The sequence below is a fragment of the Glycine max genome, chromosome 7 (genome assembly GCF_000004515.6).
Source record: "Glycine max cultivar Williams 82 chromosome 7, Glycine_max_v4.0, whole genome shotgun sequence".
NCBI classification, from domain to species: domain Eukaryota; kingdom Viridiplantae; phylum Streptophyta; class Magnoliopsida; order Fabales; family Fabaceae; genus Glycine; species Glycine max.
Genome location: NC_038243.2, coordinates 39326769 through 39398857, shown reverse-complemented (window position 1 = coordinate 39398857; position 72089 = coordinate 39326769). Strand labels below are relative to the sequence as shown.

General features: G+C 31.3%; 4 protein-coding genes and 2 pseudogenes across 6 annotated transcripts in view; 4 read left to right on the top strand and 2 right to left on the bottom strand.

Annotated features, from left to right (window-relative positions):
• The first annotated feature begins 18244 nt into the window (after nt 1-18244).
• On the top strand, nt 18245-23086 carry PIN3A (auxin efflux carrier component 3a). 3 transcript variants are annotated; one of them, NM_001289387.1, is made up of 8 exons: nt 18678-19730; nt 19774-19998; nt 20179-20206; nt 20250-20508; nt 20669-20754; nt 21662-21819; nt 22210-22286; nt 22392-22458. In NM_001289387.1, the coding sequence occupies exons 1-8, from the start codon at nt 18678-18680 to the stop codon at nt 22456-22458; spliced, it is 1953 nt and encodes a 650-aa protein (NP_001276316.1). The 3 variants fall into 3 exon arrangements, with proteins under 3 accessions (XP_006583898.1, XP_003529411.1, NP_001276316.1); XM_006583835.4 differs by lacking the exon at nt 20179-20206 and having other exon boundaries at nt 18245-19998; nt 20229-20508; nt 22392-23086; XM_003529363.5 differs by lacking the exon at nt 20179-20206 and having other exon boundaries at nt 18251-19998; nt 20220-20508; nt 22392-23086.
• A 14517-nt stretch (nt 23087-37603) lies between these two features.
• On the bottom strand, nt 37604-40898 carry LOC100820251 (protein NRT1/ PTR FAMILY 8.3-like; annotated as a pseudogene).
• On the bottom strand, nt 37690-44013 carry LOC100819718 (pentatricopeptide repeat-containing protein At2g26790, mitochondrial-like; annotated as a pseudogene).
• Nucleotides 44014-49879: 5866 nt separating this feature from the next.
• Nucleotides 49880-52780, top strand: LOC100819179 (aquaporin NIP2-1). The gene is made up of 5 exons (XM_014777570.2): nt 49880-49957; nt 50471-50701; nt 51318-51515; nt 52192-52253; nt 52561-52780. Exons 1-5 carry the CDS (start codon nt 49880-49882, stop codon nt 52778-52780), a joined length of 789 nt encoding a protein of 262 aa, XP_014633056.2.
• A 5980-nt stretch (nt 52781-58760) lies between these two features.
• LOC100818644 (protein WVD2-like 7) lies at nt 58761-64047 on the top strand. The gene is given in 12 exon segments (XM_026129326.2): nt 58761-59008; nt 59125-59227; nt 60092-60527; nt 60615-60877; nt 61142-61333; nt 61484-61524; nt 61605-61691; nt 61770-61866; nt 61969-62040; nt 62792-62902; nt 63162-63533; nt 63535-64047. Coding segments are annotated over 11 exon segments (1872 nt in total). The 5' UTR covers nt 58761-59008; nt 59125-59185; the 3' UTR covers nt 63694-64047.
• A 5527-nt stretch (nt 64048-69574) lies between these two features.
• LOC100784092 (probable diphthine methyl ester synthase) overlaps nt 69575-72089 on the top strand; it is a 3083-nt gene continuing 568 nt past the window's right edge. The window contains exons 1-5 of the mRNA XM_003529362.4: nt 69575-70016; nt 70414-70538; nt 70632-70861; nt 71305-71344; nt 71489-71580. Coding sequence (XP_003529410.1) covers nt 69867-70016; nt 70414-70538; nt 70632-70861; nt 71305-71344; nt 71489-71580 — 637 coding nt within the window. The 5' untranslated portion in view covers nt 69575-69866. The remainder of the gene's footprint in view (nt 70017-70413; nt 70539-70631; nt 70862-71304; nt 71345-71488; nt 71581-72089) is intronic.

Here is a 72089-nt window from a genome sequence, read left to right as displayed (position 1 = left end):
AACAAAACAAGCAAGGAATTCTAATCAGACAGTTAATATAATCATCCTTCCTACCGAACAAGTAGAATAAATTGACTTAAAAGCACTTAAGCAATATCACATGGACTCACATCTTGTGCTTTATTCCAAAAAAATAAATGGCCATAGACAAATATTTATAGGAAACACTCAGAAATTTTTGGCTCCAAGTTTTCTATACAACAAAAATTCGTGTCCAATAAACATATACCCAACATGTCTAGAAGACCCATTGAATATGTCCCTAATTTTGATTCCTAACCATTTAACAACATATAGCTAGCTAGCTAGCAAATCCAAAGAGGTTATGAGAAGGTGGAACAATGGCTTAGCTGTATTTTGGAAATTGCTAAAGAAGATGGGAATGGCCAATTTTGAGAATGGAATGGGACGAGGAATGTGAGTCCATGAGTGGCATCCTCTACTGTTCGAAGAATGTTCCTTCCCATGGTTGCGATTTGGGGGTCCCTAAGCAAGATTTTGATATTTGAAGTAACTAATTATAAAGAGGGGGATGATGAATTCTCAAATCTTAAAGACAATTTTGAAAAATAATAATTTGAATTGTTGCTAAATTAAGTATTAATTAAATTTTATCATCTTTCTTAAGTCTTATTAATTAAAAAGGTCTTATATTTAAGATTAGAGATAATTTATATGAAGCTATCTTTTATAAAGATTCAAGTCAAACTCTATCAAGATCTATAATCTAGATGTCAATCTTTTGACATGGATTGGGTTGTGATGCTATATGGGATTAAGGTAAAACATTTAATGATGCTGAATCACTTTTACTTCCTTTTTCTGACCTGAAATATTTTCTTTCTATTATGCCCTTTTCAACCTAGTATTTAAATTCTAATGTCACTTGAACAATTGAATGTAAGGAATCTCTCAATAGAAGTTTCTTTGCAACTTTGGTTCAGTTTGGAGCTACGTCCAGCAGCTATGACTCCCCAAATTTTTAATTTTTTCCTTTAGTTTGCATCTAATATTTGTTTTTCGAATTTTTTTAACTAATAATAGTACTAATCGGTGTTGTAAACATATATTCTCTAACTACTACTATGATATAATAGGGGTGTCATATTCTTTTGACATACGTCTATGTTGATTTTTATAGTTAAATTAAATATATAAAATTCAAACAAAAATACTCAAATACTTTGTTTATTTTCTGCATCACACGAGTAAAAAAATAATTAATTCTTGTTAAAAGAAACATTCACATTTAGTATCTCTACTTCGATCAAAATTACTGTTAAAGAAAGATACATATGAAAAATTAAAAAAACTTTAATATTTATATATTTTTAACTAATTAAAAATATTCAATAAAATATGCTAAATGTTTAATCATTTTTTTAACATTACTCTTGTTTATACCACTCCAATTAAACAGCCTAATTTGGTCACCTTAGTATGTGTTTTGGTTACATGTGTTCTCATTCACTTTATTGCTGTGTGTGTGGGTGTAAAATTGTTATTTGGTAGCTTGATCCAAAAAAAATCCGTAGGCCCAATAAAGGGGAGAAATAATCACTTCTTGATGGGCACGTTGGTCAACAGCACACACGTTGAGGAACATGGTTATTGCATCCCAAAGCATGTAAGAGACCGATGATTATTGTGTCTACAACTACAACACTGCCACGTAGAATCCAAACGTTAAAAAGATCCATAACTTCTCAACTTTATTTAATTTATCAGCAATGCTCGATAGTATAAACAGACTGATAAGGAATTTTAACAATAAAAGAAGAGAAGTCATTTTATATGTTAACAAATTTAAACTTTAGACTTATCAAGAAAAACTTATTTGTTATTTTTTATCATCATGTATCAATGTGAAGTATCTTTAAATTTGATTGATAACTAATTTTTTATCAAAAAATTTGACTAATTTAGATCTTTTCTTTCAATCATTTTTTCATCCACAAGATTTGAATCTAAGATTTTACTTAAAGAGATCACTCAAATGAAGAGAAAATTGTTTGTTATTAGTTTTCATAAAACAAAATAATCACATATTTTAATAATAAAAAAACTCAACATAGAAATTACAATGTTGTACGTACACAAATTAAAGGTTTAATTTCTTGGAAGTTACAAACGCTGCTGCAAGTAATTGTGAGTGAGTATTATAAAAGTGATCACTTGAAACCTATAATATCATTTGGATATCTAAGGAATTCAAAATTTATAAGCAACCATAAAATCCAATTATTTAAAAACACTTTTCCATACCCAACAATATGCAACATCTTAATTATGCATTGGCATTCCTGCGACTTAGGGTGTGTCTTTCTGGCAATAGACTACACTCTTCCATCAGTTCTCTTATGACTTCCATTTTTTTGACACACTATTGCAAATTATCCTTAGAAGAGCATAATGATCCCAAACTCAGAAACCCTACCACATTGAAGAGACTGGCTTCCCAACACTATTGTCCCACCTTCGCACCACTATCACTTCCCATGCGTTATGGTCCTAGATTCTTGAGCAAATTAAGTTTTGCAAAGCCTTCTTACGACTAAATCATGAGGTGGGCCTCTGAAATTGTGCATCTTTCCCATCTCAAAAAAGAGGAACCAAGAAAAAAGAAGGAAGAAAAAGGGTCTTAGAATTTATTGGAAAAAGGAGTGAGTGGGGGCTCCTTATACCTACTTAATAGTTGTAATATGCCACTCATGATGCCATTGCAAAAATTGAGGCTCTTTCTAGTTTGAATACGGCTTTTGTATTGGGCAAATGTTTTGATTAGTATTTCTATCCCAAAAATGAACAAGATTTGTGGAGTATACATAAAAGGAAGAAAAGAGTGAGTGGGGTTAATGGTCGTAATATGCCATTGCAAAAATTAAGGCTCTTTCTAGTTTGTAGAGGGCTTTTTTAGTAGTGCAAAAACTATGAATATAATTTATCTTTCAATTCCAAAAATGAACAAGATTTGTGGAGTATACATTAAAGGAAGAAAAAGGGTCTTTGACTTTATTAGAAAAAGGAGTGAGTGGGGGCTCCTTATACCTACTTAATAGTTTTAATATGCCATTCATGAAGCCTTTGCAAAAATTGAGGTTGTTTCTAGTTTGTATACAGCATTTGTAAACTTGTTTAATATTTCTATTCCAAAAATGAACTAGATTTTTGGATTATACTAAAAACTTGCTTATTTACAATGATCCATATAGTTAATTGCACCATAAAAGGCATATTAATATTAATTAATTTGCTGGAGGTTGGCATTGTGAAAGGGGATGGAGCCAAATAAGTGGAACTAACAAGCTTTGTGGAGAGTATCGGGGATATATGGTGGTGGGCCAGGTGGGGGTATTTTGAGGAGGGTCCATTGGGCCGTGGGCGACATGCCCCAACTTTGCTAACTATGTAGTAGGTACTTGCTTACTTCAAAAATGAAAGGGAAAAAGGAAAGCCACTTTGAACCACTCAACAAAATAAGGGTAGGGGACCATATATTTTGTGCATATGGGAAAGACTTTTAACCCTTTTCCTTTTTGCTTCACATGCCCCTAAGCCCCTTCTTTGACCCTTTTATATTGGCCTAACCAGTTGTGTGACTCAATATGTGGGTCACTATTCAACTTATCTTCATGTATGCAACTACAGCGTCTAGTTTAGATTGATGTGGTTTCTTCCTCCAACACCAAATCTAAAACGGGACTTATTCCTTTGTTTTCTTCCTCATGTTCAAAGCATCTTGTTTCCTACGCCTACAAGCCTTTCTTAATTTGGAATACCAACTACTATGTACTTCTACTAGGTTTCTCTTTTACTGTTCAATAATTGTAATAGCTAAATTGTAATTTGAAATGAAGTTGGGCGCCTTTGAATTTTTCCGTACAGGAAATCAAGCTTTCATCCCTGATTAATTTAATTAAGGGAATTGCTTCAAAGGTAGTTGTTTGATTTAAGTGATACATGTTTAATATTCTTAATCAAGATTTTAAATTTAAATTTTGTATATAGAAAAAGTTCTCGTTGAGAAAATTAGCCCCATCATATTAAAATGTTGTCAACACAAAGAAAATTACCTCTATCTCACAAAAAAATATTTGCAGTCGTAGCTAAAACAATTTAAAAGAAAGTGTTACTCATCACCTCTTTGATGACTACCATAACAACTTTTCTTTTTCCTCGAAGTTTGGCTAATTTGTGTTATTTACTTTGGGGTACTTGGAAGTCAATTTGAAAATAACATAAATTGTAAAAAAGAAATTGATTTACCAACCTAATTAGTAATTTTTAATAAATATATGAGTACTAATTTATTTTTTAATATTAATTTTATAAATTTGTTGGTTTGACTTGTAACTTAATACACATGATTATAGTTTAAGCATCATTTTTGTTGTCAATGACAGAAATTATTTCTAAAACATACAAAAGTTTAAATTACTTTGATATGTCGACCCTATTTATTGTCTATTTGTAAAACTATTTCCAAAAATATATAATAAATAATAATTTTTAAAGCCTAAATGGTTAAATTACTTTGATATGTCGACCCTATTTATTATTATCTTTTTTTTTTCAAATTCAATGAAAGTTTAAGGTTCCGTTTGAGGTTATTTTTCATTTTTTTCTTTTGAAATTTTCAAAAATCAAAATTAGTTTTACTTTTGAATTTTGATTTTAAGTTTTTTTGTTTTTAAAAAGATGTTAAAAGCTAAAAATAGATAAAAATAAGTCAATGATTTTATCTTATCTCTCTCTATTGTGAAATAATGGTGGGAATCAGAGTGGAGAGAGTGACTATAATGGTGATAGTAAAAATGATTGAAATGACAATGGTGGTGGAGTTGAAATGGTGACAGCAGTGACAATGGTGCTGAAATAGTTGCGATGACAATGATGATAATAGTGGTATGATGATGTAGAGATATACGAGGTGATCGTGGTGGAATGATGATACTGATAAGAATATATTTTTTAAAACTAAAAATCAAATTTACAAAAATTTTTCTTGATTTGAAATGAATGTAAATTTATTTTAAAATTGAGTTAAAAATTATTTTAACTCTATTTTTGTCTTTCATTTTAAAAAATTACATTTGAAAATAAAAAATTCAAAAACTCACAATTATCCCAACCAGACCTAAGGTAACTTAAACACAAGTATTCTTTGACTTGCTTCTTTAAGCAGCTAACCATTTATTCTTTTAAAAAAAAACCTCTTTAAGCTTCTATCATTTTCACTAAAAAAAAAGGTTAAGGGTAAATTTCACTAACTTTATGGTTTTGGTGAGACCGATGTACAAGATAAAGTTCAAGTCTTTTGTCTAGTCTAGGCACTTAGAGAACATGAGTATGATTGCAAGAGCTTAAGAAATAGTTTGCAAACAAAAGTTCTCTTGATATTCATTTCTCTAGTATTTATAGGCAATATTGAAAGAGACCGTTGTGTCTTTATATTCCTTTAGGTTCAACAAAACAATATGTACGTGAAAGTTAGTGAATTAAATGTAGCATTAAATGCCTATTACCAACTTGTTACTTTGCTAAGATAAATCACTTTGTTTTTTTTTTTCTTGTATGTACTGACGTCATGCTACAGAGAAAAAAACTACTTTTGCTTAGAAAATAGATCATCACTAGTAACCATTAATACTTTCAAACACTGTTTAATAATAGATCATCAATAACATTTTGATTGCTTCTAGTATCCGAGACACAGTTAGTGATTGATATACATACTCGCTAATCAAATTATCAATAATTATTCATATATAATATATTTACCAATATAAGTTCTATGGAAAATTAATTGTACATGTGAAAGCACGTCATATTTTTTATTTAAAGTTTATAAATGTGACAGTAGTACGTTAGCAGAGATGCATGTATGAAGAGTTTTTGGCGCAGTTCCAAATTACAGACACAAATCACATTTAGTATAACGCCAGTCGATCGACACGGCATGAACATATGAACACCTAATGCCTTAGTGTGTCTTTGGAAAACAGTTAAATCCAACGCCGCCACCGGACTTTCAAATGAAGGTTACAATGTATTACTTTGAAATTTTTATATTGGAACATACAATCTCTTCCTTCAACATGATTTCAATATTAATCCAAAGACATTCTTAGGGTTCACAAGTGATCCCAATCTCCCATATAGTCTCATCAATGAAAGAATTATAATTAAACAGGTCAAAGAAATTTGATTGAGACGCGAAAATAACTAAGATATGGTGAAGACTGAAGCAGTGTAAGCTTTTCTTCTACGAAACATCAACTGTGACTACTTTTTATACCGTCCTTCGGTCTAACATGAATGTGACTTGCGTTGAACCAAGTTACTTTTCTTTTGGACCTTTTTTTTTATATATATATAAACTTTTGTTTTGGACCTTGAATATTATTTGTTGTGCCTAATGTAATAACGTAACTAAACTTAGGTTGTTTTCTTTTTTCGGCGAACAAAACTCAAATGTTAACTTTATATAATCATGTTATTAGGTTTTATTTGAAGAAAAAATATGTATAGGTGCATGAACTTGTAGTCTTCATGTCAGTGATTGCATTCATTCTGAATCTTTTTTCATTCTGTGGGATTCTCTCACGTTCTTCCAATGGTCTCACTTTTCACGTTTGATACCGAGTCGCTATCATGGAAGCAAACTAGCTCCAGATATATAATGCTCTCCAGGACATTTTTAAGAGTAAAAGGAAACGAAACTTTTTTTTTTCGGTGCATAAAGGGACGAAGCTGAAACTATTGACTATTATACATAGAGATTTAACCAATAGTAAAATTAGGAACCGTTAAAATGGACGAAGAATGTTGGAAAGTTGATACCAGAATTTAGTTGCTGTAGCATTTATTCATGTGAAATCCAAAAATAAAAATGATTCGATGTGAAATGCAAAATGAATACGTGTTTGGTTTTTATCGGTTTTCTTTTTAATTTGTTTTCCATATCTTTGTTAATTAATATTTGGCAAACGATACTGCGGGTCCATTTGATTGATTCGCAAAACTTATGATACTAAGCGAGACAAAAAAAAAAGTTTTTAATAATCGAGAATACAAGTAAAATAATATAAAATATCTAGTATTAATTATCTTAATACAATGAGTTTACCAAAATATATAAAAAAGAAAATAGAAAAAAATAAGATATTTTCTTTTTAAAATGATTGTATTGGTTAGTTATTATTTTTTTATTATTAAAGAGATATAAATAGGAATATATATGTTATTTTAATACTTTGTAACTTGGATAAAAAGTTGTCTAATGATTTTCTGAATATAAAATTTAGAAATTTTATCTTTTTTTCATTTGTTTGATTTGTGTTGTCTTTTACTTTTTTCAAATTAAACGTAGAACAAAAATATTTATTTTGTTCAGTATCATATTTTTTAACAAAATAAATCCATCCTACATTAGTTTTAATTTTTTAAAATTATATATATAGAAAATAAATGCCATTGTTATTACTTTTGTATGTGAATGCTTAAAAAAGAAAAATAAAAAATATGATTTTAATTTTTTTAATAAAATATATTTTTATATAAAGAAAACTAAACAGGTATAAATAATTAGAATAAGGATAAAATCTGCTAGAAGAATATAGAACCTAAAGTTGATTCTACAAGAGATTTTTATAATAATAATAATAATAAAAATAAATAAATAAATAAATAAATAAGACAATGCATGCTAATTAAAAAATTTAGATTTACATACCAACATGTCATTGATCTCACTAAAGCTGAATTCAAATTTCTTAAGTTGGCTAAGTTTTGAATTTGAATTTTATGAATAAAAAAAATAGAATTAAAAATATATATAGATCTTACTAACCGTAGTTAGTCAGATTCTCGGATAAATATTTATTAACTGTTGTTATACTTTGTATTAATAACATAATGACGTAAATATTTGGGTTAGATTTTTATTGTTGGGTGTATTGATTGGTTTTATAGAATGAAAAACTTATGTTTTCGTTGAAAGCTCATATTATTATATGATAATAATTTCTTATAAATCTAGAAACTAGGAAATGTATATATAACTAATTTTTTTGTTATAATATATAATTAATTATTATAGGTTGTGTTTAAATTATGGTCTAAAACTTTTATAATATATACCCTTGTTAAGATATAAATAATTAGTTATATACAGATTAATATATTCATACAAAAAATTATACTATAAATTTATCTTAGAATTTATTAAAATTAAAATAAACTCAAAAGTACTATTTTAATAAACTTTAGGAAGAAACTGAATTTTTTTAAGTACATCTAAAAAAAAAAACTAAACTTAAAAGTTGGACATGCACAATAGGCTCCTCTCCCGAGTTTTACAAAAATCCACCCATTTTATTCAATCTAAAAATAAACTAAACTAAACAGCTGGACATGCACAATAGGCTACTCTCTCGAGTTTTAAAAAATCCACACGTTTTATTTAACCAGTTGAGTTAGAATGTTATTCTAAATCATTCCAAAAAAGAATGTTATTCTAAATACTTCTTAGTCTAGGGAGACAAAATTAAGTTACTATTATAAATTGTGTTAATTAATATTTTTTTGACAGGATGTTAATTAATATTTTAAGAGTAGAACATTTATTTTGGTGTTGGTAATGGAAGAATATTTAATATTTCTTATTAAATTTTTAATATGAAATTTTAATAAAAAGAACTATATATATACTTATATTTTTGCATTAAATTTGTTAGCATTCGTCCATTTATTTATTTTAAGATGAATATGTTACCAAAGTAATTACACCATTAAATATATTTTAAGATGACTAAAATTATACTCTAACTTATTATTATACTCATTAATTCTAGAAAATAAATTAATGTGTGTTATCGATTTTAAATATTAAAATATACCCCGAATAAAAGTAAATATTAAAATATACTCAGTTGTTTTAGAAAAAATATGTTAATATAGGTTATATCTAAATTCAGGTGTAATTTTAAGAAAATTCAAATTATTACTTGTTAAGATACTTTCTTTAAAAACAAAAAATAGGCGAGTATCTATTTATCTTTCAAGGAGTGCTAGCAACCATTTTTTTAAAAAATGGAACGGTGATGGAATTGGTGAATACATTGGTTTAAGGTTCAATTGTTGAATGTTGAACCGGTTATATATTTTTTAATATTATATAATATTTTAAGTAATAAGATAATATATAATTAAAAAAATTAGGATCTAAAACAATTACAAATTAGTATAAATGACTAAATTATATGTTTTAAAAGATAAAAACTAATAATAGTTGAGAAAATAGTTGATTATTATATGAAATATTTAAGAATGTATTTTTATTTATCTTAAAAATATTTTAGATTAAATAAAAAAATAAAAAAAACTATAAATAATTAAAAAGATCGATTCAACCCCGATTCTTTATGTGGGTTTAACACTGATTTTGGTCAATTTTACTCTATTTTGACGGGTTCTGAAATGTTCCAATTTTCTTGGATCTTTGAACAGGTCACTTGACTAGTTCTCAATTCAATCGATTGAATCGGCCGGTTTGGTCTGGTTTTAAAAACCATACTATCAAGCTTCTTCAATCACACTCTTTTAAATTGGTTAAAAATTATTGAAATTCATAAAATAAAGATACAAAATCATTAAATGTAATGTGTGATCCACTAATATTTGTCATTTCAATAAAATTCAACCAATTAAAGAGAAAGTATCCAAAAAAATTCAACCAATTAAAGAGAAAGTATCCCAAAAGAGTGTATTATTAGTATTTCTCTTGTATTTATTAAGAAACATATTTGAGCAACTATAATGCAATTGCTTATACGGTTTAAAAATAATATCCATTGCATAACAAAACTTGTCGTCGAAACATTTGACGTAACATTTCATGCACAAATTTTTGTTGTTGGAGTATTTGACGTGACATTTCATGCACAAATATTGTTACTTATCTAAGTAATGTTTCTTAATTATTTTTTTATCAATAAAAGAGGTACTTCCAAAAATTAGTAGAAAAAATAGGAAAATTAAGTTAAATATTCACTTTAACGTTAGAATTTTTTTTTTAAAAGTTCTTAAATCTATATGAAATTGTATGATGTACAAATTTTAGATAAATAATTTATTTTAAAAACCATGCATTATACATCCTTTCAGAGTTTTAGGTGATTAAAATAAAGCTTTTAGAATGCCATTTAATTCCAAACCCACGTGAATTTCTAAAAATATAACGTGTTTTTTAATTAAAAGAAGAAAAATACACAATAGGAACATTGGTATAGGTTTAATTAACTATTTTCCATCAATATTTTTTTATACAAATTATGTTTTTTCTCGATTTAATCATTAAATTATAATTAGATTTAAATATGTTTTTGGTGGTTATAATTTTTTTAGATTTTAAATTTGGTTCGTAATAAAAACATTGACCTTTGGTCCCTATTTTTTTTTATTTTGTATTTCGTTACCATTACTAAATTAGCTTTCTTAAGTGATCCTTACAATATTTTTGAATTTTTCTTTTGTTCCTGAATTTTTTTTATCACAATTGGTTATATGTTTACCATCACATAGTGACGTTTCGAGTTAACAAAGTAAATATAACGGCATGCATGAAAAACAATTGGATATTATTTATTATTTGTGTAAATATTTTAAAAGTTAAGAAAAAATTATTAGGAACTAAATATAAAATTTTGAAAGTTTTTCATGGACTTAAAATTAAGTCTTATAGTTAGATATTATTTATTATTTGTGTATATTTTAAAAGTATATATTACATTATTTCTTATGTATGAGTTATCAAATAAATTTAGATTAATTTAAGATTTTATAAATATCATTTTTATGATATTAATTTTTTGCATAAAATTGAAATTAAAATTTAATTAGAATTCATTGATAGTGTAAATTTTTTTACACAATTATCCAATCTTAAATCACTTTATATAATAAGTTCTTTTAATTCTTACATTAATTATCTTAAAATTATATTTAAATTAATTTTAATTGATTGATAATATAAAAATCTTTATACTAGCCATGAACAAATTTTAAAGTCTAAAAATTAACATCACTTGTGTTTCAGTAAATACATTTTAATTTGAATTTCTTTAATTAACTACTATCTTTGAAGAGTTTTTTAGCCTTTATCATTATGTCTCATCGAAAAGTTATGATTCCTATGCACTCTCAAATCTTCTAACTCTTCCATAAAATGTCTCAATCACGCGAAGTTCAGGAATCAGAATGAAACATTGTGTTTTTTCGAATACACAGGTTTCTTTAAAAAAAATGACACATCGGCTAATTACATCTCTTTAGAATTCTTATTGGTAATCAATTTCCATTATGCATGTATTAATGTTTTCAAGGTGTACACATAATCTAGCTGTAACTTATGTAAAAGAAAATATCGCTTCATAGTGGTTTAAGAGATAAAGCAATGCCTAAAGTAATAGTGTGTTTTGAATTTTTTTTGCAAAAACAGTATTTTCAACGTTTAGAACTTTTTGTCTAATTAATTAAGGAAATTATGATGGAAAATAGTAAAGAAGAATACAGGTCTGTTTTATACTAATTCATTTAATGAGCTACGTTTAATATAGAGGGTTTTATTAACCAAACTTTATACAAACAAATGTCTCAATGTCACTTCTGATAAAATCCACTACAATCTTATATCCAAGAAAATAGTCTTGAGAATTCTTTCACACTACATTACTTCTAGCTTTCACAAACTAAAATAGTTTAAGATATAAAAATCAACTCACAAAGTGAGGATACGTAAGTTAAGCACGCTAATAGACAACATTATTAAGCAAAGAGTAGATTTTTTGAGCTTTTTGTTTCATCCAGAGAAAAAGCTTAAAGAAAAAAGAGTAGATGTCCAACAAAATTGTTCTATTTTTCTTCTCTTTGAGTCTGCTTCTTTATAAAGGCTCTTGGAAAATATATCATTGTGAGTTAGAGATGCTTCAATCTTCCTATTTTGAGTTTTTATTAAATGCACAAATATCTTCACACGTTTCTTCTTTTGATGCAACTTCAGCAAAAGAGAGAGAAGAGGTGGTTGTCCTTTCTTTCCCAAAAAGGTATTATAACCTTCTAAAAGTGTACTCAGAATTGTCAATAGTGCTGCTTTTGCATGCTTTTGCGGAGATGTGGAGCCGAGCAAACCTTGCGTCCGACGATAGTCGCGCCACTTTTCCCGACAATTATCACGCCATATCGTGGAGTTTCGCAACCTCAATTGTGATGACAATGTTTTAGGTTTAGGGAAGAAAATGACTTGTGCATCATTGTTTCACTAGGGTTGCTTTTTTAAAATTATAAGTGAAATGTGTTGTTTCACTTAAGGTTTTTTCTTATATAAAAAAAATACTTTTACAAGTAAAACAAACTGTTTTACTCAAAGGAAAAATCCCACCTTTTATACCCAAATGAACCTACTGCTCCAGTTCAACATTTAGCCTTTGCCCTGCGCATTACCCTTGCCCTCTCTCAACCCTAGCTTTGCATGACCTTCAACCTTCTTCTGACAACGTTCTCGATGGAACTATCGACGACTGTTTCAGCGACTTGCAACATTCCTTCAACAACCCTTTTTTTTCTTTCAACATTCTTATTTCCTTTGAACTGAAGTAGTTATAGCTTCATCCACTAAACCTGATTAACCATCCTCTTAGCCTGTTCAACCACCACCAACCTCCTCCAATGGATTGGTGAAACCTATTGGCCCTAACTTGGACATGGCTTAGCAATGGAATAGCCTCTAACATATCAACAATAGGGAGGTTGTAACTTGTGATTTCTATTTGCTTACCAGAACTAGTGGTGGTATTACCTGAGAAAAGAGACATCAAATTGGAACTAAGGAAGATGTTAGTAGCTGTAAGAAAACTACCCTTGATTTGAAAGCATTGCTCAAGGAAGCATTTGAGAAGAAAAAGGTTGAGAAGGATGCATATACAGTTGAGATGGATGAAAAGGATGAGGAGGGGGAGAAAGTGGAAAAAATCCACAATATTGTAATTGGAAAAAGGCTTGCAACAACAACAAATGCAACCTCAACTGCTACCAAGAAAGGGAAAAATGTTAAAGGTCCTACTAAATATTTATTGTTTTTTAGGAAGCTAGAGTAAACTATTAAGTTAGGCAAGGACAAGAATAAATCAAACTTGATTGATGTTGTTGATAAAGAGGCAAGAGCAAAGACCATATAATATATAGAACATTTTTTTTTGAAAACAACATTCCTTTTAATGTTGTGAGGTAAAAAAGCTTCATCTTAATGACTAAAGCAATTGGACGTATCTAAAGATCCCCCTTCTATCATGAATGTAGAGTTCCTCTTCTCAAGAAAGAGCTTAAGTACACAAATAATTTAATTAAAGATCATGTGGTTGAAAGAAAAATTTTTGGTTGCACAATTATGTTAATGGATGGACTAATAAGAAGAATAGAACCTTGATCAACTTCTTAGTCAGTTATCCATTTGATTCTATGTTTGTCAAGAGTGTTGATGCATCCTCTTACATGAAGATTAATGAAAAAGTGTTTTACTTGTTGGATAGTTTTGTTGAAGAGATTGGAGAGATGTTCAAGTGATCACAGACACTGGAAGCAACTTTAAATGGATGATAAGAATCTTGAAATTCTTAATTTTGTGATATGTTAAGGTTGTCTAGAATGTTGAAATCCTGAATTTTAAATTTGCTAGAGAACAACTTTAAATTCTGAATTGTTAAGATTATTTATGATTTTTGTTTATGAAATTTGATTTTTTAGGTAAGTTGTTGCGAGCCAAGAGACCACATTTATTTTGCACACCATGTGTTGTGCATTGTCTTGATTTAATGTTAGGAGACATTGGGAAGATAGTAAAAGTGACGAAGACTATCCAAAGGGGGATTATTCTTGTGTTTCACATTTATAACTACCCATTGGCATTGAATACCGTGAGGAAGTTTATCGACAAAACTAACTGGGTTAGGTATGAAGTGACAAGGTTTTTCCCAACCTTTATCATGTTACAAAGGTTGCATGATAAAAAAAACTTATAATGATGTTTACTTTTGATGATAAGTTAAAGTCAAAGGCAACCAAGGAAAATAAAGGAAAAAGAGAAACCAACACAATGTTCATGCCTACTTTTTGGGCTGATGTGATTTATATACCCTCGAGGCTATGAGAACAATTGTGCAAGTTTTGAGGCTAGCTAGTGGATAATAAGGAGAAATTTACTATGATTTTATATATGAGACTATGGGTAAAACAAAAGAAGCTATTGAAAAAGGATTCACTGGAAACAAAGAGAAGTGTAAGGAGGGGCTTGATATAATTGATACAAGATGGGAGAGCCAACTTCATTATCCATTGCATGCATCATGTCATTATCTCAATCCGCGATACTTTTATGGCAATTCAAGTGTTGAAAATAATCTAGAAGTGATGGAGGGATTGTACAAGTGTGTTCTGTTGAAATTTTAGGGGATCCTTATAAAATACCAATAACTACCAAGAACACATTACATTAGATTATCAGGAAGAGTTTTAGGAATACATGGATCTATAATAATTGATCAACAAACACAATGGAGATTTAGCCTCTCATAACCTTGAGAGGCTTTACGCTTCATGGATTAAATGGAAGAAGGTGATGGATGACTAATAACTAGAAAAGGGGAAATGGCTAAGGAAAGAGGGTTTCCCCTAAGGGAGAGGCTCGGGCTTTGAATTTTTGCACTGGAGAGCTCTGAGACTCGGTGTGTCTTTTCCTTCTGCTTCTTTCTCCTTTTATAGGCCTAAGGTAGCTTACTTTTCACGCTGACCTCGCGCTGAGCATGCATTGGGCTTCTCCTCGTGGGCCTTCTTGCGCTAAGCCGGACTTGTGCGCTGAGCGAGACATCGCCCTAAGCCTGAAACTGCCCGCTAAGCAAGCGTTACGCGCTGAGCGAGCTGTGCAATTCTTCCAACTCTTCTTCAATTCTTTTTCTTCCACATTTTATTGTCAAATTCCCTTTAAAACACTTTAATTCTTCCTCTTTTGACTTCTGCTAATAAAAAATTGCACAGATGTTAATTTCTTCATAATTTCATAAAAAACAATACTAAAGTGAGGAAACTATTATCATTATTCCGAAAATGACTATCAATTTAGCTCAGATTTCGCAGTTATCACTCATCAAGCTAATTTTCAATGTAAATAATTATTTATCTTTTTTCTAAGGACCCATGAAACAATAATTTTAATTTGAATGGAAGAAGTCCATCAATTAATTAAATCTTTGTTATTGAAAAGACAAGATACCCATTAATTAAAGAGTGATTTAAAAATTAAAACTTTACAGCTATAGGCTAGAGATCTTACACACCAAGAGTTCCAGACAAAACATTCTACATTTGCACACCCAAGTTCTTCTATTGGTAATGAAGACGTTCTCTTAATCTTAGGAGTAAACATCTTTGTGAAAGACACTGATCTTGGGATTGAAGACTTCTCTTGATGAACAGAAAAGGAACCTTCTTGAGTAGCAATAGTAACACCCTTTTCAACATCAAGCAATATCGATGGTGCACGGTTCTTAAAGCCGAATTTTGGTAAGATGTTTCTCATGGATAATTTGGCTCTGGATGATGAAGAATGAGGCTTTAAAGCATTAACAAAGTGATAAGTCACAAGAAAATTCACTTTCTTTTGACTTGGAGTTGGACTTGGCATCAGTGGAATCCTTATTCCAACAAAATCCTGAGAAGAAGACTTTTATGATGTTCTAGCCTGTATTTTCCAGTTGAAGAAGACATCAAAATCAGAGTGCATAAGCAAAGACACGGTTAGAAAAGGCTTTAGTTTCGTTGGTCCAACAGTGGTTCAGTCATTCATGCAAGCATCTGGCCTCACCAATGACCACTTAATCATATGCCACAGACAGTTGTAGTGCACCCTATTGGCAACTCGATCCTTTTGTACCATAGAGCCCTCTTAATACATCCAATTTCAAATATTAATACTACTACTCAAAAACAAGGAACAACAACAATAGATTATTGGCCATGAAGAAGATGGGTTTTTGGATTATTGACCCTGACTTTGGATTGATGAAATAGAAGACTCCCAATGTTGAATTTAACAACAACAAAATACAAGTAACAAAATAGAGTAGGGTTCTTACCTCTATAACAATGGAGGCACCTTCGACGACTGATGAGTGAGGAACAAAGTGAGGGCATGACATGAGTGAGTGAGGGAGGGAGGGCACGAGCTGAGTGAGGCCATGAGGGTTAGCGACTGCATGAGTAAGTGAATGTGTTTTTAATAAGTAAAATCACCGCACAAATCATGACAGTTTTACAAAAATTGTTGTTGAATGCAACTTTCTAAGACCGTTTTTGTAAAATTGTCGTCATTGAAGTCCTCTATATTACAAAATTGCCACCACCAAGACGATTTAAGACGATTTTTGGGAACAATCGTCATTTTGCCATCGTAGAATACAATTTTTTTAGTAGTGCTTATATCCTCAATTGTGTATGAAACACAAGTATATGATATTGTCTATGATGATTTTAGGTCCAAAACAACCTTGAAATGACATAGATTTTACCTACTCTATTTGGTTAAAGACAAGAAAACATTATGGAAGTATGGTGTTCATGTGTAAATCAAGAAATCATTTAAGATTTTTGTTATAATCCTTTGTACTATAAATGAATTTACATCATATATAAACTTACCCAAATACAACATGCAAAACATAAACATGTCCTATTTGTGAGAAGAAACCAACTACCATCAACTTTAACATTAAAGAAAGACAATATATAGCATGATCATTAGACATTTTTCAAATAAAATCATTCCTGTCATTGTCATCGAATAAAGAAAGCTTGTAATGACATTTAAGAGAATAAAAATGCTCTCTAGAAGTATTAATTGGAGGGGAAACGTATCAAAGTGAAGAACATCAATGTTATAGTTGCTAAAAGTAAAAAAAAAAGAAAAAGAAAGAAAACATTTAAGAGAGAGTTTATCAACAAATGAGACACAAATTAGATGTGATGCACATAGAAAAATGTGACAATATTTTTGAAACACTTCTCAACATACATGATAAAATAGATAATCATGTGAATGTTGAACCGAATTTACATGTAAGTAGTACGAATATGCAAAGATCTGTCTTTATTATTAGGTGGTAAGATGACTTAGTTACCCCCAATTTCTCATACATTATCCAAAAAAATAGATAAGATTTTGAGTGTTTATGTGACATAAAAGTGTCATAAAGATATTTTTTGAATGTTAAGTTTTAGTTATTAATTCAATTGAAACCTATATTGTGTTTCTAATAGACAATGTAAATTTATGTGAGAACATGGTTTTAATTTTTGCGAACACACAATTTAATTCGTGTCATTATTAAGTATGATTAAAGACAATTAATCATACCTAGTATTAAAGAAAAGGAGAAGTGGAAAAATTTATGATCCTTGGAGCAACACTTAGTTTCAATTTGTTCTTTTTCTCCTTTTCCCTCTTATCTTCCTGTGTTTTTGTTTTTATGATCTAATGGTACAAAACACTTCACTTATCTAAGTATTTTTTTTTTATTCGTTAGCATTAATTCCTTTCACGTAAGTTGTGTGTTTATTCCTGATCACATTTGTTCCTTAAACAATAATTTGGTATTACTAATACTAGTTTTAGTCTCCTGGTTGACTTTGTGACCAATCATCTCGCATGTAGGGTAACTTATTTTGAAAGCCTCAGTAAGAAAAAAAAAAATCCAATTATTACTCTCACGGCTAACTCAACACAGAATCTACAATCAAATCCAATAATTTACCACGGGCTCCCTCTTTCAATCCTTTTGAGAAACGAAAAGGAAAGAAGAGTGAAAAGTGAAACAAAAAAACGGAAGGGGAAAAAAGAAGCATTAGAGCTACCACGTCACGGAAAATCCATACGCATTCTTCCCCACCACGTGGTCCCATCACTCCATTGCAACTATACCTTTATCTTAACCCATGTTGGGTTACCTTAACCATATCAGGCGGTCACTTCCTAACCTAACTTCACACTGTTCCCTAGTGGTCCCCCAATCCCCCTAAACTCATTCACCTCTTTCCCTTTTTCAATAACACTCAAATAAAAAGAAAAAAAAAAAACCTCATCTACCTATTATCATAAAATGATCGTATAATTATTGTTCTTTTTCTCACCATGAGTAGATATATATATCTCTTCTTCTATATATGACCCTATTCTCTATTCCCCAAGGCAAGGTCTATATATGTACAGCCTAAGCTAAACTAAACTAAACCCTTGCCTTCCAAAATTCCCTCTCTCTCTCTATTTCTTAACACTTCATCAGCAAATTCAGAAACACTGCAGTGTATAGCAGGCATAAGCCATTGCAGAGAGACATATATCCCCCTCTCAGACCAGTTAGTTAAGTAACGGTTTTCTCCTTTCCATTTTTCTCATTTTCTTCCCAATTTACCCTTCTTCCTGCTCCTCATTTTCTCTCTTATGCCATCCAACTAGCTAGTCAAAAAAGCTTTTCCATTTTATTTAGAATTCTGTTGGTCTAAACACATCCTCTTGACAAGCGAATCCTATTCGAATCGAGTAGATTTTATTTAGAAATTAAGAAAAAGGCAAAATGATAACCTGGGGAGATTTCTACACGGTGATGTCGGCGGTGATTCCGCTGTACGTGGCGATGATCCTGGCGTACGGCTCGGTGCGGTGGTGGAAGATATTCTCACCGGACCAATGCTCCGGCATAAACCGCTTCGTCGCGATCTTCGCCGTTCCGCTCCTCTCGTTCCACTTCATCTCCATGAACAACCCGTACGAGATGAACTTCCGGTTCATCGCGGCGGACACGCTCCAGAAAATCATCATGCTCTTCGCCCTCGCCATCTGGACGAACTTCTCCGCCAACGGGAGCCTGGAGTGGATGATTACGATTTTCTCCCTCTCCACATTGCCGAACACGCTCGTGATGGGGATCCCGCTGCTCATCGCCATGTACGGCGAATACTCCGGCAAACTCATGGTGCAGGTGGTGGTGCTGCAGTGCATCATCTGGTACACGCTCCTCCTTTTTCTCTTCGAGTACCGGGGCGCGAAGCTTCTTATAATGGAGCAGTTTCCTGAAACCGCTGCTTCCATAGTCTCCTTCAAGATCGATTCCGACGTCGTTTCGCTCGACGGTAGGGATTTTCTGGAAACAGACGCCGAAGTCGGCGATGATGGGAAGCTTCACGTAACGGTTAGGAAGTCGAACGCTTCCAGAAGGTCCTTTATGATGACTCCGCGGCCCTCTAACCTCACCGGCGCGGAGATTTACAGCCTCAGCTCGTCGCGTAACCCCACGCCACGTGGCTCCAACTTCAACCACGCGGATTTCTACTCCATGATGGGGTACGCGCCGAGGCATTCTAATTTTGGTGCAGCGGATATGTACTCCGTGCAGTCCACGTCACGCGGGGTCACCCCTCGTCCCTCGAACTTCGAGGAGAATTGTGGGTCTGCTGGTGCAATGCAGCAGCAGACCATCAGCTCCCCGAGGTTCGGGTTCTATCCCGCAGTGCAGACGTTGCCCGCGGCGTACCCGGCTCCGAACCCGGAATTCTCCTCCGGGTTAACGAAGAGTGTGAGCAAGAATTCTCAGACGCAGCCTCAGCTTCAGACTCAGACGCAGCCACAGGTTCAAGCTCAAGTTGCTCCTCCTGCTCCTCCTCCTCAAGTAGCTCAACCTGCCAACAGTGGGAATAAAACCAGCCACGATGCTAAGGAGCTCCATATGTTTGTATGGAGCTCCAGTGCGTCGCCAGTTTCTGAAGCCGGCGGCCTCCACGTGTTTAGTGGGGCTGATTTTGGAGCATCGGATCAGTCAGGTCGCTCCGATCAAGGTGCCAAGGAGATTAGGATGTTGGTTGCTGATGACCACCCTCAAAATGGAGAAACCAACAAAGGTACTCGTACTAGATTCTTCATTTTACAAAACTTAGATGGAGTTCCTTTAAGTACTTTGAATACTGTTTTCTTGTCAGAACAGCACAAAAAACCATTAGAATTGGAGTTTTTGATTGGATAACAACACTAGAAGTACTTACAGAACTGTGCTTAAATTTGTTCCTTCTTTTTATTTTGAGGAAATGATTTTGATTTTGGTGATTGTTGGTTGGAAATAAAGCTGCTGCAGAAGGAGAATTTGGTGGGGAAGAGTTGAAGTTTCCTGCGAAAGAAGGAGAACAAGCAGAGGAAGAGGGAGGGAAAGCTGGACCAGCTGGGCTTAACAAGTTAGGATCTAGTTCAACGGCGGAGCTACACCCGAAAGCCGCTGTCGCCGGTGCTGGAAAACACATGCCTCCGGCGAGTGTGATGACCCGTCTCATACTGATTATGGTGTGGAGGAAGCTTATTCGCAACCCCAACACTTACTCCAGTCTCATTGGTGTCATTTGGTCCCTCGTGGCGTTTAGGTCAGTAAAAATTAAAGTCAATCTGAGAGGACGATGATTGTGGCCAATTTTTTTTTGGCATGGTTTTGACTTTTAGGGTTTTGTTTATTACTGTGTAGGGTGGTTATAATTTTGTGTTGACGTTGGTCTGATATATCATTATTAAATTAATTCATTGCAGGTGGCATGTGCACATGCCCAAAATAATTGAGAAATCAATCTCCATACTGTCTGATGCTGGTCTTGGAATGGCTATGTTCAGCTTGGGTAAGTGGTCGCGTAATAATTTCTCCAAACTCATGCTCTCCTAATAATTTCATTCTCCCTTTATTTGCAATTCCTTTCCTCATTGACTAAAACAGCCTTATTCATGATAACCCCCTTTTTGGTGTAAAAACGTACATTGAAGAGATCGAGAAACTAATAATCTTCATGTGATAGTACTTAAATAAGTTTGTTCAAATATTTTTCTTGTAATTTTAATATTAAAAATATATCAAGGGTCTAATTCGGTTAGTTAAAAGTGTGAGTGAATCTTCTTATATCTGTGTTATAGTTTGGTTGAAAAATAGAATCGCAATGAGGTGAACGGGGGTACGACGGCACTTGATTGAATGTGATAGTATGATGAATCTATGAAAAGTAAGGGTTTGGGGGAAAGCAAGTAATAAGCAAGTGATGACCGTCCATTGTATGTTGTAGTTTGTTACCACATAATAACACAAGAAGCAGATGATGTTGTTCACAAGACGATAATATGGGGATTGCATAGTGATAGTGCAATGTCCCCGACATGTGGGGTCTGGTCTTGAACAACGTCGCTGTGCGGTCCAGGGCGGTGGTGGGGACCACCGGTACAATTTTTGGACCCCATATTAGGAAAAGGTAGTTGATTTAGACGAATCAAGCAGTACTACAAATATATTTTCATACGCTAAACTTAAAAGCATTTTCCCATTGTTCCCAGACTGTAAATTTTAGATGCCTTATATTTTTTATTCACCTTTTGGCTAAAATATGATTGAGGAGTTATTAAGAAGGTTTAGTTCAGTTCATTAATTAGATCATGTGAATTGTTGTAATTTTTTTGTTACCTGTCTTAGATTTCTTCCCAATAAAACAAGTTATATGATTGAGGATTTACCCTTTTGTGTTGTGGGTTTGGTGCTTGTAGGTCTGTTCATGGCTCTTCAACCTAAGATAATTGCATGTGGGAACTCTGTTGCAACATTTGCCATGGCTGTTCGGTTCCTCACAGGTCCCGCCGTCATGGCAGCAGCTTCCATCGCTGTTGGCCTACGTGGCACCCTCTTGCGTATAGCTATTGTTCAGGTAACCAACCTTGTTGACTACCAAATTTCTAATCATGTTTGAGTAATGACACTGTTATCTTTACTTGCTTGTGTAAACTACTTTAATATCTTGGAATGCTGCAGTAAAAGTTAGAGATTCTGAATACTTAGGAACACCATGGTTCTATACATTCTAACATAGAGGAGTGGTATTCAAAAATAAAACTAATTATATAAGTAGTATGATCCATAAAATTTTAATAAGTTTTAATTACTAATATTGAATATGTTCAAAAGGGTGTATTACTAACATATTGTTCTATGAAATTTTAATGGTGTTTTTATGTGAATATACCTGTTAAACATGATTTAAAGAAACATATTTGGATTGTTAGCTTATGGATATGCAATCATTGTTGAACATATATAGGCTGCACTACCACAAGGGATTGTTCCATTTGTGTTTGCCAAGGAGTACAACGTCCATCCAGCCATTCTTAGTACAGCGTGAGTAACTAAACTTTCATATTTTACATTGTTTCTCTTTCTTTCTCTTAAGTAACAAAATTAGAAATTGACCCTTTTTTCTGAAATCTGAAAATTTAATTGCAGGGTTATATTTGGGATGTTGATAGCACTACCAATTACTCTACTCTACTACATATTACTTGGTTTGTAAAATATCTATGCAGTAGTAGCCAACATACCAGGACAGAATGAAATGAATGAATGACCCTTTGAACCTTTTTTATACTTTGGGAGTTAGCATGCATGCCTGGTGGTGACCACAGTGGATTGATTATGCTGTTATTAACAACAGGGGATTTGGATTTTTTCTGAGGGGGAGAACAACAAAAACTAGTAGTATCCTTAAAAGAGAGGAGAGATCCTTGCTTGCTTGAGAGTTTCCAAAAATTTTGGAATTTCAGAAAAAAAAATTGACCCAATTGGTCCAAATCCCCACAATTCTAATCCCCCTATCAAAAGTCCAAAATACACGCAATTTTCAAGAGCAGAGAGAGACGAACAAGTACATGAAATGGGAGACATAGCAGAGGAAAAACAGGGGCAAGGCTCACAATGAAATCTAGAAATGGTTCCCTCCGTATCTGCATTGTAAATTTTTATTAATTAGAAAAGTCATGTTTGTGTCATCAAGTAACAAAGACAGCTTAGCAATTTGGTAGGGGAAATATGAAATTGGAATATAAGCAAAAGACCGTTTTTTTTTTTTTTTTAAAGTTTTGTTTAGTCATTTGTTTACTTCAATTTTATTATTATTATACTATGGGTGTTTTTGTCTTTGACCATCCGCGTATCCCGCAATTATTTGCGTTTGTCGTCTTTCCTTAGTCACGTTATTTGTTTAGTATTCTTTTAATCTGATGAAGTAGAAAGAGCAAAAAGTCATCTTCGTTATTTTTCTGGCGTAAAGAGGGGCAGACCCTGGGATAATGATGGGACCACGAGACTGAGAGTTGAACTTTCAGAACATCGTCTTTCTACTGAGTGGGGATTATGTACTTTTCCTCTGAAGTTGAGTGATGGTTGATGGAAAGAAAAAATATATACAATTTTTCTATAAAGAAAAAATAAAGCAGTCTCAAAAACTTAAAGCCTACAAAAATTGATTCAGTGGGTAAGGATAATACTTCTATTTTATCTTTGATTGGTTTAGCATTGGATGTATGATGTATCTCGTCCGCGTCAATATAGCAATAAGTGAAAATTGGTTTGTTGCTTATACATCTTTCCGTAAATTAGACATGGAAATTTAGCTATATGTGCGCTATTGAAGCTAAACCAAAACACACGACTTGAATTCAAATTTATTATGACATGAGTACCTTGTTGAAGAAATATCTTTAAATACTTCTTCTAGACTGTTTGAGTCTTCCAGATCTAATTCATATTTTTATTATTATTAAAAAAGGAAGAAAGAAAGAGTTAAGGGCAAAAAACTTTTATTTGTGCTTTTTGGGTAGTGATGTACGCACAACCCTAACTAGCTAGTAACTCATAGTCAGTACCTTTATCAAGAGTTTAAGCTATAGGGTGAGAGTGGAGGTGGGTTGGTCAGCACTCAACTTTTTTTACCAGGAAAACGATGGCACTTCAAACTCATATCATCCCACGTCCAATTCAATCATCCCCTATGGGTCGTTCAATTATATTCATATGGTGACAGTTGTAAGGGGAAGAAAACAAAAAAGAAAAAAATCGTTATCTCAAACCTTAGATGGCCCATATAAAGGAGAGTAGGCGCTACTAGGTCTATAATGAGAAAAATGTAGTGCCTCCCTTAAAGTTGAGAGGGTGTTTTATGAAAGATCAAATAATAAAGTCATTGAAAATTTGTACTTCGACTGTTTTATTCTTAGTATTTGATAGCTAAAATTTTAAGCCGAAATACAAGGAATGTTGAGTTAATAACTAAGCATTTTATTAATGAGGAAGACCCACATAATTAATTATGTTGTTTGTGCAGATTTTCATTTTTTTGGTGTATTGTGCAGATTTTAATTTAATAATAATAATAATAATATAATTTTAGTTCCCCGTATAGTTGCTTTACATACATTTTACATTTTAGTATCATGTGACACGTATCTAAAAATATAAAGATATATCTAAATGTCATAACTTAAAAGAAGATTGGTTATGTGAAAATTCATTATATGTACACATCAATCACTTTAGAGGTTCATGTAACCACGCACGATTTATTTGTTTAATTAAACACAAAGTGTTAATTTTTTTTCCTCTTTAACACTTTGTTTTAGTTTTTATTCTCATAAAATTTCAAATTAAACAGTAGATGTCACGTTAGTAGCAAAAAAAAAGGGCCGAATTTTATCCGATCTGGGCCTTTCATCTACCATTTGCTATACATGTTTGCGAGGCGAATACGGAATACCAGACCATAACCAATTTTCTTTATCACTCGTTTGTTGTTACTCACTTCCTTCTTCTTCTTTTTCTCTCTAAGGAAGTATATATTATAAGGCATTAATTAGGTTCGTGGACTATAAATCTATTTATGGCTCTATTTTATGATAATTTAACACTAAAATAAAGTTAAACTATTAGGCTTTTTAAGATTCAAGTCTAACATGTTTATATGATATAAGTATTTTTTTTAAAGGTTTGATATCACATTCATGATAATTTATTTAAAAACATTTTTAATCAGGTTAATTATTTATGCGAAGTATTTATCAACTTTATTAATGACTGATCTCTTCTAGGAAACGTAAATGGCATGGAATATTCCTTTCTAACCATATTAGTATTCCTTTTTAATCACCTGTTTTTATCCATTAGATTTAGACCTAAGACCTTACTTAAGGAGATCCACTCTAGTTCAACTGAAGACAATGATTATTGGTATTTAAAAACATATTTTGCAATACAACCTCTAAATAGGATATATAAATTTATATTTTAAAAGTTTAAGTTTGTCTCTTTATAATCAATATGTTTAACATTTGAAAAGATAAATAAATGTACGATATTAATACATTATAACAAATTTAATATAATCAATACTAATATATATATATATATATATATATATATATATATAAAACAAATTATGTGATGAGAATTAAAGATTGAAAAAGAAAAATAGGTTAAAATGAAATGAAAGAGAAGGTAAGTGTATATTAAGTATTTTTTATATATTAATATAAATGTTTTTACAAGGTTATATAATTTAGTTAAATAATTTTAGTATGAGTTTAAATAATTATTACAAAAATTGATAGTATTTTTAGCAAAATTTATTTGTTGACACGGTTAGGTCAGGGCATTTAAGATATATTATTTACTTTGGTACTTGCTAAATTGTTACAATTTTATTCCTAGAACTTGCCTTGAGATCTTAAGAGAAAAGAATCATTGCCATCTCAGACATATGTGCAAGGTGGTCGATGGCTCAAGACTCACATTTTGAGGGATCCCACAATTTTTAAAATATCTGGAAAAAAAAATTATTCACTTTATTTTTGTAAATTTTTTAATATATAAAAATTTTGTGTATTATTTTTTTATGGTTGGATTTATAAATTCATGAAATTTTTTTTGATGAATTATTTATGAAATACGTTTTCGTTATTTAAAGGTCATTTTTTTAGTTTGTGATCTAGGCCTAAAAAATATCCCAGACGACACTAAAAAGAATGTTTATAAACTATTTTTTTTTTTATCTTTGACTCTTAAACTATCTGAAACCTTTTTACACATGGAAACAAAGTTTTACCCTAAAAATTTGATGTTAAAATTATTAATTTTGTTAAAGATAGGAACTTTTCACCGGTATAAATTTTTTGTCATTTAATCATGGATCGATCATTAATAATTTTGTTAACTTTTATAAAATCTATTTTAAAATCTTCTCAGCAATATAACTTTAATTTGTTGACAATATTTTTTTTTACACTAATTAAATATATGGCATTTAAACTCTTATTCAAGTTCAAGAATAAAACTAATCCATGAAACAAACACCTTAATACGTACTATATAGTAGCACCTTCTATGCCAAAATTTCACTTTAGGAACGTTATCATTCATTGGCAGGAAGGAAACATACGCACAACAACCCAACGTTATCATTCCCATAAATCGAGAAGAACCATTCATCCTCTTCCCACTTTAGCTTCCTTAGAAATCACAAAATGAATTCTTTTATATTCATTTTACAAAGCTTGGATTGGATGATATCTATTCTCCGCAGTGGATCCATATAAAGGCACAGGATCTTATTATCGTACAACAATATTGATTTAAAAATTCATTAAAATTGGCCCCGTAATAGTGAGAGATTTAAATAATGTAAATGAAGCTACTGCCATCCTATATATATAGAAAAATATTAATTTAAACCAATAGGTGGGTATAAAGTAAATATGGACTAAGTACATACAAAAAGTTATTTCTCCAAAATAAAAAGTATTTTTTGTTTTTTCTTTCAATTATAATAAAAAAATATTTATCAATTTTGTTTACTATTAATTTCTATAAAAAAAATATAACTTTCCATAGACTTTTTCTTTCAATTATATATGTTCTTTGACATTTGTAAGACTGGAACCGAAATCTCTGTTAACCCAGTGCATAATAATTTATGAAGTAGCAACGGCCAAGTACACATAAAAGAGGCATATGCCGGCTCCATTGAGGGATAGAGGTGATTGAGGGGGGTTTGGTTCCACATTTTTTTTATATTTTTAATATATTATTATAATTTAAAATTTACCTACTAAACTTACATAATTATTATGTTATATTATTTTTAAAATAAATTTATTTTTTTAATTAAATTTTGTTTAACATATTTATTTTAAAATTATTATTTTTACTTCTATTTAACATTAATCTAAAATGATATTACCAACTCCTCTTTAATATAATAGTAATTTTATATATCACCCAATATTCAATACTATATATTCTTTTTGAACATATGAAAATAAATTATGGTTGTTGATTATAAAACAAAGAAAAATTAATAAATTATTTAATACTTAGTATTAATTACCACAATAAAAAAATAATATAATTATAATATATAATTTGTTCGATCTGATTTTTTTAACAAGATATGAAAATCGAATTAAACCACAACAATATACAATTCTTAAAATTTTTGGTTTTGATTCTAGGGTAAATTTAGGGCTAGTGGTAGTTTGTGCAATTGATAATAGGAAGGAACGTATGGGTTAGACAAAGGGCGAGTTCACGCAAAGACCAACATGCTCGAACGAGAAAGTGATTGGTGTTGGTGCATTACCTCACTCCAAGACGCAAGTTAAGTCACTTTGTTAGTGCGTGTTTACACCGTCACATGGCTCTCTTCCTCTATCTTGCATTGGTTTTTTTCAACGTACAAAACATATATCAATCCATTGCTTCGCACGTGTGCTAGCTTCAGGGTCCTACTACCCTACCCCGGTTTTAATTCCTATCCGGTTTAAATACCTCACAGCCATATGTTCCTTTAAATTTAAATTTTGGCCATCAACACCAATTAATTAGCACCATATATATATATATATAGGTTCCAATATTTCTTTGCTTCTATCTTTCGCAGCATTCATTAAGAAAGTGACTTTGGTTTTGTAATTCTTTCAAACGTCGTCCCTTAACGGTTTTGACCCTTTCTGCTGTTTGATCAACAATTTATTATTCTTTTAAAGTCACCAAGTGTACTCAATGGCATTGAAAACTAGCTAGACGCTCTACCGTAAAGAAGAAAGTAAAACATCCAATAAAAGAGCTTTGTTAAATATAGGGTATTTTTAGGGTTTGTTAAAAATAGTTAAATGCAATAATTTAGGATAGCAGGTAAAAAATATGCATCCTGATGTTGATATTGATCAGTAATACGCGTATGATACTAGATATATAGGAACAATTAAATTTTATTAAGGCTTAAATAAGAAATTTAGCTAGGAAAAATTTATTAAGGTATTAGATAGCAAGAATTAATTTCCACAATATATGTACTTTTTTATATTAAAATATTCTGTTTTGCTTTGTATATTTTTTTGTTTTACTCTCTATCCCTAATAAATGATAAGGTGACTGACAAAATTAGGAAAAAAAGCACGATGTTTCCTAAACAACATATAGTCTAACTGTCTAGCATGAAAAAAAATTCAAGATAAACCTACATCAAAGGTTTACAATTTTATAGAAATTAAAATAATAAGGTTTATGCCTCCTTTAAAGTGAGGGAGATAAAAGATAAGTTAAATTATAACTTTTACCTTCCTATAATTCTAAACCCGTTATTTTGTTTTCCCTGCTTTTTTTCTTGTGATTTAAGTTCTCTTGTCTTAAAAAATTTGTAATTTTGGTTCAATGAACTCTAATCTTAACATATTCACTTAACACACCATAAAAAACAATTTGATTAATCAAAATATAAAAATAAAAGAAATAAATATATGTAAAATTGAAAATTGAATCAAAATTGTAAATATTTTAAAACAAAAAGAAAACAGGAGAACCAAAACTGTGGATTAAGAGTTATAGGGGAGTCAAATTTGGGTTGAAATTGTAATCAACGTTAATTTGTAATTAACATCTTTTCAGTCAACAATTGTGAGTATATTTTAGCTAGGGCTCATTTGCTGCGGATAAAAAAATGTTTCTGATGTGAAATAATAATTATTTTAGAGATTTTAAAATAAAAATATAAGTTAATTTAAGCTTATTTTTTTATCATAAAAAACATTTTTAAAAAACTAACTTTTTTATTTTTGACTTTAATAAGATTTTATATATATTTTTTGGCTTTCGATTATTTTGAAAAGCTGGAACAATCGCATAGAAAACTTTTGAAAATGGATATTTTTTCTTTTAAAAAAGTTGTTTTATGAAAAAAAATTATAACAAACGGATCTTTATTCTCTAAAATATACCTTCTTCACCTTAGGAGAGTGAAATACAAAATAATAATATTAAGGATAAAAATTATAGAGATCCAAATAGGTTTTTTTTAAGAAGCTAGATTAAAACTAAAAAACGATGAAAAAATTATTTAAGTCTTTTGTTAAATTGTAAGGAGTTAATATGATTAATTGCAAGTTCTATTAATTATATTCAATAAAAATTATACATTCGTATATATTTGATTATGAAACAATTTTAGAGAATCTAAATATTGGATATGTATGTACATGCTCAATATATGATCTATTAATTATACTCGATTCTAAGATATATGGAATTACAAACTGCAGACGATTAGTTTGGACTCGCATGGAGAGAGAAGACAAGTTAAATTCCTTTCATTTTAAGATTTAAATTTTAGTAAGTTCTTTTTTACCTGTTAGAGAAAAATTATGGGAAGAAAAGATTTACTCGTTCCAATTAACACAAATCTCAACAAGAGTTCAATTACCGAAAAGCACCATAAACTTAAGTTAGAACATAAACACATGCAGGTCGATAACAATGGAGCTAAGCTAATAAATTAACTAAAATTTATTAAGTCAAGAAACCATTCATGATGAATTATTGGCAAGCCATAATTATTAAATCCACCATTTAAACAAAAGCTAATATTTCTTTGTCTTGATATAAGAGAAAGCAATGGGTACGTAAGACTTTTCCTTTTTCACATCATCATATTGTTTACACGATCATTTCATATTTCTATTTTACATTTACAATGATACCGACATGGGACTAATCGTAGCTTAAGAGTTTGAAACTGTCCATTTTCACAAGTATTTTTCTGCTTGCTCTCGCATCTTTAAATTGTAGAGGCCTTCATAACCATAAATTTAAACTTGTTCAACAGTTGAATAATTATTCGTGGGTATATATTGATGTGCCTTCTGTTGTCCTTTTCATTAAACTTTTTAATTCCATCGTCAAGGGGTTTATATAGAAAACAAAAATTAAAAAAAAAAGCACCAATTTTAAATAAGCATCTTAAAGATCCAATTTTAACTCAACTATAGTGTGGCAATGAATGATCACAATCTTTCGTCGAATAAACATGTATATTTTCTACCAGTACTTATATGTTTAGAGGGACATTTATGCAAACAAAAGGGGGAGTAATATGCTTAATATCAGCCAGGCTAATAATAGAACACGATGGTGATTTATCATATTGTTGATACCTCTATCATTCGTCTAATCTCGGCACAAGTACATATTAGTGCCAACACAAGTTAAGTCATTATCCCTTAATTTGTTGATGGACAACCATTTCCATGATGACAATGGCAAACAAACATACATATTAGGTACAACTCATTAGACACTAGTATTATTCTATACGAATGCACAGTGTTACTTGTGACATATTCTGATTTTCATTTTTCTTTCGCGTTAGAATTAGAGAACAAAGGAGAGATATCCTTTTTAGTATGTATATATGTCTCTATCTTATTGTCTGCTTCTAATTATAAAGGTCATATTTCTAGCTCTAGCATATATATTCTCGCTACATTGCCCTTTTCGGGATTCTTCGCAAAAGACACCGGGGTCCTTCTCATCATCTGACTTATCTTGCTTTCTCTATACTTACCTACAATAGTTAAAATCAGAATTTCATTTCATATAATCAAGGAAAATGGTAATCTATAGACACTCCATTCTAATAGTCTGATAGAGAAGTATAAGTGTGATAAAAGATATAACGTGATAAAAAGTAAAAAAAAAAAAAATAGTAAGTACTAATGGATTGTTTTTATTGTTAAAGTCTCCAAAAAATATTATTCTAAAATTCATATCCTTTTACCCTAGTTAAAAAACTATCATGTCCTTTAATTATTTAGAGCTATACAATAAGTTTGCGTGAGAGAGAGGATTTGTTTTAGAACATCTTTGCTGGGAATTTGTCTCACAATTCTTATACAGACGAATCCACTTGTTACACCTTGGGTTGTTGGAGTATAGAGGAGAGTTTGCCAAATGTAAGAACTGTTCTTACATAAGAACGGTTTCTTGTCAATAGAAAAATTAATTTTCTTTGTTAAAAATAACAACATGCACCACAATAAGATTCCTATAAATTGGAGTAAAGTTTGACTAAAGTTCTTAAAACTTAGATGGTATAGTAGAACTCACAAAAGTAAGAACTGATATTTGTGGATGCTCTTAATAATTCCGGGCTAAACTCTAAAAAATGTACGGTTGTTACTCATTAATTATAGGAACAAATTTAGTTTGTAGATTTTTTGGAGGGTTTCAAATTAAGATGTATTTTCATAAATAAGAAGAAAAATAAATCGATTCCTATATCTTTATTTATCATTTTGGATATTAAGCCTATATGAAGCCTAAGATTAGCCCCCACGTTAGGCATAGGGATCCACAAAAAGGATATGGGGAGGAGAAGAATCACTCTTTTTGAATATCCAAAATTTACAAACACCTAATTAACATTCATTCATTTTTTTTTCTTGTGACATCATATCATCAATAATATCTGTGTCCTTTGTTCTTATTTATAAAATATAGTTAACTCAATTACATTTATTAAGAAAAATAAGTTAATTTAAGTATTAGCATTAAAGTTATGTTTAACCGTAATATTTTTTCCAAACATATCTTTAACATTAATGAAGACTTATTAATCCTTTTCAATCTTTATAAAAGAGAAAATGTAACAATTCAAAATAGCATTTAAGTATAGATTAAAATAAATAAGGATATTTTAGTAAGAAAAAATAATTAATGTATAAAAAAGATTAAATAAAATCTTATAAGAAGAGAAAAAAATATCAATTGACTATGTTTTATAAATGAGAACCAAAGTAGTATTAATTTTTTTTCTTCTTATTTCTCTCTACGTGTCTACACCGAAAGATGTCTAATAATCTTTTTCTATTACTTGATCCAGCTTCTAGCCATATCATCTTTATCATGTTTACATGAATTGAGTTTTATCAAGTCTTTAAAAAATTGAAAATCTCTATTATATATTACGTAATGATAGGTCAAAATTATGGATCAACGGTGATAGTTTCAGATAACCTAATAATTAATTTCTCCATGAAAAAGTGGAAGAGGATAGTGGCATTATGGTAAATCAATCTCATTCACTCCGCACTCAAGGCAACAATGGGTACCATTTGAGGCGAGTCATTAATTGCAAGGTCCTGAGAGAGAAGAGATTAGGAAAGTGACAATGAGATTATACATGTTTGGTTGCATAAATGTGCAGGTCCAGGATTTTGAAATTTCCCTCTGCTCGCCCACCCTTTGTCAATTTGTATATGGACTCTACAATGTCGATGGATGAGTATATACATCAAAAACAAATATGCATGCACCAAATCTAGGTTGGCATTGCTTTGACACAGACAAGAGGTCAATAGCTAGTAGTAAAGTGTAATAATCATTGCACATAAAGCATACACATGGCAAAAGCGATACCTTGGGGTCCCTGCTCATTTGGGTTCATGTGGACGCAAGGATTTAATTGTGTAAGCCAACCATTGAGTGGTGTGTGTGTTTTCTACTATGCATTGAAGGTAACTAGAAAGAGAAATATATTAATTAAAAATGAGATAGAAATCGGAGACGTTTGGTTTCAAATCCAACTAAGGTAGGGGCTTGCCAGAATGTAGTTGAACAAACTCACCAGGGTTAATTACTCATTTATGCCTTTGTTTTCTTATTCCTTTTGAACATAATAGAAAAAGGAATTCAACAGAGACCTCAAACTTAATTCACATCATTTTCAACCACTCATAAGGTATTAATAACCCTGGTCAGATGGACTGTGCTGATGTTTTATTCCTATCTGTTGTCTGTGTGACAGTTTGAGTGAGTGGGTGAGGATGATAACACTGTCACTCTTCTACAGATGAAGAAGTAATCCCCACAATGCTTAGAATATTAATTGTTTCAATACTCGTAGTTGATTGTCTTTTAAGCATGTAATCAAAGTTTAATTTACACGTGTTTATGTGTATAGAAGAACGTCTGTTGAGATACATTAATTATTTTAGTATCTGAGAGATTAATCTTGTCAGATATACATTAGATTAAAAAAAATTACTTGTAGTTGATTATTATTCATAACTTTAATGTACTTTTTTTCATATTGCATCTGACTAGATGAACAACAAAGCTGAGCAAATATAATCGCTGGAGCCCTAACCAAATTACAATCATGATATATATGTCCAAACATATAAATTTTGATAAGACATTTCAAATTTTATTTACAGTATATGTCATAGTATGCCCCATATATATTCTGATATGTGCTATTTTTCAACCAAAACATAGAAGGATGGTGAAGCAGATAATCGATTATTGGAACGACTACAATTAATTGTGTATATATGCTACGTACAAGCGTACAACTACAAGGAAGAAAGTGATGGCGTGTAGTTGGGAAAACATATGGTGCTACACTCGTGTGCGTGGCCTGATCTTGGAGCATACATTGAGGGGCCATATATATTAGTCCAAATTGTAGTGGCTCCAATGGAAGTACATGAAGCATTCGGATCCGTAATAAGAAACCCAAAAATGCTGATTTTGAGCATTAAATCTGTACTCTAACCAGCTGTAATGTAACAAATTTTTTGAGTATAGAATTTATTCAGGTGAGAATAGAAATGTGTATATTTTTTAAGTAGCATCGTTTTCCGGATAGGATTTTGATAATAGAGTAGGGTGTTGAATATTTTACTACTACAACACAAGGGTTGGTTTTGGGGGGAGTGTTGGGACCAACCAAAGAAAAAAATAAAAATTGAAGCAAAGCGGTGCTTGAGAAGAGAGTAAATGAATAGGAACAAAAGCGAATCAAAGCTGAGAGAGAGGTGATGGTGTTTGTAGGGTGAACCACGGACATGAACCGCATGGGGTGGTGTGCTTGGGGACCATTAAGGGTGGCGGGACAAGGACAATGAAAATGATCAAATATAAAAAATTAAAGCTAGCTAGGGATCATGTCAATAATAAACCTTGCCCATTCACCAATTTGAAAATTATATATTCATCCTCTTCTTTGTCTTCTTTTAGGAGGATGTAGTTATAACTAGGTGTTATTAAAATGGGATCAGTCTGATTGATCGAACCACAAAATTGGTAAACTAAGTCATGTCTTTTATTCCAATAAAATACTATAAAATTGGCATGATGAAAAATAAGTTAAAGAACTAGATAATTATTCAAAATTGATAAAAATAAAAAATATATAAGATTGATGAAAAAAGAAAGAGGAGGAGATTTTTGGTTCGAATTTAACAACTCAATTAACATTGACTTGATAAAAAAAGTTGGTATAAAAAATTGAATCACAATGGTTCAATGAAAAATGCCTAAAGTAACGTCATTTTGATTTTTTTTAAAAAAAATTAACCCAAATTTATCATTTTCTTTTATATTCTATATATAATAAACTTGTAATTATTAATACATATTATGTGCTGCTGAAACTTATGCTTAAGTATTATGAACTTTTTGTATGTACTTTAAATGTTAAAAACTTATAAAATTCTGTTTTATTTTTACTTTTTAGTGTTATAAAAATAATATTATGTTTCTTGACTATGATTTTATATAGTACGTATTATTTTATTATTATTATTATTTTATTAATTCCAGTTCTACCAGAACCATTAAATTTTAAATTTGTGTCTTGACCAATTTAATTTTAAAAACATTACTACTAAATATGCAACAGACTAATAATATATATACAAGTATAGGCCTGGCCGGTTGACCCAGTCTGCTGAAGCGAAAAGGCCCATTCTATAAACGAAAATAGTTTGGGTGTTGCTAAGTGCACCAGCTTTATTGCTGGTGCACCCAACACTTAAGATGAAATGACAAAAATATCCTTGATCCCTAAGTCTTTTAAGTTGATCTGTAAAAGGCTTACAGATCAACTTGATCCGCAAGCCTTTTATGGATCAACTTGATCCGTAGAAGCCTTACGGATCAACTTGATCCGTAAGCCTTTTACAGATCAAATTTATCCGTAAGGCTTCTACGAATGAAGTTGATTTGTGTTATTTTGTAAAAGGCTTACAAATCAAGTTGATCCCTAAGCTTTTTATGAATCAACTTGATCCGTAAGCTTTTTACGAATCAACTTGATCCGTAAGCCTTTTACGGAACAACACGGATCAACTTGATCCATAGAAGTCTTACGGATCAACTTGATCCGTATCAACCTTACTGATCAACTTGATCCGTACGATTTACAGACCACCCTCACGCACACCTATCACAAATGCAAAAAAAAAACAGGAACAGTTTTGGTATTTTTAAAAAATACTGAGTGCACCAGCAATAATGTTGGGTCACCTAGCAACACCCTAATATTATTGACTTTTATAAACCTCTCTTGATAAGATATAAGATAGGTTAAGACAAAGTGATTATCTTTTCGCGAAATAGTAGGAGCCTTTGAATTATATTCTAGTTGAAGACACATTAACTCTTGTAGGTTTAAGATTTTCATGGATTTGAACGATATTAACACAAAGTTTTAACCAACTGAGTTAATAGACAATTATGTTATAAAATAATTAATGTCGTTATATATAATACTAAAATTTCTAATGTATATTTAATGCACATGTAAATTTACATAATAAAGTTTGTACCAATCCGTAAGCCTTTGGATTACGAATTCGCAAGTTTATAGATTACGAATCTGTAAGTTTGCCGGGTATAATTTTAGAAAAAATGAAAAATTACTGGGTGCATAAGCAATTTGCTAGGTGGGCAAAGTAATTCCCCGAGCAGCTAGGCTAAGCCAACTTTGAGCCTAAATTAACCATGTTTGGACCAGGATCAAAATATTTACCTTATAAATGTTCGGTTTCTTCTATAATGATTCCGTCCAATTGCAACACCTTTAACAACTAAGGATTTTTTTTAAAAAAATATTTTGCATCAAGACAAGATTATCTTATTTATTATGGTTTTTTATTATTTCATTTTTCAATAAATTATAGAAAGATTATATATTGTAAATACTCATTTTCATTGAAAAAACATGTAGTAAAAATATTAAGGAAATAATCACTATACACAATAATATTGATTACATTATAAATAATAGTTAAAAGAAAATAATTACGTGACACTATTTTTATAAAATTAATAAACGGATCTAAAATAGAAATAGAGTCGGCAATGCATTTGCTTTCCCATGTTTAAGTCAATATCCACGAACATATGATATAATCGATATTTACCATCATTTGAATATTTAAGGTGGCCTTGAATGGCTTAAAATTATTCCAGATTGCACCAAAAACATCCATTCGAAATTATATAAACGTGAGATCTTATAAACCGGCACTAAATTAAATCCATTTCACTAACTAGTAAATGGGGCAGATGATGTCATGCTGACTTATACAGGTAAAAAGCTTTATTCTATTTCCAATAAAAATAACAATAAATATTCTACCATGAAGAATTTAAAGGAGCTCTAGTCAAATTTGGGTTCAAAATTAAGACATGAAGAAACAAAACTTAGTTCTTTACAAACCGTGTCTGGTTTCGTTAACTAGGCCTTAATGCTTCTGAGTTCTGACTTCTCAGTGATTGCTCGTTAAGGGTTTGATTAGTTAGCAGATCAAAAGTTCATAAATGATACATGCTAGTAACAGCCCATATGATTCATTTCTTTGTCATGAATTCTTCCACATAAGTGCATCCGGCCTTTTTGCCTAAAATTTCATAATGTTTTTATTAATAAATAAAAAATCTTGACTTGGTTAATGCTGATAACCAAGAACTACCTACAACCAAAAATGTACCAATGCTTGATAGAGACCATATGCACACAGCAATATTTTTTGTTGGGGGAGAGGAGGGGTCATGCTTTAGAGGTCCAGCATGAGCAGCAGTGGTTTCTCTATAACAGCAGCTAACATATTCACATGCTGTACTTAAATGAAGCTCAAAGGCAAAAGTATTATTGAGCTAATCACTAAAGGTTCAAACCTCTTTTAAGTCATTTTATTACCAAACATACTCTTTCATCATCTCGAAAACCAACAACTACATTGCTTCCCACTATTATGCCTTTCACAGTTTTTCCCCCAACACCTCAATGTAAAAGTTTATAGGAGCAAGATCTGATCAATTTAGATGGGTGATGCATAACCCATACACACATGATTCTACTAAAATTATCATAACTATTCTTGTATGCCATACACCACTATAACAGTCTCTACATGAATGAAAAATAGTTACTAGCCTTATCAAACTAAACATATTACTTTTCACCCATAAATCTTTCAACTAACAGGGCAGTTACTAAAGGATTTATATATTTGAAAGAATACTGGGCAACTTCAAGTTCCTAATTCCAAAAATCTTAAAAAGCCTTTTTTCGCTTGTAACTTTTGGTAGCAACTATGAACACTAACATATTTAAGAAGCCAAGTCCAGCTAAAAGCAATAAAAAGTAATCAAGATGACCTTTGTTCAAGTTATAAGGAATCCAACCAGGCTTTCCACCTTGTGTGGTGAAGTTACCATAGTAAGAATAAAAGAACTCAAGTAATTTCCCAATGAAAAGTTCAGAAGTGTCATTGCAGTACCTAAAGTCTTCATAGTATCTGGAGATTGGTCATACAAGAACTCAAGCTGCCCCACAAATGTGAATACTACTGCTGCCCCTAAAAAGAAATACTGAGGGATTTGCTGAAGTACACTAAGGGGCACGGCAACATGCTTATAACCAAGGTCAAGCTCTTTTGTGAGCTGCAGATGCATAATCTCCACAACAGCAGCTGATAACATGCACAGAACTGAAATGAAAAGGCGAATTCCCATTCTTTGCAGCATTGAGAGGCCTCTTTCCTTGCCTGTGAATGTCCTTATGATTGAAACAATTATCCTGTCATAGAGAGGGACCCACAAAACCACACTCATGACATCAAAAGTTGAGAGGGGCAGTTTGAGAGGGGCATGTGTTCATCATTGTTCCTTGCTCCACAAACAATGTTGACATTTGGGCATAGGCGGCAGCAAAAATGATCCCGGTGGCCCAAATTGGAAACACGCAGATCAAGATTTTCAATTCCTCCACCTGGGTCATGGTGCAAAGTCTCCATGGATTAGAATAGTCACCACTTTTACTCTCATAATCGGATACTATAGCTACTCTATCAAGACACCTTCATTAAAGCCAAAGAAGAAAAGGAGTTTAAGAAAGCATTTTTAAGCAAGCAAGGATACTACAGATTATTATTTGAAATTGAAAGAAAAGTAAAAAAAATGTTAAAACTACATCAAACTTTAGTACAAGATTTCTCAATGCAATTGGAATATAGGAAAGGAGAAACAAAGAAAACATTATCCTTACAATAGAGGAAAGGAGAAACAAAGAAAACAATGAATCTACCATTAGCATACTGGAAGGATAAACCTAGAGAAAAAGTCTTTAATAATTCTCATCATCAGAAAAAAATTAATTACAGCTAGTTTAGCACTTCATTATATACTTGAAACAAGCAAATAAATCTTGCACAATCATTTTATGTGCAAATTTGAGTCATGAAAGAAAAATATTAATTTTACTCATATGCTTGTCTAATCACGACTAATTAGACAACAGTAAATAAATGGTACACAACCTTTGATCAGGTGTTAGCATTAAAATGTCTACTTTAAAATCAAATGCTTACAGAGTAACATAAACTTATAGGCAAAGTGAAATGAAAAACAGAAAAATATTTTCCCCATGCACATAGATCTGAAGCAGTAAAAAAAGGAATCTTTAAAAGACTAATTTAATGACAAATTAAATCTTTTAAGGATTAATTTGGTGACAAAATCTTTGGAGGACAATAGGGAAGATAACAAGAACATGAGACTAATTTGGCAACTGAAATTTTTGAAAGACTAATTTTGTGATGCATGTAACTTTGGAAAAAGACCACATTGAAGATTTTCTCTTAATTTTGATGGGTATATTAAACCATTTTCCTCCCTTCAGTTTTAAGGCCTCGTTTGGCTTCCTGTTAGCACACGTTCAGTGATGGTTAAATAAAATTGAATACACATACTGATAGAAACTGGATCAGAATTATAGGAAAAAAAAGGGTTCTATTAACAGGAAATAGTAGAAATGAGTCACAGTACTTCAAAGAGGCCTGGACTCTCCCACAATAATCTGAACTCCCTCATAAACCAGAAGATAAAATCTCTATCTCAACCCCCCTTATGTATAGGCATCTTCTAACTAACTAATAAATAACTAACCTATCATAACTAACTGCATAATTACCTTGAGTATATACCACTTAAAATAAACATTGGAAATAACACGGTAATATATTATATGGATGATAAATCTTGACCCATTCAGTAACCAACATGGACTCTAATTCTGCATAATTACCTTGATTCCCCTGAATAAGTAAATAAAACTCCTAAAAATAATTCATATAAAAACACAGTAAAATCATCACAACCCAAAAATTATTATAAATTTATTATTGCTCCCCAGTACTGCAGCATTGGTGCCATACAAAACTTAATTGGATAATGTTCTGCAATTGGTCCATGTGTTCCAAACATCAGATAAATCAGAACAATTGGTTATTCCATCCTATCAGGCCTTACTAGGTGTGCCAAGGAAGGCCTAAAGCCTGAAGGTATAGCTAATTTGTAAGTGACAAGTTAGACCCTAACACTTGCAACTTCTGTAACATTAGAGCAGGTCTCATACATTTTCCCCATAAACAACTAATTCCTAATTTGATATTAGACAAATTGCACTTCAACAAGAATATTATATTAGAAGGTGACCATGTATAACAAGATAATCCTAATCCTATGCCTATATTGTGACAATGAAAGAAGCTCATATACTATGACAAATATGTCAGGGTATTTTCGGAAATTTCAGTGCTTTGAAGTAGTGGCACGAAAAACCGCTCCAGAACCCGCGCCGCCGCGATAGCGGCCGCTCCAGCCGCGACACGAAACTGCTCCGCTAAAGAGGTGCCCGTCGCGGATGGGGGCCGCTCCGCCGCTATAGCGGCCGCTATTGACTACATAGATATATATAGATTTGTCTGGATATATTATATGTTTTTGTAGGTTATTTAATATAGGGTAGGCTAGCTAGACTAAGGAAATTATAATCTATGTGCCGGTCATGGTCCAAGAGTGGGTTGTGACACATATGCTGATGTTTCTTGCAGAAGAAACGTTTCCTTCATGTAATCTGGTGGTAAGATAGGTACCAAGATTAGTTGTAATTCCGAAGAAGGCCAAACATTCACAACACTCGTTGCCTGAGATTTATATACATAAAAATGATAGAATTTAATTTCTATGCACTATCAGTCTAATATCTTAATTATTTTTACAATCAAAAAATTAGAAATCACGGTAAGTTTGACTTTTACTGTAGTTATAGTTAGTCAATAAATTTATCCGACATCACAATTTCTTATTAAATAATAATATAAAAACACTTTACAAGCGTATATTCTATTTACTTAAAATGATATAAAACAAAAACTGATTATTTAATAATAACATGAGAGAAATGTAAAAACATAGTACCTAGGATAAAAGGACAAGCCCTTCAACTGCGAGTATCCTTCTTAAGAATAGGCTCTCCTCTAAAGTTAACTGAGCCATCTTCTGTGAATTGCTCACTCCCTTCATCATCCTTCACAGTCAAATAAACAATCATATATAATTATATCTCATAGCAAACTATGTGGTTATGAGTGTGTGCTATGCCGTGGCTTGTATAATTGTATTGTATTGTATTGTATACAAGTAGCATGACATGAAGATAGAAGTTTTGAGATAAGGAAGAACTTGAAAGATTTTTAGTTTACTGCAAAGATTTACATAACAGTAGTATATAATTCAATAATGATATAATTTTTTTTACAATATTAGTATATTCTAATTAAAATTTAGTGATTATCAACTTTCTTCAACTCTTCTCAACTACATTCCTTATACTTTCATAATCACATATAATTTTAATTCTGTATAAAGCATAGTCATACCTACATACAATTACATCCTGGTAACTGATCTGCAAATATGCATAGCTCTTCTCTTTTCAACCTGTAGAGTGAAATGCAATCCTTCAGTACAATAATTAAATAACTGTTTCAGTCATAAGTCTTGGCAAATAAGTCAAGAGCATATGCACTTCTCCTTTACCTTTAGGAATTGACCAGATACATTTTAGAAATCAGAATAAATCCAAGCGCCAACCATCTAAACTCACCAACTACGTATGAAATTGCACCTTTCTAGCTTTTATAATACCACGTTTCAAAGCTGAGATGATATGCACATCTGGTGTCATTCCTTTGGAAGACATTTCATTAAGCAGTGTAACAGCTTTCTCCACGTGCCCTCTGTTACATAAGCCAGAGACCAAAGCAGTGTATGTTACAGTATCTGGTTCTAGTCCACTCTCAATCATTTTATCAAAGAGGCTAACTGCTTGTTGAAAGTTATCTGTCTTCATGTGTCCATCCATCAACACAGTGTAACAAACAACATCCGGATTTATTTTCATTTGCTCCATATCTCTCAAGATGGTGGAAACATAAAGTGGCGTTGTCTTTCTTTTTCCATGAGGAGAGAAACGTTTACCTGAATATTCTTTTAAGCTCCCATCAAGTAAAACTGTGAAGGTAATGACATCAGGTTTGATCCCTCTCCTCTTCATATCCTGGAAAAGGTCATGGGCCTCTTGCAAGCAATTCATCCTACAATAACTATTTATCATAATCGTGTAAGTTACAACATCAGGAGTGAATCCTCTATGAACGAAAACATCAAACAAAGTGCGAGCATTCTTCATATCCCCAGCCTGGCACAGTGCAGCTAAAACTTTGGAATACATTATTTTGCTTGGTTCCACATTCGACAACAACATTCTCTCCAGCAACTTAACAGCTTTCTCAATGTCACCTGTCATGCAGAGTTTACTAAGTAGCTTGAAACAGGAAGCTTCCTTAGCCATATCTCCTTGGTTTAACAGCTTAAGGAAAACTTCATATGATTTTTTGACAAGGTCTGTTTCGCAATAGCCATTCAACATGGCAGAGTAGATTTCAATATTCTTATCTTCCAGACTGTTAAAATATGCCTCAGCTTCTAAAACCTTGCCTCCAGAACACAAGCCTTCAATGATCATCTTGTGTGTAGTAGAGTTTGGCTTCATGCCTTGACTCTCCATAAAATCCAAAAGCTTCACTGTCTCACGAGCATGACCATTTCTAGACAACCCGGCTGCCAGTACATTATATGTGACAATGTCAGGTTTTAAACCCTTTTCTTTCATTTCCTTAAACATGTTAAACGCAGTAACAAGATCACCCTGAAGGCAATACCCATTGATAAGTGTCGTGTAGTGCTTAACATCCAAACCCAAACGCTTACTCTTCATCTCCTCCACCATCTCTACCGCATCCTCCACTTTCCCCAACATACACAAAGCATCAAACACAATGTTGTAGGCCACCCCATCAAGAAACATCCCGGATTCCTTCAACTCCTTAAACTGGTCCACCACCTCCAAAGTCATCCCCATCTCCCCCAAACAATGCAGAATGTAGCTAACAACCACACAATTTGTCTTCACACCCCTCGAAATCATCTCATCGTGCAAAGCCAAAGCCCGGAGAAGATTATGACTCTTACAATACCCATGAATCAGTGAAGAATAAACATACACATCAGGAACCACCCCCTGCCTCTCCATGTCATCAAACACACCCAGAGCCTCATCCAACTTCATCTCATTACAAAACCCACGAACAACTGCGGTGTACGCATAAACCTCTAAAGGCGCATTACCTTTCCTAAATGCCTGCAGAACCTCAAACCCCAAATCAGACCTATGGTTATTACAAAGCCCCTCAATGTAAGCAGCAAAGCAATACGAATGAGGAATGACCCCAACTTTCTCCATTTCCTCAAACACACAAAGGGGTTGTTTCAAGTCACCTTTTTTACACAATGCCTTGATAACAATTGCATAGGTGTAACAATTGGGGATGAAGCCAAACCTCTTGAGCTGCTCATAAACAGCCAATGCCTTATCCACCTCACCATGCTCCACCAGCCTGTTGAAGAGGAAGTTGCAAGTCAAAACATCGGGGAGGATTCCACGGCGCCCGGATTTGGAAGAGGAAATCAATGGCCTTATCGAACATGTTGAGGCTGACACAGGTTTTGACAAAACCGTTAAATGCTCTAAGCAAGAAGTAGTTGTTTTTCTGGCTGGTGTTGAAGTCTTGGAAGAGTGTTTCGAAGAGGTTAAGGAGGGGAAAGGGAAGAGGAGGGTGGTCGTGGTTGATGAGGTGGAGGAAAAGGGTGTCTAGTTGGCGTTGGAGGTTCCAGAAAGAGAGGATTTTGATGATGGCGGCGTAGGTGGAGATGGTATGGGAGAAACCAGTGTGGTGGAGGTGTGTGAAGAAGGAGAGAGCGTGGGAGGGGTTGTTATGGAGGTGATGTAGGGTTTGGAGAACGTCGAAGGTGGAGAAAGAAGAGGGAGGTGTGAAAGGGGTGTTGGAGTCGGCGAGTGCGGCAGAGGAAAATGGGTGCCAAAGGATGCTCAAGGTGGGATTTTGTTTGTTAATGGCTTTGAAGGAAAGCTTGAAAGCGCGAAGCCGCATGAGCATGGAGAGAAGAACAACATGCGGTGGTGGTCGTGGCGGCTGCTTCACCCTGCAAAATTCGAATTTTGCTATTAGCAAGGTTTTAACAATTATACAAAACTGTCGAGGGACCCATGTTATGAAGTAAAATAATTTTAAGTGTTAACCATTTTATAATTATAATTATAAGTGTGTGACCTTTTTTTTTTTAAGGCATAGTTAATGACTTTGAAAGCTCAAGCATGAAATAGTGAATCCCGCATCTCAAGTAAGGTAAATCGTTATGCTTATGCATATTTGAATTTTTTTGTTGTTGTTAATCAAAATAGTGTCAAAATAGACTGTATTCAGACTTTGCAATAATCAATCAACTTAATTAAGGAGATCTTTTGTGCAGATATTTTTGTTTTCTTTTCTTTTTCTTAAAAAGACGTTGTACTAAACATTTTATATAATTTTAAAAATAAATGATTTATTTATTAGAAGAATAAAAAGTTTTTAGAAAAACTAATGTTTTAGTCTTTCTAATGCATAGGATAAATATTTTATTTCATATAACTTTAATTTATAATAATTAATTAATTTTAATATATAATTATATTTCCATTTATGATAAATAATTTATTTTGTGATACAAAATTGTTAATGTTTTTAAAATATTAAATTAAATTTAGAAATAAAGATAAAAATGATAAAATGAAAGATTTAAATGGTGAAGAAAATATCCTAAAATAATTCATTGTTAAAGAAAAACTCCTAAAATATTAAAGAATAGTTCCTAAAAATGATATTGTTAAATATAGTTACTTTAATTTATATATAAAGGATATGTTTTCATTTTTTATGATACAAATTTTTATTTTGTAATTAGATATCAATACAATTTCATAAAAAAACTCTAATGTAAGGTGAATATTTATTTCTAAGAATTAAATATTAACAAACTAATATCTCTATAATTGGCAATAATAATAATAATTTTTATCGTAAATCTCAATCCTCGTCTGACATAAATATCTATTTTTGTTAACATCAATTTTTAAAACTGACTTTAGGTCTCTGAAATTACCAAGATTTTGAACAAGAAGAAGAAAGTATTTATTACATAAAAATATATAAAAGGTTAATAAAGGATTATTTCTTGATAAAACATCTTTCATAAAACTGACTACAATGAGGTCGTGCAAGGGTCCAGCCCAATACTAGCTACCTGGGCCATATTACACTTGGGTAATGGCACCGGGCTAGAGTGATGGGCTTTTTGAACATTACACTTCTTCGGTTATAGCCTACTTTGGAAACAAGGGCAAATACCTTCTGATGGTAGGGAAAGAGCTATTTGTTTTATTATCAATAAATATTAATGGTTAGTTTGTTAATTTTATTATTAGGGAATTCAAATCCACAATGTTTTCCTCTTTTCCTTTTCTTCTTTCACCACTAGATGAACCTTATATCTCTTGTAGAGAACTCTGCCGTGTTTAGATCTGATGTTTTTTAGCATGCATTGAATTATGGAGCTCAAGCACCAAAAACTGGAGATCAGTACACGATAAAGTATACATACATAGTATTAGTACTTGATAAGAACCAACTTTAAGAGATAAGATTTTAAAATCCCTTCATATACATAGAGAAATCATACAGGAAGAATTCCAGCATTAAGCTAAGTCAGTGTGCACTTATTGAGAGAGAGATTCCTTTCCTTTAACCCTAAAAGCTAGAACGGATCCAGAAATCTATGAGGGGGTTGGTACACCAAGGGCAAAGAAAACTATTAATATACTATGTAAATGTATTCTAACTTTTGCTCACCAAAGTGAAGAGCATGTCATTGCATCGACTTGCAAGAAAAGAAAAAGGCAGAAAATATAAAATTTTAATTTATTGTCTGTGCAAAATTACCTATGAATGCAACTACTTGGTGGAATTCAATCAGTTGTACTAATATAACAGGCAATCCGATTAACATCCTGTTATATTAAGACACTAAAACCAAAAAGTTCCTCTGGGAAAACTTGTTGCTGCATTATATTTGCTTGCCCCATCAGATCCATTATCCTTTCCTAAATTAAAACAAAAAACAAAAATCTACAGCCCTGTTTATTGGTGTGGAGAGTTCCCGACTCCATTTCAATTGGTGTTTTCTGATTGAACATGACAATCTAGACAAGGAATATTAGATTAAGGGGAGTACCCTTGTCCTTAGTGCCACCAAACAGCCAGCAAAACACAACATAAGCTTAGCCAGCCACCATTCAAACCCGAGACACTCAAATTCTTGCTCTCTCTCTTTGTTGTGTGTGTGGGCTGTATCATGGGTAGTAGCGAGAACCCCAACAACAAAGACGATTCTCCATAGAATAGTATAAACTTCCTAAAAGCTTAAAAATAAAAATTCTATTGTTCTCAAACCAAAATTGGCATTTAATCTCAAACTCTCAATAACTAAAATTGGCAAAGATAGCTGAGAGATATAATCCTGATTTTGATTAGAGAACAATGCCTATGGTATTATATTTAAGTTCTCTCCTATTAGTAACCCAATGAATTAACAATGCAATTGACAGTCAACTGACATTGGTCTTGGGTAGATGCATGAAGACTTAGGTTCGATGCTCATTGCTACCATTATACACAAAAAAAAACATTATGGAAATGAGAGAAGAATGAGTGTACCTTCTGGAGTAGAAGACATGTTTATTTTCAGGAACAAAAACATCAGCGGCGAGAATGTTTCCACCTCTAGAGGCAATACAGTCGGATAGCTTGGCTACAATTCCAACGGCATCCTATTAACAAAACCAAATCCAATTCCCTTTGCAAAAACACAAAACAAAACCAAAGCATAGCATAAGAATGTTGTTCATTACGGGGCAATGAAAGATGTTCCTTTTGACCAATCCCAAAACATTACGAGGGACTCTTCGGGCCATGGCCATTCTCTTCTCTCTCTCTGAATCGCAATGTTCGGCGTTCAAGTTCAAGCACCAAACTTCCACATGTTTAACCAACACCGCACTCTCTCAATCCTCCACCAATTACCTAGCATTTGACGCCCATCAAGGTTATTAAATGATAAAAATAAAATCAATGCTAAAGAATTTGACGCCCATCGTGCACGATGAATTATTTTAAAGTTTCCTAAAAAATTATATTTGTTAAGTTTATTTTAATAAGCAAAAATGCACCCTTAACTCATTAAAAAAAAATACAAGGTAAAAAAGAGAATGAGATTCAAAGTATTTAATAGTTTTTTATGCCAACAATTGCTGACCTTGGTTAAATAGAATATCGTATTAGTATTTGTTAATATATATATATATATATATATATATATATATATATATATATATATATATATATATCATATTAATATTTAATAGTTTTGTAAATAAATGATCTGTAAGTCTCTTAAATTGATTCATAGAAGTCTTAGCCTAATATCAACTTGATTCGTATCAACTTTACGGAACAACTTGATCCGTAGGATTTACAGATCACCCTCACGCACATTTATCACAAATATGAAAAAAAATGCAGGGACAATTTTGATATTTTAAAAAAATGTTGGGTGCACCAGCAATAATGCTGGGTAGCAACACCCAAATAGTTTTGGAAAAGGTCCATATCATAATTTAAATTAAACCATCGGGATTTTTTTTTCTTTTTTTGATATCACTACAATTTATTATATTATAGTAGGAGAAACAACCTCGATGCTCTTTTTTTCCCGATAATTTGATGCTATCGTTATTGGTCTATTGGAAAAGACACCAGTGGCATGCCTAGAAAAACTGCTGTATTCTTAAAAGTGTAAAACTGCTGAAAACCAATATAAAGTGTTGGAATATGTTTGAACAAAACAAAAAGTAAAGAAATGATAAACTGGAAATTACGCTTTTATTCCAAAACCAAAAGTGCTTGTTTGTGAAGAGGTGCTGCTGTTAAGTGCATGTTTGAAAATCTGATGCAAAATGATTTTTGAGATAAAAGTAATTTTGTCAAAGGATCAAATTCTTTGTTTTTGCTTTCAATTTATTTTTATCCGTTGAATCTGCATTAAAATATATACTATAATAATTTCAACGATAAATTAAACATGCACTAAGTTGGTTTAAATCAATCCGCAATGACAATATGGAATAATAATGGAAGAACTGGATTGGTCTGTGTTTAAATGTCCAGGGCTGTAAAAGGAATCACTCCACGTTAGCAATCCATCAGCCCGTTTATCTATTTTTAGGATTTTTAAATATATATATCATTTATTACATATACCTTATTTTGGCTAATATTTGAACAATTTGAGTAATTAGATTGAGTTTTTTTAAACTAATCAAGAGGACAAGTTTTTTTAAAAAATTAACAGGTCACTAGCCGTTCAAATTCATAAATTAAAAGGAATAAAATAAAACCCCTTTGAAATTTTGTGGGGAGTAAACCAATAGGTCATCTAGCTAGTTGTTCTTTTACATATATGGTGGGCTAATCATTGCTATTTTAAGAATATAGTTATTTATTTATTTATTTATATAAGATGGTTCTATCATCTTTGGGCTAATTAAATCAGCAGCATTATGGGCTTCTGTGTAATTTGACGTTGGGCTGATACTTTTCACAACTACGTGTGCTTTCACTGGTTGATTTGTGATGGTTGAATTTTTCATACCGAGGGTGCATGGGATTCTTGTTCAGTATCTACGTGATCCCTTTTTCGTTCAAAGAAATTAATGTGAATTATTGTTGAATTTAGCATTAATCAGTTTCTCTCGTGTACTCTGGAAAAAATGTAAAATAAGTTTTTCACTTTCTCATCCAAGATTAAATATTTGAAAGAATGAGCAATGATGAAGAACACGAATGCATGTGGGCCTCTGTTCACTCTGTTGCAATTATTTACCTTTGAATACAACTTGCATATTCGATCCGATGTTATATCACAAATATTTAGAGAGTGGTCCATAATTCATTTTAACTTTTATTTATATAAAGTGCCACCGGTTTTTGCTAAAAATTCTTGATATAAGAGAATTGTGACCACTGGATTGGTTCTTCGATCGATCATCGAATGACGTAGTCTTATTGTGGTTATCGTGATTTTATTAGCTTCGGTGTTGCACTTGGGCTTGACTTTAGATCATGAATTTGAGACTTTGCGTGTTGTTAAGATCAGAACTGATTAGGGCACAATGTTTTGCATGTTCTAACGTCCCTTTGAACTTCTTCTGTAATGAAAATAAATAAATAAATAGCATATGTTTATGCTTGTTAATTTATGTGTTTTGACGGTCCATTGATCAAGCACATTAATTCGGTGATTTGGAGCTTTCATTAATATCTTGGTTAAGTGATGTACCAGGGCGTCATATTTGATTTATTCTTAGCTATAAGTTTTTAATGATTGTAGATGGCTTCTGAAACCTTAGATATATGCACCTTTAAAAATGTTAAAATTCATAAGCTAATTTAGTTTATATGATTTTAATATTTGTAGAAAATTCAGATTCTATAACTGCTGCATGTAAATTTGAGTTTTGATGGACGTATTTCGCAAATTGATAATTCAAGAGTAGTAAGTCTCGTATTATTTAGGTGAAAGGCTCAAAAAAGTATATAGGCCAAAGTTGCTTCAAGCATGTAAAGAATTTATGAGAAAGTTGAACTCAAATGTGTGCACACTATATTGTTACACTCAATATATGTTTTCGTATTACATTTTCAAAATTATTCTTATGATTTATTTTTAGCTATATCGGCACGTGTACAATATTGAATGAAGGTGAAGTGGCACGTAGTTGTTTCCATTAAGCACTTGAAAACAGCTAAACCACTAATGTGCACTTTCGTTTCCTATTAATTGGTATGTTTTGATTGAATGCATAAACTATCAACCATCTTCTAAACATAGAAACTCATCTCCACCAAAAGAAAGGAATGATAGGATAAGAAACAAAAGGCTTCTTGTAATTTAGGTTCACAAAAATGGAAGAAAACGGAGGAAACATCCACGCTGATAGTACCTTTTGCGGTTCTCCTGCGGTAGTTCAAGTTATACAAAAGGTACATAGATGTATCATTCTCTACATAACTATTTTCAAACAAATGTCTTTAATGTGTAAATTTCATTTAGTTTATGTTGCTATGTTGAATAAGAGTTAATAGCTAGTCATAATTAAAAGTTGTTGGTACAAACCTTGACATAAAATCCTAACAGGAGATATTACTATATCTCAAAATGGGTCAATCAGATGAAAAGAGAATAAGTATTAAATAAGATATTCCAGAGACTTTTAATTACACAACAAAAGAGTTCATAGTTGTACAAAATGCACATACATAAATGTCATTGTCTGCATATAAAATTTCAAATAATGTCTTTAACGTGTAAATTTCATTTAGTTTATGTTATGTTGCATAGAATTAATAGCTATACAAAAGGCAAATACATAGAAGTCATTCTCTGAACAATTAATTACAAATAAATGTTTTCAACGTGTATCATGACATCCTAACAAATTATGAGTTAGTGACGAGGGAAATAACTAATTAAGAATCAAATGTTTTGTGTAACAGGTGATTGCAGAGTTGATAGGGACATATTTCTTAATATTTGCAGGGTGTTGTTCTGTGATTATTAATAACGCAGAAGAGACTAAAGGGAGAATTACCTTTCCTGGAATATGCCTAGTGTGGGGTTTCTCAGTGACTATCTTGGTTTATTCTCTTGCTCACGTTTCTGGTGCTCATTTCAATCCAGCGGTCACTCTTAGCTTTGCCATCTATCGCCATTTCCCTTTGAGACTGGCATGTCATTCATCACTACATCTATTTACTGCATTTCTTTATTTGGAAAAAGTTGTCACGTTAGTCTTTTTATAAAAGGAAATTAAAAAAGATCTCTAAAAGTGTCAATCAACGATCACATAAATTCAAAATTTTAAGAAAATGTTTGACTTAAATGATAATATTAACGGATATTTAAGAATCAAAATAGCATCCCCTAATTAAATTTATGAACTTGTTTGATATTTTAATTAAGGACTTACAATTTTTTAGTTTCAAATACTAGCATGATAACACATTCCAATTATATTTCAGATATTAAGTGGTTCTTTATTAAAAAAATTAATTAGATATAAAGTCAACAGTATTATTATTTTTATTCCTTGATTTATGAATTTGACATACCACACATATAAATGATTTTTAGGGTTATTGGAGATCTCGATCAGTTGAATTAAAGATATATTAAATTAGTATATATAAATAGAAGATAATTTTTACAGATTAATTTTATAGAGTTGAATTAAATCTAGAGTGGAATTCTAAGAAGTGCAGAATTGCATTTAGTTTTTTTTTTTATCATTTGTTGCATTAAGTTTAATCCGAAGCCGTGTGCATATATATATAATTCTTGCAGGTGCCTCTTTATTTTATTGCGCAAGTACTAGGATCTTTCCTTGCTAGTGGGACATTGTACCTTCTCTTTGAAGTAAACGAGAAAACTTACTTTGGAACAATACCATCAGGATCTTATATTCAATCTCTTGTTTTTGAGATACTTACGTCATTTCTCTTAATGTTTGTTGTGTGTGCAGTTTCCACGGACAATAGAGCGGTTAGTATATACTCTCTTAGTTAATTGTGTTCATGCATAATTTTTTTTCTATTAAAATATATTTATGATTCTTATTAAATATCTAAATAGGGTTTCTTGATAAAAAAAATCTTCATTTTTTCTTCTCAATAAAATTATAGTGTTGTTTTAATTCTTGATATTTTTTTAATCCTGATAAATTAATAATTTTTTGTTTGTTTTTTATAAAAAAATTCATTTGTTATTAGATCATTTGTAAAAGATTAATAACAAATGAAAAAAAATACCATTAAATAAACATAAAATTTATTAATTTATCAGGAATTAAAAAAAGTGTCAAAAATAAAAATAAAATTATCATTTTATTTGAAACTCAATCCAAACAAAAAATTTAAATATAAAATTTAAAAATTTATTAAGAATAAAAAATATATTTTAACCCTTTCTTTTTTTCCACATTTAAATTTTTAAAATATTCCATTTGTCAAATGTCATGGTATGTAGATACTCTAATTACGTGTTTAATTGGAAACACGTTCTACAACCAATAATTCACATCTCTGATGTGAAAATTCGAAAAGTTATAACTACTAGTGAAAACTATGCTTCAGTTCCATTTCCAAACACAGCTATAAATATCCCATGATTTCGCTTTTGATATGTGAAAATAACGCAAGTTCCTTTTTTTTTTAAACAGATTGGAAAATTGGGAGGGATTGCAGTTGGTATGACAATCATAGTAAACGTCTTCATTGCCGGGTAATTTAGTACCCAATTTTATTATTGAACTATTAGGAACATCAAAATATTCAAGAATAATTTTAAAAAAAATTACTTCTCATCTTAATCATTTATTTTCTTAAAATATAATGATTAAAACTAACTATTTATTACAAACATTAAATTTTTTTAAGAAAATAAATGATGAGAAGGAAAAATAACTCTCAAAATAATCATAAATGTGTAAATATGTGTAAGTACATGAAGAGAGAAATTTTAATTTGAACCCTATGTAGATTTTATTTTCTACAACTTTATTATACTTAAGTTTGATAATGGCATGCAGACCAATCTCAGGAGCTTCCATGAACCCAGCTAGAAGCCTTGGACCAGCTTTGGTGATGTGGGTTTACAATGGAATTTGGATTTATGTAGTTGGACCATTTGTTGGTGCCATACTAGGTGCTACATGCTACAACTTGATTAGATATACTGACAAACCACTCAGAGAAATTGGTGCAAGCTCAAAAATATTTAAAACCAGTGCGTGTACAAGTGCTACATAACATTTAGGTTGTGGGGATAAAAATAATATTATATTTTCTGAAATTGTACTTTTACAATTTATTTTAGTTTAAATTATATTTTCCCTAAAAGAAACTGTACTTTTAGTTCTTTAAGATTGTTATATATGTAATTTGAGTTCTACCATTTTCAAATGAGTTAAAAGAACCATAAGGTTAACTCAATTTTGTAATTAAGTCTTTTGGTTAGGTTTTCATTCAAAAGTTAATGTTTTTTTTTAATATTATTATGTTAACTTTTGGATAAAAATCCAACGAAAGGATTCTATTTTAATCGAGTTGATCATAAGAATTAAATTAAATCATTTTAAAATAGAAGGATCTAAATTGTCATTAATAAATTTAAGGAATTAATTAAAAGTTCAATTAAGTCATTTATTTTTTAAAGTAATTATATAATAAAATGAGTTATAAAAAAAAGAATTGAGTCTCAAAATTATTAAGATTTCATAATTAATTTTTTTTAAAAGAACATATGCATTTAATTTGAATTTTGAATGTAATTAAAAGTCTGTTTCGGATAGTTGCAAAAATTAAATTATTTCAGTAATCAACTATACATTATAATTAGAATCAGTTTTTGTTTGGATAAGTTTACTTAAAAATAATTTTAAAGTAATTAATTTTATTTGGATGCAAAAAAACAAAATCAGCTTTTACATGGTAAAAAAGTATGAAAACAGCTAAAAGGAAAAAAAAAAAAAAAAACAAGTTGTTGAAAAATAATTATAAGCTACAAGGTCATGCTTGAATAATAATAAATAAAACAACTGACACAACCAGGCATTGGATCGGGATATGCATCTCGGAACAAGAGGAAGACCCTCCCTCAAAAAAAAAAAAAGAAGCAAAAGGAAGACCCATGGTGATGTCATGGTGTTATTACTTTGACTTTGTTGTATTATTGTCATGCTAACTTATTTTATAATATTTTATCTTATATTGACTTATTTATTTTATATAAGTATATTGATTTATTTTCATTCGTTCCATATTTTTTTTCCTATTTTTTTATCTATCAAGTTATTTAACTATTAAATTTATTTAAAATAAATAAAAATTAAGTGTCAAAGATAAATAAATAAGTTAATATTTTATTTAACAAGTTATTCAATTCATTTAAGTTATTAAATTATTTAGTGCAAAAACATTGCACACAAATAAAATAGATAAATTAACTACAAAATAGAAAGTAATTTCCATTTTATATTTCCATTTAAATATAAAAAGAGAAACTATATTTGTTGTATTTATAAGTTGACATTTCTCTTTGTCAATTAACTATATACATAACGAAATATAGTTTTCCTTTTGTATTTCAATGGAAATACACAATAGAAACTAGTGTATTTGATACACTTATAAAATAGAAACTAACTTTTGTCATGTAGTTATATACAACAAAAACTAATTTCTGTTGACTATTTTTAATAAAAAAAAAGGTAAGATTTAAACATGTTTTTTATTTTTAAAAATATTTGAATTTAACATTTAATCTTTAATAAATTTTTCTTATCTTTCGATCCATGATTTTTTTTTTGGTTTTTTTTTATTTCGTCTCTACCATTAGGTTAGCTCTATTAAATAATTCTGTAATATTTTGAAATTTATCGTTTTTTTCCCTCAAATATTTTTTTATCACAATTATGAAATTATCAATATCTTTATCAGCAAATGATAACTCAAGTTAACAAAATCAATGTAATAACAAAGACCAAATATAAATGAAAAAAGAAACAAGAATCAAAAGTGAAAGAAAAATTTATTAGATACATAAAAAAAGTAGGAGTGCTAAAGATTAAACAAAGAATATTAATATCATAGGCCCACAGTGAGACACGCACGAACAATGCACGTGCAAGGACAGCTTCCCTGTTTGTCTCTATCATTTTCACCAATTATTGAGCCAAAATTAAAGGTTCATTTGATGGCTTAATCATAAATAACTAGTTATTAGTATATATTTTAAAAAAGGTTATGAACCCGAACCCACGGGTGGGTCATTATTGGCTCAAACTCAAATCCGAAATCTCATCATTTGTGCAAATAATATCATAACCCTTTTGATGCTTCTTATCATTTCTAAGCTTTACATGCAAAGCTGCAAACAGTTCACCACAAAAATAATTTATGATGGAAGAAAATAAAAATAGAAGCGTTGTTCCTACATCGGCTACATGAGTTTATGTTCAATGCTGAGAAAATGAAACAAAAATATATTAGTTAAATAAAAGATAAAGTAATTATTATATTGTAATAACAACAACAATGGTGTTAAAATTCCAGCAAAAAAAAAACAACAACAAAGGTATTAACTATATTTTATAAATAATTAAAAATAGAGAACTGTTATTTCCCACGAAAGACAAATTGCTTAACATTGAATCAAAATTCTCTGAGTTAATGCTAAAACATGATTTGGAAGTTGGAACAATAGAAAGAATGTTGCACAATGTCCACACATTTCTCAAGTATTTCAGTGTATATTTCTTTACAAATTCCTACTTGATCATTTTGCTTCCACCAATGTTATAAATTAATAATTCAACCAATAAATAATTAGTTAAATTAGATATATACATATTCACACATTAAAAAACTGAAAAATATAACATCTTTTAACACATTCATACACTATATTTCAAGAAGTCATTACACAAGTACATGTTTCTAAGTTCAAAATATATAATAAATGATTAGTAAAATATATGATTATTTATATATCTTAGATATTTTAATAATAATAATAATAAGTACGACGGTACGGGACGGGCTGATATCATACTCGTATCTATCCCCATTAAAATTTAATGAATAAATATTCATCCTGATTCATCTCCAATAAAAGATATTTATCTTACTCATTTACGAATATTTTTTATCAACAACCTGAATATGGAAATTGAAAATGCAATGAATGATTGTGTTTGAAATGGACGTCGTACCAAACTAATATTTATCCCAGGAGAAGCATTTATTGAAGTCTCGTTCCATTGAAATGAATAACAGCAATTTCTTGGTACATGGGAAATGAAAATAGCGTTTTAAAATGGATTTCGTACCAAACGTATTCTTATAAAAAAAAAAACACTTTATTGATTGGCTGTGGAGTGGGCAAATCACAACAAGCTCTATACCACTAGCTTTTTCTTTTTTTTTGGTAAAACTACAACGCAGTTGAGTTGCAAACTAATAAAGAAATGGTTTTAAAAAAACGACGAAGAAATGCTGAATTGCCATTTCCAAAGAAAAAAAATGTGGTGAATTATCGTTTATATTAATTCTAACAACTATCCCGTCTAGCTATAAGAATACAGGTATTTGCAAATTTAAATCAACTTTAAAATGAGAAGAAAAATATGTAGAGTTAAATCATATAAAAAGTTAAAAATAAATCTATCATTTTTTAGGCATAAACCTATCATTTTAAATTATCAAATATTTATAATAAATTTAATATTTAAAAAGTAACAATGATAAGTCTAGTTATTTTTTTAAGTAAAATACTAAGTCATTTTTTTATAGATTATACCCTTCTTCTTCTTTTTTTGAAAGTGAGATACTTCATAGTAACAAATAGTAAAAAATCATGAGACTCATCCCTGACATATAAAGATCATTGAAGTGGATTTATCTCTCCCAAAAAAACATTATTCATGCACACATAGAAAATCAAATCCTATCAACATACTTAAGGAACCAAGTCATCTATCCTTCATGTTGAACCTTGTTGGTAAGGTGTATTTTAATTAATCTATATATATATATATATATATATATATATATATATATATATATATATATTATTTAAAAATATTATAAACCTGATGCAATCAAATTCATGAAACTTTGATAATTTATTAATGAGATAAATAAGGAATAAAACAAATATATAACAAATTGGTTAATGATTTAAATAATGTTTGGTACTGTTTAAGCAGATTTTAATTGTAACCAATAAATTAAAGAGTAATAAATTGAGAGTGATTTGAGTATTAAACGTAAAATAAAAATGAAAGTGAAAAAAATTAATGAAGAAGCCTATATTTTTATGGAGAGAGAAAATACGTAAATAAATTCTCTTACTTTTAAAAAACAAACATGTTAATTTACTAATGAATATAAAATTTAAACATGGAAAGAGGTTGAATTTTAAACGAAAAAACTAATCCTTAAATATTGAATTCTGCTCAATTTCTTCTATAGCTTTCAATATTCAAAAGTAATTTTAACTTTGAAAATTGATAATTAAAAATCATCCCAAATTGAATCCATTGGGTACGCTTTAAAGACTTATACCAATTCAATGCTTTAATTTAATTGTGTTTTCACGTGATTTAAATTAGGAACTTCTAGAGCATTCCTATACACATTCTTATCTTACAAACTAGTTTGGTAACCACTAGATGAACCAATTGGACAAAATAATTTATTTACTACCGCATAAAGTTTTATTAGAAAATTCAAAAAATTTAAATACATTTTAAAATTCATCTATCAAATCAACAACTTTTTTCGTGTAGTCAAATTAGTAACCTTTACTGGTTCATGAAGTCGCCTTCAATTATTCAAATCTTTCATTATTTTTTAGGTTTATTTAGTTTATACTTCTAAAAGTTATTATTTAGCTCAATATGTTAAAATTTGTGTATATATATATATATATATATAATTTTCTTTTTAAAAAACTTAAAACTATACAAAAGTAAAAATTATATAATATTTCATGAACTTCTTTTTAGCAAAATAGAAAACGTAGTCAATTGATGTTCCTTAATCAAAGTCAGTCATTATCACTATCAATAGCACCTAAAAATCACAGTCCTTAGAGGTAGCCAATAATACTCGAACTTTATTTGGGACCACTATTTCTCATAATGAATATTGAAGAAAAATGATTGTTACACTCTATCAATAATAATAGAATTAACGTAGTAATATAAAAAAAAATGAGAAAATACTATTTATAATCGATAATAATAATAAGTAGAAATGCGTTATTTATGCAATAACTCATATTATAATACATGTATAACACATCATTTTCAATTTTTATCTCTTTTCTTCACATGATTTATTATATAATTTGTCACACATTTTTTTCTTTTGTTTTTTAGAAAGAAAAAAAAAGGTGATAGAATGGAATACACCCCAATACGATTGGGTTGCGCCAATAGTATGCTGGAACTTCCAATAGATACTCACTTAGAGAATTACTACACAATTGAAATGCAAGCAATTCCAACCATTTGTGATTATTTAATTAGCCTCTAAAATTAAGATTTTTTAAAAAGGGTTGTCCATCAAACTTACACCTAAAAAAAACATGAGAGTTCGTTCTCGATCATTATCCATTTATATCAATCCGTACTATCACATTTCTTTATCATATTATAAAAAAAAATTCTATCAATTTTACTAAGAACTAATTCTTATCAAGAAGTTATTGGATATTTTTAATAGAGTTTGTATTTCTAACCTTATATTTTCCATTTATACTGCTCAAATCCGATTTCTTATTTAAGTAATTCAAACATTGATATTTGTCATACAGAAATAATATTTCTCTAATAAGTATACAAATAAAAAAATAAGATAGTACTATTTCTTAGCAATATTTAATGTTTTAGCTAGATCAAACGGTGACTGCTACTTTACTAGTGTCAACAATAGTACCAAAGCCGACACGTGCTTCTCTCTCTCCCTCCTAATACCTTTCTTGAGCAATGAAGATAGCATTGCATGAAATATGAACTATGAACATTAACACTCACACGCGTGCGCACCCTTCGAGCCTAACGGTGCGTTAACTATCCGTTAGAAGTAGTAGCTAGCATTGGCATGAGCGTTATACACAGCTTCTAAACCCTGTCTAAGCCAAGACAAAATAAGACAACCTGCACATGATTATTTTATTTTATGGCTTATATTATATCCTTTTATAATAAATTTCTGAAATCTGAGTTAGAGTGCACTTTTTAAGTGACATCTCATCATTCATCTCTAGTGTGAAAAACCAAAGTACCACCAAACTACTACTTGGGAGCCAAACTTAGGATCTGACTTAAAGCCAAGTTGGAACCATTATTGGGTTCTGTTCCGTGGTGTGCTTGTCTTGCTTGTTGGGTTTCCTAACACTCTTTTGTCTGCCTAACACATTTGGTTCTCACTTTTTCTCAAATGGGGTTGTCTTGTTTGTGTGGTTTTTAGGTAGACTTTGTTGTTTACTATAATGGATTTTCTATGTGTGTGTCTTTCTCTTATTGTTTGGATATGAGGGTCTTTCAATAATGAAGGTGTTTATATTTGTTTTCTTTTTGGGCAAGGATGATGATTTGGCCCAGTAGTTGATTCTGCTTCTGGCTGGTGATTTAAAAGGCAAGATTTATGGCTGGGGAGGTTGAAGAATCATTCAGCATGAACTTTCAGGTTGTTGTTTTTTCATACACTTTGTTGATTTTAACATGGATCTATTGTTTTCAATTATAGTTACAAATGTTCCAATCATGCTTACTCCTGTTTTGCTTAGTTTAGTTTATAAATTATGATTGCCGTTTTCATCACTCCATTTCAATTCATTGGCAGAAGAGTAGGAAGTATATTTTTATGTTTCTGTAATTTTCATTTAACATAGGTTGGTTCTGTGTGAATAGTTCTTGTGGTTAATGATATATAGGGATACAACAACAACAAAGCCTTATCCCATATGAGGTCTGTTACATGGATATGTTTTTTCATAGCCGTTCTCAAGCCCGGGTTAAGGAGGAAGGTTGTGTTTGGCCCTTAGCAGCCAATATAAAACTCACGGTTATACCAAACATAGATAATGATATATAGGGATGGATGGCAATAATTTGCTAGAAGAGTGATCTTCTTCGGTGATTGTTGCTTAGTCAGACATATAATGGTCTTGATCTGAATTTAGTTGAACAGGTAGAGCATGGTAAAGAAGATTGACTAGAGTTAGACAGTTTAATGCTATTCCTATTTGATGTTCCCTTTGGTTTACAGTGATGATTCATTCTCATCAGGGTTTTTCTAATTTGCATGGATTTTGTTCAGTACTAATTTTATGATTTGTTTCTTATAGAAACATATTCATTTATGTGATTTATTATAATTCCACACAAAAAATGATCACATTACATGTAACTATTCTCTAAAAAAGACCCTGAAAAAGGAACTCAATATTATGAGTATTGACTTGATTGAATACCATTAATGCTAAAAAAGATGAAACAGTGTTGATATTTAAATCTGACTGCTGTGCTTTTATTCTTGCGGAAAATGCAGGTAGATTCTATACATTCTGGTTCTATCTCATTTGGGAGATTTGAAAATGAGCCTTTATCTTGGGAGAGAAGGTCCTCTTTCTCTCACAATAGGTACTTGGAGGAGGTTGAGAAATGTGCAAAACCAGGTTCAGTTATTGAGAAGAAAGCATATTTTGAAGCTCATTTCAAGAGGAAGGGCATGCTTGGTTTTATTCCATCTACAGGTCATGAGGGATCATCAGATAGAGCAACCAGTGAAAATGATGGATCAGAGAGAAATGCCAAGCAAGAGGATTTTGAGTCCAATGATGGCCATTATGTTCAATTTGATGAAATGTCCCAAAAGGATTTTGAGCTAGATGAAGGTGACCATTATATTGAAATGGACCAAAGTTCCCAAGAGGATTTTGTGACAATTGAAGATGGTCATTATGTTCAATTTAGTGAAATTCCTGGTAATTCAAATTATCATGAAGAGCGTGGTATGGATGAATATGAAAGAGAAGAGACCATCACAGAATATCCAATGGTTTCATTTTCAGGTTTGCAGATGGAATCTGCTGTGAACAATTCTAATGATTTGGAGGATGACAGTAAGAAAAATATTACTTTGGATGAAGCTCATCAATCTGAAACAAGTAATATACTCTCAGATAGTGGCAAGATTGTTATAGAAGTGAAAAGGGATGATGATGTTACTATAAATACTGATGAATCATCAACAAACATGATTATGCCTGTTGATGAACCAGCACGGGGTGTTGAGGAAACAATTTCCCATGATCCTGCAAATCCTTCTGCTAAGGTATGGATACCCATGCATGAAGTTGCTTTTTTTTGCCCATGGAAAGGCCAACATATTGAATGGCTTATAATGAAAGCACAATTAATGCAGTAAATTCAAGATTACTCATATTTATGACTACATATGTATTTGTGCTTTAATTTTATATTTGCTTTGAACCAGAGGGTGGTTTCCTTGTATTGTCACAATGTTTATATTCTGCAATTATATAAATTTGCTTGTTATACTCTGGGTGACACAAGTCTGCTCTTGATCGATGCATAGGAAACAAAGCTCAAGCCTCAACAGAATTCTGAAGACAACAATGTTCGAGTACGGAAAAGCACACCTTCTAGATCAGCCAAGGATCCTGCTAGGATTCCAGGTAGAGAGAGTCCGAGGAGATCAAATATGGAAAATAATTTATCAAAACTTGCAACTCCAACTACTTGGTCAGCTAGCAAATCCACCAAAGAAGTAAGAATTTGAATCACGGTGTACTTTGGGAAGAATTGAAGGATAGCTACTCTTAATTTTTTTTTCTTTGCATACAATTACTCTTCTATATAAATGGCTTACTTATGAATTGCCAGCTATCACCCTTAATTTTCGGGCCTCAATGTGCAGGTTTCTAAAAGTGCAGAGAAACTAATTCGTGAAAACAAAAGGTATTTGTTGTTTCTCAGCTGAAATTGTTATATTATATGCTTCACATTCACAGACTCAAATGTGCTTTTAATTTTGATAGTGAAAATGCATCAAGAGTAAGAAAGGGTGCAGAATCCCAACTTTCTGCTTCAAAAACAGCTCCGAAAGGAATTCAAGAAGCAGAGAGGTTTGTTGACATGTGTAAGGATTAATTTTTCGTTCTCTTTCATCCTGATCTGAGACTAACATAATAAAGTTTATATAGGCTGAACCAAGCTTCTGATTCTACAAAGTCCAATGTTAAGCCTAGGGCTGCAGCTTTCAACTTTAAATGTAGTGAGCGAGCGGAAAGGAGGAAACAGGCAAGTAAAATGATATTGTTTTAGAACCATTTCTGTTCATATTAAAAAAAAGCATATTAAATGTATAATTGTTGATTTGTTGTCCTTATCCTGTTAACTTAGTTCTATATGAAGCTGGAAGAAAAAATGCATGCAAAGGAAGCAGAGATGAATCAAATGCAAGCAATATCACAGGTAAGTAAGCTAATAGTAGCTTCAGGTTTTATGAGCTGGCAAGCATATTAGATTATCAGGTGACAGGCTCTCAATATGAATACATGAAATGCAATTTTCAAAGTTACATAGGTTTCAAATGAGTTTCTGTTTCTGCTTCTGTATGTCTATGGTGCGGAAGAAGCAAGACACATTGGTGTGGTAGAATAGGTGTGGAATCTGTTAGATTTTAATTGAAGTGGCTAATATAATTGTTACCAATGAGGTTGTTAACCTGTGTATTTTATTTTAACTCACTATTTACTATTACTTTTGCTATTTCAATTGTTATCATCACTTCATTCCTTTCCTAAATAAGGTCAAATATTTTCTTCAACCATTGCCCTTAATTTTTGTCAAACTCTACCAAACAAATTATTTAGCATTCGTTCGTTTTCAATTACCCTTGTTTTTAAGATCTAAAAGAATCAATATGAATTACTGGGACTAAATTCAGGGATATTCTGGACATGAAAACTGTCTTTGTCATTTGTGATAACAGAAAAGTGTAAAATTAATGTATGATATGACATTTGTCTGAGTAATCTGGAAATATTTGGTTTCCGAAAGCCAAGATTAGAGGTGTGGCCAACTCTACAGAATGAAGAAACAAAATGTGTGGAAGGATTCTGTTATAGTTTTAACTAGTATGTGTAGTGTAGCTGACTCCATTTTATTAGCATTTCTTATGGAGCTCGAAGAAACTTATTACATTCAACTTTTGTTCTTGTAGGAGAAGACAGAAGCTGATATTAAGAAACTCCGGAAGAGCCTCAACTTTAAAGCAACACCAATGCCTTCGTTTTACCGCACACCTTCACCTTCACAAACACGTGGGAATAAGGTACATACTTTCCGAGTTTTCAGCTTGTTTCTGTTTGTGATTAGTGCATTCATAAATATGTGATTCATTGTAAATGAGCTGTGTTTGTTGTATCACATCCATTTTCCTATTTAATGGGACCTTCCTGGTGATTAAATATTTAAATATTTACTGGGCCTAGTTTTGTTTAAGAATTTAGATGAGCAATGAATCAAAGTGCTGCATTTTTTTTTTCTCTTTTTGACTGCAATCACTTGATGTTTGCAAATTCTCCCTTAAGTTTCAACCTCAGGCTGTGTCAAATAACACCAGAAGTAATAAAGAACAGATCAATAAACCAAAATGTCCAGGGAGTGAAGCAGATGCAGCATTACCTTCGAAGTCGAAGGTGGGAAATGATATAGATACCAATGAATCTGTAACAGGAAGAGAACCATCAACCAACCATAGTCATCTTGCTGATTCTATGACAAGTAATCATACTTCTGGAAAGAAAGAAGGGGCAAAGGTTTCTTCCCAGAAACACAGGGTATCTGATAGTTGCAAAGGAGCAAGACAACTAAGCAATGAGAGAAATAGAAATGTTGAACCCACAAAACAGAGAAATGATATGATGAGGAAAGGTGTGGGGAATGTTGGTTTGAGAAACTGTTCTAAAAGTGGTAATCTTGCCGTACGTGTTGCCTCCTGAAGAACTTACCACTTCACTTTACAAATTGAGGAGGCATTTCAGGTTCCAGCATAAAATGCAGTGGAATGATTGGAATGATTACAACCAGGCAGATATTAAGGTACATTGCACATTGAGGTAGTAGCATTTCTTGTATTTTTTTCATGATATTCATTTCATGGTATAGCTGAGGCAAGTTATAGAACAACATGATCCATGTTACTACTTCTAAATTTGGTAGAAGTTATGTATGGAACAAACTTAGGAAGCTACCCAGTAACTACTAGTAATGGGCATGTTTTTACTGGACTTATTGGATCTTCTGGGCTCCCCCTCCATAAGAAAGTGTGTTCATTTGCTTATCAGATAAGAAATGGAATGGAATTCATGGAAATTTTAATTTGTAAATAAATTATCTTGGAATTTATCATTATATGCTGGCGGACTACTATAGATTTGTCTCCCTTATATATCATAAGCTTTCAGTTGATATAAATTTTAGCCTTTATTTGAACATGTTTCATGGTGACGTTGTGTCCTTTTCTATTCTATTGCTAGAAATGCTCTTTTTTGCCTCTCTAAGCAGATAATGCAGGGATTATATGAAATTAGAACATCAAACCAACATGCTAAATCAAACCTTCTATATGCCATCAATACAGAATTTGACTCATTAATTTGGGTGAGGAGAATCCATTTCCATTTTCAGAGTCTACGTTTTACTGATTAACACTTCAGAGTAACTAATCAAACTTTTAACCACTTCATTTTTTTTCTTTTTTTTTATAACTGAAAGTCTGATTTAAGAAATATAACTGCATCAACCAAATTGCACATCACATTTTCTGTGATATCTCTCTCTTTCCAATCAGAAAGTAACATAGCTAAAGTTTGCTTTTAAAAGGAATACAACAAAGTATAAATCACCATCAAAGAAGTCATTAAAGATAACATTATCTTACGTATATCCAAGAATTCCCTTTAGTGGTCCCAATGTTTGAGAGCACACTATGTCATATATCACTTTGTGATAAGGTTTAAAGTTTTTCATCTACAATTCAGCAAAGGAAAAACTTTATATTTAAGGCTAGGAGCATACAAACCTACTAATCAAATAAGAACATGAACACCCATCCAATGTTTGAGGACTTTTGCCTAACCAACTTACCATTGAAATGAAATGTGCCTGCTTAATCACTAAAAGAGAATCAAGAAACATTGAGATGATAACATACTTTGGATAAAGTGGTAGAATAAGGAGACACCCCTAATATTATTGAGCAGGGCACCAATGATATACTAGTACTATCAGAGGTTCACTTAAAGATTATTGTAGAAGTTCATACTCCAAATAGTTTTATCCAATTATAGCTGCTCAATTAGTCCCTAGATGTCCATACATCTCCCTTGGAAGGGTTTCTCATCAAGTGAAAAAGCCAGTATTTGGAAGATTCAAACTCACGCCCATGGAAAAGGTGGGAGTTTGTATAAAATCCTTAACTGCATGCAATAATATGAATTGACTTGATTGTTGTATTATAAATCAAATGTATATTAAAATTTAATTGATAGTTAAAGTTCAAAATAAAAAGTTGTTTAAATGTTTTAGCTTTTAAACAACTCCATTTTTTACGGAGCTTAAAAACTCTTTTAAAACTGAAAACATTGACTGTTTATTCTACGTCTACAAGTATAGGATGAAAGGGTGGAGTTAAGGTTTGCAATTTATTTTTAAAATCTACTTCAATTAATTTCTTTTAAAAAACTATTTTCCTCTTTTTTATTATAAGAAATAAGTTTCTTAATTTTTAAGAGTTTTTTCCTTGACCCAACTCCTTTTAAACAAAAAAAAAAAAAACTTAAAAAAAGCTAGTCATACTCTACCTAAGGAATTAAAATAAAGTTTTCATTATTAATATTCTTTACAAATTAATATAATCATATTAAATTCTTCTCTAATCACAATTGATTAAAATCATGTTAACTTGTGAACTTATTCTACATTATTTTAGATTAATTGATAAAACAATTTGTTTTAGCCAATTTCTTAAATAAGCACTTTTATTGATGGTGAAGACGATAACAATGTTGGTGTTGGTGATATTAGTGACAACAATGATAATGACGATAAAAGTGACAACTATGATAATAATAATGATAGTGATGATAGGAGTGGTGGTAATAGTAGTGAAAATAATGATAAGAGTGACATTGATATTGAGAATAACAATAGTGACACTAGTGCATATTGGTTGCTACAACCAATATAACTATTGACCATCCTAGTATAACTTGAGTTAGTTGTTAGTTACCTAACTAACTAAGTCTGTTATAATTAGTTAGAAGTGGTTAATTTTTTGTTATGGTAGTTATAGAATATATAAGTAATGAAAGATACTTTGTATTCATTTTTTTATAAATGAAAAACACAATTTCTGATCCATTTCTATGATCAGATACTCTTTCTATTCCAACAGTTTTCTTCACAAGCTATCTTTTCTTCCTCATTTGAGTTCATCCATGGCATTCCTCATACCTTTATTATGGTATCACAGCTCTTCAATTGAAGAACTTTGTTGCGCTACTCTATCCTTCATCTTTCTCTCATTTGTTTGTTCAGTCTTGTTAGTACTCTGTTAATTCTTCAAGATGAGTGAAGAACAAGATGAATCTCTCAGTGTTCATAGCCCATACTACATGCACCTAGTGAAAATCCAGCAATTGCATTAGTTTCGCCTCTTATGGATCCAACGAATTACAATTCTTGGAGCAGATCAGCTCTCACGGCCCTGAGTGCGAAGAATAAAGTAGAATTTGTTGATGGTTCCCTTCCTTGACCAACCTCGAATCATAGATTGTACACAACTTGGAAAAAAGCGACTAACATGGTGGTTTCGTGGCTAGTACACTCAGTTGCAACTTCCATTCGTCAAAGCATCTTATGGATGGACAACGCGGTTGATATCTGGAAAGATTTGAAAGCACGATACTCACAAGGTGATTTCCTTCGAATTTCTGATTTACAACACAAATTAGCTTCCATTAAACACTTAAGTCAATTTGTAGCTCATCCTTCATCAGCTCATCAACAAACAACCTATAGGATTCTTAGATACTTGAAAGCAACACCAGGTTCTGGTGTATTTTTCTCTACTTCTAGCATATTCCTGCTCAAAGCATTTAGTGACTCTGATTGGGCAGGATGCATTGATACCAAGCGATCTATCACTAGCTACTCAGTTTATCTTGGTAGTTCCCTTATTTCTTGGAAATCCAAAAAGCAGGCCACAATCTCTAAAAGTTCTTTTGAGGTTGAGTATCGTGCACTAGCTAGTGCTACATATGAATTACAATGATTAACCCACTTTCTTGATGATTTTGGGATTGTTTACACTCGACCAACTCTTTTGTTTTGTGACAATTGTTCCGCTCTTCACATTACTGCTAATCCTGACTTTCATGAATGCACAAAACATATTGAGATAGACTGTCACATTATGCGAGAGAAACTACGTTCAGGCCTTATCAAGTTGCTGCCCATTGCATCTACTTAGCAACTTGTAGACATATATACTAATGCACTTCCACCAGGAGCTTTCAATTTTCTTCCGTGCAAGCTGGGAATGTTAAATATACATTCTCCAACTTGAGGGGGGTATTAACCATCCTAGTATAACTTGAGTTAGTTGTTAGTTACCTAACTACCTAAGCTTGTTATAATTAGTTAGAGGTGGTTATATGAACCATCATAGTATAACTTGAGTTAGTTGTTAGTTGCCTAACTAACTAAGTTTGTTATAATTAGTTAGAGGTAGTTAGTTTTTTGTTATGGTAGTTATAGAGAATATATAAGTAATGCAAGATACTTTGTATTCATTTTTTTTTATAAATGAAAACCACAATTTCTGATCCATTTATATGATCAGATATTCTTTCTATTCCAATAGTTTTCTTCATAAGTTATCTCTTCTTCTTCATTTGAGTTCATCCATGGCATTCCTACATACCTTTATTAATAATTATGATAGTGGCAACAATGATGATGACAATGACAATTATATAACTATGATGGTGACAACAATGGTGATGACGATGACGATTATATAATTATGATGATGGCAACAACAATGAAGACGATGACGATTATAATAATAGTGACAATAACTTTTCCTTATAAATAATTATCATATCCATTATTTTAACTTAACTCCCTTTCAAAATAGCAAACCCACTATACTAATAAGATAAGATAAACAAATCTTATCTTGTTACACCAAGCAATTGATAATAATTTTTGTGTAAGTAAAAATTTTGTGTTTCACCATAAATAATTCCCAAAGGTTCTCCCAAGTCAATCCTAATAATAGTATTTTCAATCAATAAATCCATCAAAGTTTATATTCTACTTTTTAAATAATATTTCACTATTTTCTTATAATGCTAAATCATATTTCTTACTTTAAAAATTCAATCAAATTTTTCCTCTCACTAATAAACTCAAAAGTTTATTAAATGGACCCAATAATATATTTAGTTTTCCAAAAACAATATTTTCATAATACTTTTCTTTGTCCACCAACCCAATCCAATCTTGAAAGTGGGACCCCCATGGTTTATTTTAACGGTAGAAATTTTTTTCTCACATTTCTTTTACTGTGTGCGTCGGTGGAAAATCCACTGATGAAGCTGCTCCATGAAAGGAGGAAATTCTATCTATTTGCATCTTGTTTTTTCTTTTAATAAAATATTCATTTTAAAACTTAATTTCTGAAATATATAAAAAAAACAACCTTATACAATTTTTTTTGTAATGTTTGTCACCTGCGACAAATAAAAACATAAAAAAAGAAGAAGGAAGTTTTGGTTGAAAGGTTGCAAACAGAAGAGCCACACAAAGGACAAACACGCCACAAGGATTTGGAGATTTTCTTCTTACATCCAACATTTATTCATATTATATTTTAAAATATATTTTATAAAATAATTTAAAATTAATGATTATGCAGGTTTTGAGTTTATAACTTTCATGTTATTAATATCACGTTTTAATCAACTGAACTAATAGATTAATTATATTAAAAAATAATTAACAATGATATATATAATATTAAAATTTTTAATATATATTTAATACACAAGTAAATTTACATAATAAATTTTAAAATAATAAATTTTAATTTAATAATATATTTTTTACATATATAAATTTTTATTAAATCTATATGTAAACTGATATTTAAAATTTTAAATTATTTTATAAAACATATCATTAACAATTTGTCTAAATCATACGAATTGTCGTATGAGTTCATATACTGATTGATAATCTGCATGGGTCCATACGATTAACATTCATATGAATTCATATGGATTGGCCTTGTGAAAAAAGTTAAAAAGGATTCATACTTAAAATTTTTAAAATATGTTAGGAGTATGTTTGGATAGAGAATTTTAACGGAGGAAAATAATTTATCAGGGAATTTGAATTTCTGTAATCTAAAATTCATTGTCTGAATTTTTTTATAAAGAATTTAAAATTTTGGAATTTTAAAACAGAATTTTAAATAATTAAAAATTTAAAATTTCAATTTCCTTCTAAAAGGTGAGAAATTGAAATTCTCTTCTTACCGTCTTCTCCAAGAAATACGGTGTGAAATTGTGGAACATCGTTCCGGCCTAAGAACATAGAAGAACACGTATAACTAGCACACAAATCATATTTTTTCTTTTTTTTTTATTATTTTTTTTTCACCCTTATAATTTTAACTTTTTTTATCCAAACACAAAATTTTGAAAATAAAAGAATTTCAATTAAAATATTTAAAATTCTTAGAATTTAAATTTTTTTAGAATTTTAATTTTTTTTCATCCAAACACACTCTAGATCTAGATGTAAAAGAAATTTGTTGGATGTATCATGAAGAACACCACCATTTGGTTTTAGAAAGGCTAATGTTGGGTTGGGCCTCGGGTCCAGAAAGCGAAACCCGACCCAACGTATAAAGAAAGTTACTGAATTTATCAGACTCGCGTCATCGTTGTCAAAACTATAAATCAAAAGCTCAGAGAACCCATCCCGCCGCCGCCGTGTGCTCCGACCGCCACCTCCATTCGCCGTGTACTCTCACTCCCTTAATAATTATTGATTTCTTCTCTTACTTTTTGCTCTCGCTGGAGTTGAGTGTGATGGTATAGGTTAATAGGAAAGAAAAACTAAGTGAGGAAAGGTGAAAAAAGAATTAATTAGAGTGGAAGAGTGTGGTTATTTTCTGATTTGAGAAGCAAATACCAAAGAGTGAAGAACAAAAGAAAAAAATGTTGTACATAATTGGTTTAGGGTTGGGTGATGAGAAAGACATCACTCTCAAAGGTTTGGAAGCTGTGAAGAAGTGTGACAAGGTTTACATGGAAGCCTACACTTCCCTCCTCTCCTTTGGTCTCTCCACCAATGGCATCTCCAACCTGGTACCTTTTATCTATTAACCATTCCTTTCTATCAGGAGAATAAAAATCTGTTAGTTAATCACTTGTTTATTATAGCTCATTACTTATTGTCAGCACTCTTAGTGTAATTAGGATTACCACATGTTAGTTAATCACTTAGTTTGTGATAGCTCATTACTTGTTGTCAGCACTATTAGACTGTAATTAGGATCAACGTATATAACTTTTACATATTTGATCATACTTGACTTGTTTCTATGGAACACCTCTTATATTCTTTGAGCTCTATGATGACGTGTGGCCATGTCAAATGGGTGTGACTTTCAGCTCTTAAAAAAATTCTGATATTTTTGTTTTCCTATGATTGTTTCCCTCTACTTCAATTTACACATTTTTCATCTCCTTTTATAATCACTAGGAAAAACTATACGGTAAACCCATTATCCTTGCCGACAGAGAAATGGTAGAAGAAAAGGCCCATGAAATTCTCTCTGAAGCTGATCATGGCCATGTTGCTTTCCTTGTTGTTGGGGACCCTTTTGGGTATGCTATTGCTATGTCTCTATCCAACATTTACATTGCTTTGCTCAAACGCTCTCCCATAATATTAACACTTTTGATTGTGTTTTTTACTAGGGCTACCACTCACACTGACCTTGTTGTTCGAGCAAATAAGATGGGAATTGAAGTCAAAGTAGTACACAATGCATCTGTGATGAATGCTATTGGAGTTTGTGGTCTACAGCTTTACCGTTATGGGGAGACTGTTTCTATACCATTCTTTACAGAGACGTGGAGACCTGATAGCTTTTATGAAAAGATTCAAAGAAACCGAATGATGGGACTGCATACACTTTGCTTGTTAGGTACTATCTGCTATTTGTAGTTTAAACTTTAAATACTGCTTGTGTTAGAATTTTTTGTGCGCATACATTAAAAATATAAATCTAACATAGGTATTTGCTTATATGGAACCTGTGTATGAAATGCATTTGTGTGATGCAGCAGGTGCTATAATGAAATAGGTGCTTCTTGCATTTGCTGATCAGTGAACTAAAAGCTTGTTTTCTAAACTTATTATCTTCTACTTCTTGGAATGGAATCCAGAGCCTAGAGTGTCATATAAATATCTAGAAGATAGTTAGCCAAAAATTGTTACTTTCTTCAAATAAATGTTCAAATGATTGTACCATCTGAAGTTGATAACAACTTTAGATGAAAACTTTCTTCTTTGACTAGTGTACTAGAGAGTTTTCCTATTTGTTTATTGAGAAAGCTAATATGATTTCTGATTTTGTAATGCTTACAGATATTCGTGTGAAGGAGCCCACACTAGAATCTTTGTGCAGGTTGGTTTTCTAAGTGGTCCCTTTTTTACTGTTGCTAATGTAGTTTGTTAAGTGATCAGTAAGTATGGGTTGCTAAAGTATATGTTTTTTCTACATACTGTATATTCTTTATTTTTATTAATCTTTTTTATTTGGTTGTTTCAGGGGAAGAAAAGCCTATGAACCACCCAGGTATATGACAATAAACACAGCCATTGAGCAGCTCTTGGAGATTGTGCAAGCACATGAAGAACCTGGTAAGTTCCTCAAGCTTTTACATCACTATATTTTGGGCATAAATTTCAAGTGTAAATTATTTGTTTCTTGATTGTTACTAATTCCAATGATATAAACCTTTCAAATTTTATCTGGATTGTAATTATTTGTTGCGAACATTATAATAAGCTCATTCTGTGTTTTTTTATAATACATTGTGCTATATAAAACAGTGGAAGTTCCTCCACTGGAAAGCAACAAGCAAAATGATGTCCTTTCTATGCTTGTTAAAGTTTCACCACCACTATCAAACAATTTATCAATGCTTATCTTTCCCAAATGAATTTGTCCTTTGCAATTTATAGCTACTCAATAATTATAATGGATATAGTCATCGGTTCTAGATTTTTGGCATCTTAAATTGCTTTGTTTTCAAAGATTGTTTGAGCTGTTGCTATATAGATCAGTCATTTCTGTATTTCTTGTGGTCCATGTTTCTTTGTCCCTTGTCTTTACTTGTGGATCAGAGATGTATGTGCCATAATAATAT

Coding starts and splice junctions, on each gene's coding strand:
- PIN3A (XM_003529363.5), top strand. CDS start 18,678: ATGATAACCTGGGGAGATTTCTACACGGTGATGTCGGCGGTGATTCCG. Junction 20,755..21,661: donor AATGGCTATGTTCAGCTTGG/GTAAGTGGTCGC, acceptor TGGTGCTTGTAG/GTCTGTTCATGGCTCTTCAA. Junction 21,820..22,209: donor TGCGTATAGCTATTGTTCAG/GTAACCAACCTT, acceptor GAACATATATAG/GCTGCACTACCACAAGGGAT.
- LOC100819179 (XM_014777570.2), top strand. CDS start 49,880: ATGGAAGAAAACGGAGGAAACATCCACGCTGATAGTACCTTTTGCGGT. Junction 51,516..52,191: donor TTTCCACGGACAATAGAGCG/GTTAGTATATAC, acceptor TTTTTTAAACAG/ATTGGAAAATTGGGAGGGAT. Junction 52,254..52,560: donor GTAAACGTCTTCATTGCCGG/GTAATTTAGTAC, acceptor AATGGCATGCAG/ACCAATCTCAGGAGCTTCCA.